Source organism: Haematobia irritans, chromosome 1 (genome assembly GCF_050003625.1).
Source record: "Haematobia irritans isolate KBUSLIRL chromosome 1, ASM5000362v1, whole genome shotgun sequence".
In the NCBI taxonomy this organism is placed as follows: Eukaryota; Metazoa; Arthropoda; class Insecta; order Diptera; family Muscidae; genus Haematobia; species Haematobia irritans.
Window position 1 is genome coordinate 225189163 of NC_134397.1, and position 72089 is coordinate 225261251.

At 32.3% G+C, this 72089-nt stretch overlaps 1 protein-coding gene across 1 annotated transcript; it reads right to left on the reverse strand.

Annotated features, from left to right (window-relative positions):
• Positions 1-10943: 10943 nt before the first annotated feature.
• On the reverse strand, positions 10944-50757 carry Hmx (H6 family homeobox). The gene is made up of 3 exons (XM_075300888.1): positions 49898-50757; positions 18547-18656; positions 10944-11740 (listed from the first exon to the last, which is right to left on the reverse strand). Exons 1-3 carry the CDS (start codon positions 50740-50742, stop codon positions 10944-10946), a joined length of 1752 nt encoding a protein of 583 aa, XP_075157003.1. The 5' UTR covers positions 50743-50757.
• Positions 50758-72089: the final 21332 nt, after the last annotated feature.

Genomic DNA, 72089 nt, shown 5'->3' on the forward strand with positions numbered 1-72089 from the left:
CTTGATGTCAGAAAAGAACAGTGCATGATTTAAACAAAATGGATTATGACTTTGGAACAAAATTTATTTTTTATAGTAAAAATAAAACTTTTGTAACAAATATTTTTTTTTCATGATAAAACATAGAAATAAATTTTTTACACAATTTTCTATAGAAACAAGTAAGGAAAGTCTAAAGTCGGGCGGGGCCGACTATATTATACCCTGCACCACTTTGTAGATCTAAGTTTTCGATACCATATCACATCCGTCAAATGTGTTGGGTGCTATATTTGTCCCAAATACATACATTTAAATATCACTCGATTTTGACAGAATTTGATAGACTTTTACAAAATCTATAGACTCAAAATTTAAGTTGGCTAAAGCACTAGGGTGGAACACAATTTTAGTAAAATAATATGGGAAACATTTAAATCTGAAGCAATTTTAAGGAAACTTCGCAAAAATTTATTTATGATTTATCGCTCGATATATATGTATTAGAAATTTAGGAAAATTAGAGTCAGTTTTACAACTTTTCGACTAAGCAGTGGCGATTTAACACGGAAAATGTTGATATTTTGACCATTTTTGTCGAAATCAGAAAAACATATATATGGGAGCTATATCTAAATCTGCACCGATTTCAATCAAATTTGACACACGTGACTATATTACTTATTGTACTCCTAGTGCAAAATTTCAACCAAATGGGGCCAAAACTCTGGCTTCTGGGGCCATATAAGTCCATATCGGGCGAAAAATATATATGGGAGCTATATCTAAATCTGAACCGATTTCAATCAAATTTTGCACATTTAACTGCACTACTAATTGTACTCCTAGTGCAAAATTTCAAACAAATTGGGCCAAAACTCTGGCTTCTAGGACCATATTAGTCCATATCGGGCGAAAGATATATATGGGAGCTATATCTAAATCCGAATCGATTTCAACCAAATTTGGCACGCATAGCTACAATGCTAAATCTACTCCCTGTGCAAAATTTCAACCAAATTGGGCCAAAACTCTGGCATTTAGGACCATATTAGTCCATATCGGGCGAAAGATATATATGGGAGCTATATCTAAATCTGAACCGATTTCAATCAAATTTTGCACACTTGACTACACTACTAATTATACTCCTAGTGCAAAATTTCAACCAAATTCGGCCAAAAATCTGGCTTCTGGGGCCATATAAGTCCATATCGGACGAAAGATATATATGGGAGCGATATCTAAATCTGAACCGATTTCAATCAAATTTTGAACACTAGACTATACGACTAAATGTTATGTGTGTACAAAATTTCAAGCAAATCGGTATAAAATTCTGGCTGCTGGGTCCATATTAGTGCATATCGGGCGAAAGAGCTATATCTAAATCTGAACCGATTTCTTCCAAAAGCAATAGGGTTCTATCCTGACCCAAATTAGGAACATGTGCCAAATTTGAAGGCGATTGGACTTAAATTGCGACCTAGACTTTGATCACAAAAATATGTTCACAGACAGACGGACGGACGGACAGACGGACATGGTTATATCGACTCAGGGACCCACCCTGAGCATTTTTGCCAAAGACAACATGTGTCTATCTCGTCTCCTTCTGGGTGTTACAAACATATGCACTATCTTATAATACCCTGTTCCACAGAGTGGTGCAGGGTATAATAAAATTTTTGCAAAATATTCTATAGAAATAAAATTTTGACAAAATTTTCTATAGAAATAAAATGTTGACAAAATGTTGTATAAAAATTAAATTTTGACAATAGTTTCCATAGAAATAAAGTTTTGACAAAATTTTCTATAGAAATAAAATTTTGACAAAATATTCTATGGAAATAAAATTTTGATAACATTTTCTATAGAAGTAACATTTTCACAAAATTGTCTATTGAAATAAAAATGTGATAAAATTTTCTATAGAAATAAAATTTTGACAAAATTTTCTATAGATATAAAATGTTGACAAAATATTCTATGGAAATAACATTTTCACAAAATTGTCTATAGAAATAAAATTTTGACAAAACTTTCTATAGGTAAAAAATTTTGACAAAATTTTCTATAGATATAAAATTTGACAAAAAATTTTCTATAGAAATAAAATTTGAACAAAATTTTCTATAGAAGTAAAATTTGGACAAAATGTTCTACAGAAATAAAATTTTGACTAAATTTTCTATAAATTCACTACGTGTTAGGTCATACTATCAAAGTCCATTGTGGGGAAGTTCTCCCTTTTTGTAGAAGTAGTAAATTTACCTTGTTAGTTAGTGCGCTTTAAAATTCTGAATAATATCATAATATATTATAAAATAAAATAATAAAACATTTCATTCGAAGAAAAAAACCATTATATATGCTGACCACAAAAATTTGATCAAAAACTTCAAACTAAGAGTTTTTAAATTTGATATATTTTTGCTAAAAATCCCTATATTGTGATACAGCAGTGGTGAACTTCTCTTATTACTGAGTACTGCCCAATAGTATGTTTATGACAAGACACCTTCTTTTTATGGCCAAGTCCGAACAGAGTTCCACATTGCACATTAATTGCAAATTAATTGTATTTTGCGTCCAAACCCAATTTAATTTTTATTGAAACAATTACAAAATTGAATGTGCCGAAGAAATTAATTAATTTTTTAATCAAGTATACTTTATATCTAATTAATTCTATGACTAATATTATAATTTTCTTTATTGAATCAGTTTCAATTAAAAAAAACTAAACTGAATAATTTCGTAATTGTATCAGAATTTTTTTTCTGTGTAACCCAGTTGTTAAAGTTGTTCTAAAGACAAAGTTTTTCAAAACTTAATTCCTATAGAAAATTTTGTCCAAATTTTATTACTATAGAAAATTTTGTCAAGATTTTATTTCTATCGAAAATTTTGTCAAAATTTTATTTCTATAGAAAATTTTGTCAAGGTTTATTTCTATAGAAAATTTTGTCAAAATTTTATTTCTATAGAAAATTTTATTTCTATCGAAAATTTTGTCAAAATTTTGTTTCAATAGAAAATTTTGTCAAAATTTTATTTCTATAGAAAATTTTGTCAAAATTGTATTTCTATGCGAAATTTTATCCAAATTTTATTTCTATAGAAAATTTTGTCCAAATTTTGTTTCTATAGAAAATTAAAGTAGCTCTTAGGTGGAGAGGAATATTTTGCAAAATCTACCAATTACTTCCAAAAATGTATTCCAAGAGATGTTCTTTGTTTTAACTACAGAAGAAGTTCTTCTGGGGATGTTCTTCTGGACAAATTCAGTTATTTTATGTTTATTTGTAGAGAAAATGTTAACTTCTTATTTTAGACAAAAACTCTTATCCAACTCTATCTCCAATTAAACCACACTTTAAAGCATTTGTACAAATGATTGTCGTTAAAACCTCGACCCATATAATCGAGCGAAAACAAACAAAAAAAGCAATTCACATAAATGTTGTGCAACATTTGAATCCTGTCTCGTTTATTGTTGCTGATATTGCAATTTTGCCACAGTTTTGTGGAAAATAAATGCTAAACAATGGGCCAGAATAAAAAGCTGCACATTTGCGATTAATTGCCAACGCAAGTAAGCAAAACATAAAAATATTGCTACAGCAATTGTTGACAATTGTTTTGGTTTTGGTTTAAGTACACACCAAGTACCATCAAGTGTAACTCGACGTCCTATATATTTAGCATATACATAAACATTATACTACACCGAGAAAAAAAACGGAGAAGTTATTAGAAAATTTTTATCTTTGCTAGTTTTAGTTATCACCGGGCTCTTTGTCATACGCACACAATGTCTTATTGACGATCCGTTTAAAGTGCACTATTCAAGATTATGATTCGGCTATTATTTGTATAAATGTTTATAAAAAATTGAAAAATGTTTCAATATATTTTCTTCCATTGAAAAAATAAGTTCTTTGGAAGAATTTACTAACCAGAACTGCCATGTACCTCCTTCATTTACTATCATAATTTATTATTGTTTTAAAATTTTGAATAAATAAATAAAATAAAAAAATTGAAAGCGTTCTTAATATAATATATCTGGGGAATTTATGTTTGTACTTAAGGTTTAATTGGTTTTAAATTTAGTAAATTTTCTTTACATATCATATATTTTAGTGGCACTTAGTCTTGACTTCTTTCTGTGTATGACTGTTTCGCTCGCGAATTAAAAATGCAGAATTTATCTTTTTTTTTTCAACATATTAATTGATTGCTGCTGGATGCTTCTGACAGTTAATGGTGCTTAATTGTTGACGTGTTGAATTGCTGGAGGAATTGCATATGAAAGCTTCAAATAATGCGATTGACACCACAACACACACATCAAATAAATCATGCACAATGGATAAAAGGGACTAAGTATGTTGGTCTGAATGGCATACATGGGACAGTAACTACCATGTCTTCCTTTTACATTGAATACAATGCCGTCCCCAGTTTTAGCACAATCTGGTTTATTATATCTTCTCAATACTGACAACATTTTCTCAAAGCATAATCAAAAACTTAACACATAATGTGCCACTCAATTAAAAAATTAAATAATTTAAAATTACTGTTTTTTAGTTTCAACTAATATATATATATGGCTTAAAGTTCGGCCAGGCCGAATCTTATGAACGTTCTACGATGGATTGTGCCGAAAGTTATACATAGTTATGTCAAAATTATATTTCTATAGAACATTTTGGAGCAATTTTATTTCTATAAAAAATTTTGGGGAAATTTTATTTCTATAGAAAATTTTATAAAATTTTTAATTCTATAGAATATTTTATTTCTGTAGGAAATTTTGTAAAAATTTTAATTCTGTAGGAAATTTTGTAAAAAATTTAATTCTATAGAAAATTTTGTCAACATTTTATTTCTCACTGATTATCGTTGACCTTTTTTTGGTATTTTATTTCTATAGAAAATTTTGGCAAAAAATAGTGAACTGCCTGAATTTATTCTGATAAATGGTTGATAGTTTTGCTGCAAGTAGAGGATGCTGATGAGGAATGTGGTAATTCCGAAACGTGCGTCCATCCAACCATCTTGCAGTCTATAGGGCTTTGCCCATATAAATTTGACAAACATTCTTCTCTTCTATTGGTTAAGCTACTCTTGGAGCTTAGTCAACACAATGGTTTTAAAGTTGAGATCAAAACAACAAATATGATTGAAGTACAAACCCATAATAAAAAACAAAAAAATTATTTCTATAGAAAATTGTGTTAAAATTTTATTTTTATAAAATTTTGCTAATTTTTTTTTTTCTATAGAAAATTTTGTCAAAGTTGTATTTCTATAGAAAATTTTGTCAAAAATTTATTTTCAAAGAATATTTTGTCAAAATTTTATTTCCATAGAAAATTTTGTCAAAATTTTATTTTTATAGAATTTTATTTTTATAAAATTTTATTTTTATAAAATTTTGCTAAATTTTTTTTTTCTATAGAAAATTTTGTCAATATTTATTTCTATTGGAAATTTTGTCAAAGATGTAATTCCATAGAAAATTTTGTCAAAGATAGAGAATTTTGCAAAATGTTATTACTATATAAACTTTTGGCAAGATTTCATTTCTATAGAAAATTTTGGCAAAAATTTATTTCTATAGAAAATTTTGTCTAAGTTGTATTTCTATAGACAATTTTGTCAACATTTTATTTCTCTAGAAATATTTATTAAAATTTTATTTATAAAGAAAATTTTGTCAAAATTTTACATCTATAGAAAATTTTGTCAAAGATGTAATTCCACAGAAAATTTTGCCAAAATTTTATTACTATAGAAATTTTGGCTAGATTTTATTTCTATAGAAAATTTTGGCACAATTTTATTTCTATAGAAAATTTTGTCAAAATTTTATTTCTGTAGGAATTTTTATAAAATTTTTAATACTATAGAAAATATTGTCAACATTTTATTTCTGTAGGAAATTTTTTAAAAATTTTAATTCTTTAGGAAAATGTTGTAAGAACTTTAATTCTATAGAAAATTTTGTCAAAATTTTATTTCCATAGAAAATTTTGTCAATATTTTATTTCTCATTATTATCGTTGACCTTTTTATTGTATTTCATTTCTATAGAAAATGTTGTCAAACGTTTATGTCTATAGAAAATTTTGTCAAAATGTTATTTCTGTAGGAAATGTTGTCAAAATTTTAATTCTATGGATTTTGTCAAAATTTTATTTCTATAAAAATCTTATAAAATTTTTAATTCTATAGAAAATTTTGTCAAAATTTTATTTCTGTAGGAAATTTTTTAAAAATGTTAATTCTGTAGGAAAATTTGTAAAAACTTTAATTCTATAGAAAATTTTGTCAAAATTTTATTTCCATAGAAAATTTTGTCAACATTTTATTTCTCATTATTATCGCTGACCTTTTTATTGTATTTTATTTCTATAGCAAATGTTGTCAAACGTTTATGTCTATAGAAAATTTTGTCAAAATTTTAATTCTGTAGGAAATTTTGTCAAATTTTTACTTCTATGGAAAATTTTGTAAAAATTTTATTTCTATAGAAAATGTTGTCAAAATTTTATTTTTATAGAAATATTTGTTAATATTTTATTTATAAAGAAAATTTTGTCAAAATGTTATTCTGTAGAAAATTTTGTCAAAATTGTACTTCTATAGGAAATTTTGTCAAAATTGTATTTCTCTAGACAGGTTTATTAAAATTTTTTTTCTGTAGAAAATTTTATCAAAATTTTAATTCTATAGAAAATTTTATCAAAATTTTATTTATATAGAAAATTTTGTCAAAATTTTATTTCTATAGAAAATTTTGTCAAAACTGTTATTTCTATAGAAAATTTTGCCAAAATTTTATTTCTGTAGGAAATTTAGTCAAATTTTAATTTTGTAGGAAATTTTGTCAAAATTTTAATTCTATGGAAAATTTTGTCAAAAATTTTATTTCTATAGAAAATTTTGTCAAAATTTTATGTTGATAAGGTCGAAAACCTTTGTTGTTAATACCACCCGCATTTGATATCATAATTTATTATGGTTTTCTATAGAATTCTAAAAATTAGTTCGTGAACTCACCAATGCATTTTTTATTTCTATAGAAAATTTTGTCAACCCTAATGTTCAAACTGCCAACTTATGGCTCTATCGTAAAGCTTGACATATATGCGACCAGCATGCATTCAATATTGCATAAACAATTTACGGTCAAAAAAATGTGTACACATTGTATTCCAACAACTTGTTAATCGCCCCCAAACACACCTCGTGTCGATTAATCGAAAGAAATGTTTCCAAAATATGATAGCGGTGCTCCGAAACGCGTCTATGACATCGTGAGAGGTGACCGGTTCGAATGGTCTTATCTTTACACTAATGATTTTGGCATGTTATTAAAATTTTCGATGCGGAATTCGAACCTTGTTCCCACAAAATCGTCACCATGAACGATGGTTTATGTTTTGACCAAGCATGGTGTCATTTCATCGTTATCAGATTGACACCATTGAAACGTTAAATCTTTAATCCAATCATTACACAGACAAAAATATCACCAAAATATTTCCAATTGAAAAGTTTATTAATATTGAATTTTTTTTAACAAATTAATTGATATAATTGACTTTTTAATCGAGATAGAAGCATTAAGTTAATTAAGTGAAAGATTGAAAAATTTTTAATTAAAAAATTAATCGATACAATTAACTTTTTAATCATACTAAGTCAATTAAAATAAATCATGGATTTTTTTTAAACTTAAAATTTATTTCAAACAATCCATTTTTTAATCAAAGTAAAAAAATCAGTCAGTTAAGAAAGTAATTGAAAATATGTACGTTTTTAATGAAAAAATTAATTGAGGTTTGTAATCAACAACAATTAAATTTTTACATTTAAAAAATTAATTGAAATTTGCTAGTGAAAACAATGAATTTTTTAATCAAGTATTTTTTAATGTCCAATTTAAACTGTAATTTATACTATCATTTTAGTGATTGAAGACATTTCAATTAAAAAATTAATTGGATTAATTAATTTCGTGATTGAATCAGAAAAAAAAAACTTTTGTGTGTACATACACAAAAAAAAATATTTTTCTCTTCATTCACGAATATTGAAATGTCTTCAATCACAGAAAAAAAAATTAATTGTTCCAATAGAAATATACCCTACGGGAAATTGGTGCAAATTGCCACTGACGAACCACACACAGAAAAAAATTTCACGAACATTTTTCCAATTAAAATCTTAATTGAGTTTTAAAAAAATGTTCAATTAAAAATTTAATTGAATCAACAAATTTTTTAATTGGATCAATTAATTTTTTAATTGACTGCCAATTAATTTTTTAATTGATACTATCATTTCTGTGATTGAAGACATTTCAATTAAAAAATTAATTGGATCAATTAATTTCGTGATTGAATCAGATTTTTTTTTTGTGCAGGACTGGTACCGGTGATCCAGTTTGTCGCAGTTTTTAATTAGTCATAATTTAATGATTTCCATACTCGCTTGATATAGAAATAGTATTGGATCTACACATTTAGTGCAGTAGAATTACCAGAATAACCTATTGTTCAATATATTTCAAAAGTTTTTCATTTCTGGTGCGATTCGGATAACCAAACTGAAACAGATTCCTAAGAGTTTGTCAGAGATTGGTTCATGAGGACCTGTCTATGAAGTGCTACTACTAAAATGACCCTGGACGTATCCTAAGGAACGAATCCAAGACGTGTCCTAAAGTGTAAATTTACCCCGTCAATGACAAACCCATGTTAATGTGACCGGTCCCATATGTCTTGACCAGAACTAGGATTGGTCCATGCACACCAGGGACTAGTCCTGTATCGGTCCCGTAGGGTAATAAAAGAAATATAATAATAATTTTTTGAGAATGATTTTTGTCTCAATTAAAGAATTTGCTGAACCAATTAAATTTTTTAATTGAATATTTTTTAAAATTCGATTAAAATTTTAGTTGAAAAAAATTTGGTGATATATTTTTCTGTGCAAATAAATATTTTCTGCATGTGAGTCTGATTACTATAATGCAGTTTATGTGAGCTACATTCCATGCGAACCCTAGATAATTTTCCAATAAAAACCCAAAAACATTTTTATAAGCAATTTTTATATTTAATTTTTTTATTTTGTATTTTTGTGTTTTGTTTTTTTTTGTAATTATAATTCAAGTAATAATTATATTATTAACATTTGTTTTTTGTTTTGTGTTTTGTTTTGTTTTTCATACATAATAATTTAACTAATATTTAATAAAATAAAAACAAACAAAAAAAAATAAAATCTTAAAGCAAATAATTTACACTAGTCAATGATAGTGAAATATGAATAATAAATAGATAATTTAAAACTAATTGAAATATTCATAATATATATTTTAAATATAATACAAGCGTTGATTAAATATTTATATATATTATATAGATGTTTTATATTATTAATAATACTTTTTGAGCAATTGAGACATATACAAATAGTTGAATGGGAATTTTTATTATAGGGAATGGTAGTTATTATTTTTATTTTTTTTAATATTTACATCAGAAAATAGATATAGGAACAATAAATAACATATTCATTTTTTAAGTATTCATTAGATATATTTTACATAGGGTTTTAATAATAAGGGAAATTTTGAAATATTTTTTGCCACATGGGTTTTTTATAGTTTTTTTTTTTTAATTTAAGATATGTTACAAGATATTATTTTCTTTACTATTACGATTTATTGATTTGTTTTATTTTTTTATTTATCATTATTCGTTTTGAATGAAACCAGTTTTTTAATTTATTTTTGCAAAGGTTTTGTTTTGTTTTTTTTTTTTTTAATTTTCTTAAAAATTTCAAAGTTATTCTATCAAAAAATATTTACTACAAAAAATGTTTTCCGTAACGCATAAATATCCTTAGACTATGGCCATTGCGATACGTTTGACAACTAAGTAAAATAAATTTTGAGGGAAATATCTCAATTGGGACTCTTAGAAAACGTTTGTTTTTATTGATTCCTTTTTTTAACCTTCCCAAATTTTGAAATTAAATTAGTCAAACGTATCACGCTGTCTTTTATGTTTTTGTTGTGTTTTTCTTTTTTACAATACAAATTTTATAATACATTTGTACATGCTCCATATGTTTGTCTACATTACGTTTGGCACTAATTTCAAAATTAATGAAGCATGGTTGCCATTATCATTTAATTTCCGTTTCAATCACAGGACCACATCTCCATTGTGGGGGGTGGGGGGAACATTTTAATAAATTTTATGATTTTTTATTTGCTCAATGGAGGGGCTATGATTGAAATTTACATTTCCATTGACCTTTTCCTCCAGGCCACTGCTATTGGCCTTGGGCGGCAGGCCATTCAAGAGTCTCTCCATGGCCGTACTTTTTATATTTACCGGCGAATCTCCAGCAGTCGATTGTTGTTGTTGTTGTTGTTGCTGACCATTTGTTGTTTGTTGGCAAAACTTTCCAGCCATTTCCTCTAGGTTGTGTGAAACAGGCCGAGATGGCGATTCCTGTGGTGGATGGTGTTGCTGTTGTTGTTGTTGCTCCTCATCTTCATTTTCCACATCTATGGCCGTATCATCGGCCTCCTCTGACTCTGAATTATTACTGGGTTGGGGTGAGGGAGGTGTTAACCTTGTATTAGAATGCTGATGATGTGTTCCTGTTGTGGAAGCATTCAGGGCGTATGGTGATGTGGTGGTTACACGCATTAAATGTTGCAAATGCTGATGATGGTGATGATGATGTTGATGCTGATGATGATGGTGCAGAGGAAGATGATGTTGCTGCTGCTGTTGTTGATGTTGAGAGGTTGGCGGTGAATTTGGAGTATTGGGTCTTCCACATTGGGCACTTGTGGATGTTGAGGGAGCACCAGCTGCTGCAGCTGCCACTGCGGCCGCAGTTAAACACCCCACCCCCTATACAAGGGATGACAATGGTGGCCGGGGAGGGCTATTATTGCGTGCTGCTGCTGCCGCATAATATTGCATAGCATGGGGATGTGGAGGTGGTGGTGGGACAAAACCGGATGTGGTACCATCATGATATAGCACAGGAACTCTTACCAATCTCTGGGCTGCATGGGCCATATTTGCCATATTGGCTGCTTCCAATTCAGCGGCCAATTGCCTTTTCCATTTGTTACGACGATTTTGGAACCAAATTTTCACTTGAGTCTCTGTCAAACGTAAGGATGCCGCCAAACCTGCCCTTTCCGAGGAACTCAGATAACGTTTCAAATCAAAGGTGGACTCCAACTGAAACACTTGGGCTCTCGAGAAAACAGTTCGGGTCTTTTTCTTACGTTTATTTTGATTGGAATCACCTTGAGGCGATGAACCATCCGAGGGTCCATCGGTTCCATCATCCTCTTCAATGATTTCCTCACCCTCATCATCAGATTCATTGGAACTGGTTGGCAGTAAATAACTCGAATTGGAATGGGAAGAATGATGATTGAGACCTGCGCCGCTGCCGCCAATGCCTCCACTGGAGCTGGTGGGTGTTGTGGCCTGATGGGGTTGTGATGACAGATGATGGCTATGGGCATGATGTGTATTGTGCTGTGAATAGGGCAAATGGGGTGAGGGTGATTTGTTGCCATTGTTGTTGGAATTGTTGGCACCATTCACACCACCACTATTACCCAAAGAGCCATTTAGCTGTGGTGAAGGTGGTGAAGAGTGATTTTCTGTGGTATTTGTCGACGAACTGTCTGCAAAGAGAGAAGACACGAGAGAGAGAGAACAGGTTAATAAAATTCTTATAATTTTTATGGGCATAATTAAATCTGAGATTTTATGACAAAGACAAATTCAACGCACTCAGAGAGTTAGCTAAAGCGCAAACTCAAAAGGGAATTTTCTCTGAGATTGTCCACCCCCAATATTTCCCCCTCCCCCCATTGGGTATACCAGTATTTGACCAAAACACAAGATAACAAATCCAATGCTAACCATTATAATTGCTATCTATTTTTGAAAATGGCGTTTAACTTAAACTTCAGTATTTTTTTTTCTTTTTTGTTGTTGTACATCCCTCAGAGAGAGCTTAAAGGAGAGAGGGAAAAAAACATCTAGCTATAAATGCCAGCAATTTACAGAGAAATTGCTCAGTGAATTTCATACAAAACCACTTGACTTTTTCCACCAAGACGATAAACAGAAACAAACAAACAAATTTTTAACATGTAATTTTACTTTAAGCTATTAAACAAAAATTCTTTTAAAACTATATTTACCTACATTTTATACAATTTAGCTTAATCGACTATATTATACTCTGCTAATACCATTCTCTCTTTTGTGTAATCTTCAAATAGTCTAAGACTATGGAAATTGTTTCGTTGCTAAGGTTTCTTTTAAGTGTTAAAAGAATTTCACTTGCATCGACAAAATTTTCAATAGAAATTCTTAACATTTTTCACCTCGAAGACAATAAAATACTATAGCAGCAAGTGTTATATCTCAGCTCCAACGCACCCACCCTCCACTCTTTTGACCTTATCAATTAATCTTAAGAACTATGTTCTACATGAATACAAAATGTAATTGCATTTTTTCTTCACTTCTTAGCAAACAGGAATGTCTGTCCTTTGGTAATTTTCTTGTAAAATCTACAACAACAAAAATGTTTCGTCTCGAGCCTTAAGAGTTAAATAAGCCATGTCATTGTATGCGATGAATGCATAGTAATTTTCAATTAAAATAGCTAAAACAATTTGTTCGAATAGTTTCATTAAACGTATTAAATTTCCAAAAACGGTTTTAATGACGCCATTCCTAAGAGTATATTCTCCAAATCGCTTTCATTTCTATACAATTGCCTTCTAACTCGCCCCAATGTCTACCAAAAGAATGAATGGTATTCGCTAATCTCTTGGAATGCAATGGACATGCAGCTAGCTATGTTACAACATATGCCCAGGTGAAATGTAAAATGGGTTAAATAACATTTTTTTAATATAAATTTATTATTTTTAAAAATTTATTAAAAACAAAATCGATTTTATTGCCTGGAGCAGTAATTCTTCGTTAACATGAAGTCGTTCGATTTTATTTTCGTAATAAATTGATTTTTCAATTTATTTTCTCATGAGAATGTGAGAAAAGTTATATTAATCCAATAGTTTTATGCATTTAGTTTTTTTTTTAATTAAAAAAGCACTGAATAATAAAATAAATTAAATTTTGGTTCTCAGTTTTGCTCATGATACAAGAGGTGAGATGACGTTAGTGTACAAACAATGATTAAAAGATGGAAACCCTGCCCAAAATTTCAAATATCTTATGGAAATATAAAATAGTACGTTAAATATAGTACACAAATGAATATTGTATACATTTTAATTATTTTTATGCAATTAAGAAAAAATATCCAAAAAGAATGTACAAAGGAAAACTTCTCTCACATATGGAGAAACAATACAACCCAAATTATTTCCCATTAAAAGTTTGTCCATATCAATGCATTAATAAAAATGGCATAAAAATCTCTAAATCTATACTTTCAGTAAATATGGATAAAATTAGAATATCAGAAAAAATTTTGTACCATATTGGACAATCAATGATATTCTATTTTTAAAATATTCATTTTTTTAATTTACTTGAAATACATAGTATTAGTTTTTGAAATTTTGTATTTTAGTAAAAATTCCATATAAATATAAAATAAACGCACACATAAAACTTACGCATAACTTAAGTATGTCTGACATATTATCAAGCAAACATCATTAACGGTTTGTGAAGATCAATTTCTATTTATTTATAATATAGGGGTTCTTAAATCATTAACAACAAAAAAGAGGATTATTACTGGTTACATGTTCAAATATCAGAATTTATATGCAAATACTTTAGAACTGTGATAGTTTTTTATAATTTTTATTATTTTATATCAAGTATACAATGAAACCTCTCATAATTGGACAGCCAAGGTTTTTTTTAACTGTGATAGTTTTTTATAATTTTTCTTATTTTAAATCAAGCATACAATGAAACCTCTCGGAATTGGACACCCAAGGCCGCCTAATTTTATCGATATTTGGGAGGTGTCCACTTAAAAAGGTTAATTTTATTGTGTTAATATAGAAAACAGTTCTTTTGAGTGGTGTCCGGTTTTCAAAGTATCCAAGTTTGAGATCCAAAATCGATAAGAGGACTTTGAAGTAAAATTAACAATACATCAAAAAATTCACGACGTCAATATTCGATTTTTCGAAAAATTCAAAAACTTAATTAATGAAATTAAATGACTAATTAAGGCACACATGAAAGGGTGTAATGATTTCGGAATAAGTTATATAATTACAAACATACGATTACTTAGTGATGACAATATCAAGTTGTGGTTTTAAATGAAATTAATGAATATTTTGCTACTGAATTGATCAAATTGGAAATCTTTTTAACTAAAAATAGAAAGACACAAAATAGACACATTAAACCCATTAGATTCTCTAGTTATCTACAATCAATCGTTCTCCCATAAATCAGTGATTAAAGACTTATTTGCAACAATGATTTTACCTTCAATCTAATTAATTAAAATATGTAAAATGTAAATAAATGCACACATGACAATATTTATCATTCTCTACATGCTTAAGGTATATTATCTTAAGTCCTTATAACTGTAGACTAATATCAATTCTTATCTTCGTAAAATAAGGCATGATAATACCAACTATATAACATCATTTATTATCATTATTATGTTTAAATATATAACATATATGAAATAAAGAAGCTTGCACACATGCATATGTTATACTATTAATGAAAGCCTAAAGCATATAGTTTTATAATATTTTCATAGTTAATCAAAATCAATTCATATCAGACAAAAACAATCATAATTATCACTACACAATCTATACTCTTGAATACTAAATGCCCAAATAATCGAGTTATATCAATATATCTCTCAACCAGTTTAGTTATTGAAAATGTAAAGTGGATATAACTCAATCGTGATTATATGTATGTGTGTAATTCTCTTCATTTGTATACCAGATGCTCTATATGAGCTTAAGCCTATTCAATTGGCCTCTTGTATTAAGTCGCTAACTAAATTGCAATTGAATTTGATCATGTAAATTGGCCTTAAGGCTAAAACATTCATATATACACACACATACTAATGCAGGAATAGTTAGTCGCTTATCGCGTTTACATTCATCGTTTTGTCCATTTACAGGCCATCTAATTCTATATCGTACAATGTTGTCGTGTTAAGAATTGTATGTTAAGGTATTTACTACTGCTAAGTGAATGAAAGAATTCGATGAAATGTGTTAATGCTATTGGGTATTTGCTGAATTTGAAAAATTTTCTTTTAAACATTTAACATACACTCTGAGTTTGTAGCAATTAAGAATGGGGAATTAGTGAAAATGAGACGAAAAATAAGTTGTTGAAAAAAATCGGAAATGAAAAACTTTTGTTCGAAGATGTTATAAAATATAGTGGACCAGTGAATCTAAGTACCTGCGAATAACAATTACATTGACAAAAGGATGGACCCATGGAGTAGCGAAGAATGGGAAATTTGTGAAAATAAGAAGAAGAATATGTAGTTGAAAAAATCGGAAATGAAAAACTTTTGTTCGAAGATGTTATAAAATATAGTGGACCAGTGAGTATAAGTACCTGCGAATAACAATCACATTGACAAAAGGATGGACCCATGGAGTAGCGAAGGGTTTACGGCCACGGTTAGATGTACTCAAAATGTGCTAAAAATATTATTCAACGACTAATATTAGTGGCAGATGCATTTTTATGCTGATCGGTGTTAAGTATTAGATGCTGAACCTCTTAGTGGTGTAGGATATAACAATTCTGTCCAACTTCAAATATGCACACATGAGTATAGTTATATTTTACATAAAGCCAATCAATCTTGTATATATATTACGTTACGAGAAATTATCAATCAATTCGCAGAATTCTTCAAATTTCAATTAAATTGAAACTATTAAAGCTTTCATTATTATTTTATGAGAATTTTTCAATAGTAACTTTATCGCATCTCCAGCTATGCACACATAGAGATTGTTATATTTTCCATAAAGCCAATCAATCTAGTATGTACGCTATTTTAACAGAAATTCTAAATCAGTTCGCAGAAAACTTCAAATTTCAATTAAAATTAAACAAATTAAACTATCATTATTACTTTATGAAAAATTCTCAATAATTTGATTTATTCTATCGCCAACTATGCACACATAGCATTTGTTATATTTTCCATAAAGCAAACATATGTATAAAGTATACTGCATCATCAGAAATCATTAATCAATTCGTAGAGGAATTTAAACATCAAACCATTTCAAAAAATTTCTTTGGAGTTATATTATCACCATTAGTTTGTATGAAGATCCGAAAATCAGTTCACTTTATACCAATGATAAAGGCCACACTTAAAATTATTTAAGTAAAATAATAGTCCAACAACGGAATTTACTTTTTACTCAAAAAGGTGATATACTTTAAACCCATAATTGTGTAGGTTGTAACGATTCTATTCACCTCTAAAAATGCACACATGGCGAATGTTATATTTTCCATAGAGGCAATCAGACTGGTGTGTATACTACATTACCAGACATTCCAAATCAATTTGTGAAAGACTTCAAATTTCAATTAAATTTAGACTAATAAAGATCACTATTACTTCGTGGAAAACTTTGCTTTACTCATCTCCAACTATGCACACATAGCATTTGTTATATTTTTCATAAAGCCAACAGATGTGTAATATACACTAAATCATCAGAAATCCTAAATCAATTCGCAAAAGACTTTAAACATCAAACCATTTCAAACTAAAAACTGTATGGAAGTATATTGTCGCCTTTATTTTGTGCGAAGATCCGGTTCAACTTTATACCAATGATGAGGGCATATGCCCATATTTAAAATTATTTAAGTAAAATAATAGCCTAGCGAAGGAATTAACTTTTTATGCAAAAATGTGATATACATTAAACTAAAAATTTTGTATGTTGTAACGATCCTATTCACCTCTCAAAATGCACACATGGGGAATGTTATATTTTCCATGAAGGTAATCAATCTGGTGTGTATACTAGATTACCAGACATTCCGAATCAATTTGTGAAATACTTCAAATTTAAATTAAATTTAGACTAATAATGCAATCACTATTACTTCGTTAAAATCTCTACTTTGCTCGTCTCCAACTATGCACACATAGCATTTGTTATATTTTTCATAAAGCCAACAGATGTGTAATATACACTAAATAATCAGAAATCCTAAATCAATTCGCAAAAGACTTTAAACATCAAACCATTTCAAAATAAAAATTCTATGGAAGTATATTGTCGCCATTATTTTATGCGAAGATCCGGTTCAACTTTATACCAATGATGAGGGCATATGCCTATATTTAAAATTATTTAAGTAAAATAATAGCCTAACGAAGGAATTAACTTTTTATGCAAAGAGGTGATATACATTAAACTCAAAATTTTTTATGTTGTAACGATCCTATTCACCTCTAAAAATGCACACATTGTGAGTGTTATATTTTCCATGAAGGCAATCAATCTGGTGTGTATACCAGATTACCAGACATTCCAAATCAATTCGTGAAAGACTTAAAATTTCAATTAAATTTAGACTAAAAAACCTATCACTATTACCTCGTTAAAAACTCTGATTTACTCATCTCCAACTATACACACATTGCATTTATTATATTTTTCATAAAGCCAATAGATGTGTAATATATACTGCATCATTCGAAATCCTAAATCAATTCGTGAAAGATTTTAAACATCAAAGCATTTCAACGAAATAATAATTTTATTTTTTTTATTAATTTGTGTGAAAATCCGAAAATCGCTTCAACTTTATACCTATAATGAAGGTATATGTCTATACTTAAAATAATTTAAGTATAATAATAGTTCATCTAAGGAATTTACTTTTTGAATGTAACGATCTCATCCACCTCTAATGATGCACACATAGGGTTTGTTACATTTTCCATAAAGCCAATCAATCGGATGTGCATATTACATAGCCAGACATTCCAAATCAATTCGTAAAAGATTTCACATTTCAAGTAAATTTAAAAAAATAAAGCTGTCACTATTACTTCGTGAGAAACTCGAAATAGTAACTTTTCTCATCACCAACTATGCACACATAGCATTCGTTATATTTTTTATAAAGCCAGTAGATGTGTCATATATACTGCATCATCGGCCTAAATCAATTCGCGAAAGATTTTAAAAATCATAAAATTTTAAACAAATAATTTCTTTAAAACCTTTATCATTTTTTTCGAGATTCTTATCGACATATTTTTGGAAATTATTGAATACTAAATAAATATTACCTTCTAAAAATGTATTCAATTTGTTTTTTTGCAAATCTTTAGAGATCCCATAAATTTGAAATTTCAAAGATTCCTCAAGTTTTCGCCTTTGCCATATTTCTTTTTACTTCTTTTTATGAAAACCAAAAATATCAAACTTACCATGTGTGGGACTATGAAATGGCATACGTTGCGGTGCCCAGGGCCAACCGGGTGGACATAGAGCAGCATAACGACCAGCCAATGCACCCCATTGTGATATGAAACCCAATCTGTAACGAGACAATATAGAAACAACAATAAGTAACAAATTGAACACAAAATAATTCAATAAAGAATTTTTATAACGCAACATCCACAGAGATTTGGATATTGGAGTGGAAGAATGGTGTTGCGGGGAAGGGCGGGCTAGCGAATAAGGAAATCCTTTGGCAAACAAAACATTCTGTGGGTAGAGATAGCAACATGGAAACGGAAACCATTTTCATCATAACCAGTAAAATGGTAATACAATCATGACAAGTGATAATAAGAAAGATTTGCAACAGCTGTTAAATATTTAAAAGATTTACGCACATTTTCCAAAACCCCCCAAATGAAAATAGAAAGCATACTACTCCTCACATACCATACATGTGAAAAATCCTTGAACAACCCTTAGTTTTCAGCGTTAAGGGGCATAAGGAAACAAATCTTAATATGTATGAGTGTATATATACATATATAATTTAACTTCACATATCCCTAAACATATTTATGGCTATACGTTTTATTATAAATCTTTGCAATGAAGATATTCTTTAGTCTTCTCCTCCTCCTCTCACCCCATGAGAAGGGTTGAGGTTTACTCCTTATATTCTTCAAAGTAATTCACAACAGGTAATTCTTTTATTTGTCTACCTTTTACTATATATCCTAGGCATTGTCCTTATTGCCTGTGTATTTTCTTTTTGGAAATTTTAAGGGATGGTTTTACTCACCATCTATCCCACTCTCCGCACCACCATCCATGGTCTTTAATACCCAATTTTCTTCGTTTACATCCATTTATGTGTATCTAAAGGGGAAGGGGTTTGTTTTCTTCTTTTTTTCTCTTCTACTTGACTTAATAAAGCACTTAAGTGATTTTCTTCTTTTATTCAGGGGCTTTTGAACTACCCTCCTCTATACCCTCCACCCACCGGCCAACCAAACATTGGCTAACAATGAACAAAGTTAAATATTAAGATGTTTAATGGATGATTAAGATGAGATGTTTAGGAAAAGAGAGGAGGGAGGAGAAAAAAGATATTTTGTAGATGAAAAGATGTTTTTCGTTAAACCATTACAGGTAAACTGCCAGGGGAGTTATTCTTTTTGCGCTTCAACGATTTGGAGAATGAAAAGGCAGTTAATAGGCATTATTTTACCCTTGTTGTTGGTGGTATAAACCATAGCCAACTTCCTTGTTATCCTTGCCTATATGATATACAAAAGAAAACCAACAGACGAACTCTATTCGAGGTCAAAGGTTATATAGATTCTCCATATCTTCGACAGTGTAGAATTATTTGGGAATGGGGGTTTATGTAGAAGACCAAATGTCTGTAAATATTCTCCTGAAAAAATTTTTCCAAAAGCCTTAACGAGAACGGAGAGAAAATTGCAGGATTCTCTATCTACGTGAAAAACCAAAAATCCAAAATTGTTCGCTTTGAAATTTCAACTTTATTGAGGAGTCATTTAAAAAAAATCTCCCTCGAATTTATCCAACTGTATATTGGGGAGAAAGAATTAAGGTCAAACAATTTCAAAGTCTCGAGGCATTTTGTGGTAAGTGAAATATTTAAAACGGATTAAATTTTTGTGAATTTTTAATCGTATATAAGGATAAGGAGATTTCGATTTTTTTTTTCAGAGTAATGTAATGGACAAAGATGGAGAATACACATCCTTATATAAGAACCAAAATGTTATACGGTTTGACTGATATGTATAGCAACCAATTTCAAGTTACTATCATTTCTAAATCGCTCCATCTGACAGTTAAGAGATATATTACAATTCATATTATTAATTTTTTTTTTTTTCAATTAAGTGGCCAATTACGGAATTTGGGTTGCTCCGGTAAGAAGCCATTGTAGTGGCTTCCAAATTGTCGGGGTTACTTGCCAATGAAGACCGCTGAAAATGTACACCTTCGATTGGCCATCAGCGCCACCGCCGTAACGGCTGATGGTCGCTCCCCGCTTGTATTCATGAACCGTAGGGTTAAAATAAATGCCGAATATTATATAGGGGAAAATGTCCTAGAGACAGTATTAAGACCGGGGAAGACAAGCAATTCGGCCACAGACCATTGACATTCCAAAAGTGCTATCACCCTCAGCACCGCTCAATCAAAAATGGCTTGAAAAGAAAGGGTTCCACGTTTCATTTCTAGCTCACAATGCTCACCAAAATTTCCGGATCTCAATCCGTTGGGTCTTTCTATGGGGTCTTTGAGGCATTGTGGAGAGTAAGGTTGCCACTAAAAAATACCAAAGTGTAGATTATCTCAAGACCATGGACATTCCCCCAGGACTCTGCGCTAGCACTCGGCACGCGTCAACCAAAAATGGCCCCAAAATGAAGTTCCTCCACCACAATCTCCAAATATCAATCCGTTTGACTTTGGCACCTGGGTCATTTTGATATTTTTATTGGGGGTATTTTTAGGTTGGCAGTGTCCACCTTATTCTCCAAAATGCCCCCGCATTGTGATATTTTTTAGTAACTTCATTTTATTTTTTGGGTCCGTTTGCATTTGGACCATGGACATTCCACCAGGACTCAGCGCTATGGCACTCAGCGCGCGTCAATCAAAAATGGCCCCAAAATGAAGTTCCTCCACCACAATCTCCAAATATCAATCCGTTTGACTTTGGCATCTGGGTCATTTTGATATTTTTATTGGGAGTAGTTTTAGGTTGGCAGTGTCCACTTTATTCTCCAAAATGCCCCGGCACTGTGATATTTTTTAGTAACTTCATTTTATTTTTGTGGTCCATTTGCCTTATGGAAATAAACCCCGATATGGAAATGCAAATACACAAATAAACTCCAGTTTGCTTTTGGGAATTGTGCTTCGTTTTTAGTTAGGGCTGATTTTCACACAGTCGTTTATCAAAGGTGAAAATCAAGGTGCTATGAATACGGGCCCCATTAAAATTACCCCCAAAACCTAAATGAAGTAGGGCCCCAGTAGCAACCACAAAAATTATATGGAAAACAACAACACTAAATTTTTATGTTTTTTGAGGAGTAACTTTATTTTATTTTTAGGGCCCGTTTCCATTATGAAAATAAATCTCTATATATCAAATGCAAATAAATCAAAATTTCCTTTTTGGGATTATGCTTTGTTTCAAGTGGGGCCTTTTTTGGCATTCTGCAATTTTGGCATTCTGTATCGGATCCGATTTGCGTTTGGCCAGGACGGGCTTCAGCCAGAGTTAAGACTTTTTCCTATGGATAAAGTCCAAAAAGGGGATAACGCAATTCCCATGAGATTCGTACTAAGTAACACTTATTACATTTTTATATTAAAACTTCATATTTTTCCATCAGCTAACTTTTAATTTGGGGTCGATTTTCATGTTTCAGTTACATTTTGTTGGGGCCCATTTTCATGGGGCTCATATTCATTATGAAACGTCGCCCCACATTTGTGGCCCTGTTTCAATTTGGTTTTGGGCTCATTTCCATACCGCCATTATACCCATTTTGAAATCTTATGGACAGAGTTCAAAATGGGAGCTGTCGCGATTCCCAAAAGATTCGTACTCAGGAAAATATATTTAAACTTTTTCTTCAACCTTCACATAATATTTCCATCAGTGAAAATGAGCCCTAACTTTAGTTTTTCCATCAGCTAACTTTTAATTTGTGGTCGATTTTCACGTTTCAGTTACATTTTGTTGGTGCTCATATTCATTATGAAACGTCGCCCCACATTTGTGGCCCTGTTTCAATTGGGTTTTGGGTTTGAAATCTTATGGACAGAGTTCAAAATGGGAGCTGTCGCGATTCTCAAAAGATTCGTACTCAGGAATATATATTTAAACTTTTTCTTCAACCTCCATATATTTCCATCAGTGAAAATGAGCCCTAACTTCAGTTTGGGGTCGATTTTCATGCTTCGGTTACATTTTCTTGGTGCTCAAAAGATTCGTACTCAGGAAAATATATTTAAACTTTTTCTTCAACTTCCATATATTTCCATCAGTGAAAATGAGCCCGAACTTTAGGTTAGGTTAGGTGGCAGCCCAATGTATCAGGCTCATTTAGATGATTCAGTCCATTGTGATACCATATTGGTGAACTTCTCTCTTATCACCCTAACTTTAGTTTCGGGTAGATTTTCAAGCTTCGGTTATATTTTGTTGGTGCTCATATTTCATTATTCATTAGGGTTTTGGGACCCATTTCCATACCTCCAACAATTATTTATTTGTTTAGAATCAACTAACAAAATTGTTTTTCCATCTTATTCAAAATAATTTCAATAGGATCTTTAACATACATGAGCTTTTCTATAGCATATATGCGTAATCTGTCTTTGCACTAAAATTTAAAAAATTTTTTTTAATTTATTTTTTTTTTTAGGTTAGGCCATTCTTGCAACCAATCCATGTAAGTTTTAATGACTATCTCATGAAACCAAAAAAAAAAAAAAAAACAACTTGAAATATTATAGCCAAAAGTATTTGGTAAAAAATGGAAGAAAAATAAAGGAAAGCAAAAATATAAGCGTTTTATATTTTTTTGTCATGTTTAAAACTAATTGTCAGGGGTTTAGTGGTCACATTTTGTTGGCAATGTCCAATGCCCAAAGAAAACAATTTCTCTAATTGATTTTTTTAGTAAAAAAAAAGCTTAGTAAAAATTTAAGTGGAGACAGCAAAATGAACATATAAGCTATGAAATATTTTTCTGTTTAAGTAGCTACTTAAATCAGGTGTAGACCCTAATGCAAAGGGGAAGGCAGACGTAGCAGCTTGGAAAAAAACATACAAAAAAGAAACCCTATAAGAAATTACCCATATATAAATGACATGCAAAATCATCTAATAAAACCTAATGAAACCTACTATTCAAAATACCCATTATGGGAAAATAGATTTAAATTTTAATTCAATTTTCTATAAAGATTTTATTGATTTTTTTTTCTGTTGGCGATTGTATGTTTTATTATAACACCCCCATATGTGATAACATGGTTTGTTTTACAGACCATGACCATGATAATTGTGTCCCATGACACAAGAAAGAATACAGGTCACATAGCCAGGACCTTATAACGGGGGTTAGTAGTAGTTTAGTGTCATCGATAAAAGAAACTTGGTAGCCAACACTGAGTTAATAGAAATGTTTTAAATTTCATTGGGAAAATTCTGTTGTTTAAGACCTAAAACCAAAGGGGCGAACTTTATCGCTTATTTTCTTCCACCTTGATGGAATTGTATATCGGGGATGGTTTGGAGGTTGGGGTTGTCACCTAATATCTAAATCACAGACTATTGTGCTTACAGGTCAGTTTACAAAATAACCACTCAGTCATGTCTAAGGGCGCTGGACAAAAAAAAAAGAAAAACAAAACACTAGAATAAGGTTAATGAACACTCAAGCAAGTCTGAGCCGAGAGTTGTTGGGAAAGAGGTTTTCGGTTTGATTTACAAAATGCAATAAGGAAAAGAAATTTTAGAACATATGTGATTTTGTGCAAAGAAATTCCCTTTTTTTTTTGTCTAACCAGACATCAGACATACAAAGGAAGGGTGGTCTAGAAATGAAAAATATTAAAACTTGGATTTGGTTACGAATACCAATGCTTTGAACTAGAAGCTTTGTGGCTATTATAAATAGTCTTGGTTTAGTAAGGATTAAAGGACTAGAGTTACCACAATATTAAAACAAAGGAATTAGTATTCCGAGGATCCCTTTGGATGATATAAATTTTTGTTAATCTAAATGGAAATCTGGGCAAAGGTTAAGGATCAAATGACATAGGGGTTTATCCTGGAATTTTGTGGTCAACGCCAATATCACTAATTAACGAAAATGGGTGCTAAATAAGTATTTTCGAAAAACTAGTTATACAGAAAATCACTGTATGGACGAAAGTGATCTCTTTTGCATTACCAGTAATCACAATATAACTACTTCCAGCATTACCAATAATGGATTACTTGTATTGAGTAATTTATTATTGGAACTGTAGCAGTTTTTATATTATGAGTAGCTACACTGTTAGAAAAATATGTTTTTCATATGTTCCGATATAAACAAAATGTGTTTCGGGCACGATTTTAAACCACAATATATTTAAGTGCGAACATGTAATGTTCCTAAACTAACACTAAATGTTTGGGACATCTATGTTAATATGTTAGAATATATTATGTTTGGGGCATGAATGTTTCATAAAAATAATATGTGTGAATGTAAACATATATAAATTAACAAATTTCGAGTAAACATATATATGTTGTGATATTTTATTCAGAGAGCGACAAAAAGAGAGTATAGAGAAATAAATAGAGATGGAAACCGGGAGGGTTGACGAAAGATATCAACATAACAAAGCGAGAGAATGAAAAGAGAACAATTTCTGTGAAACCGCTTGTATGTTGTTTCGGAAAACTGTTTTATGATAAGGCTAAAAATTTGATATGCTTAACTCTAAATATTATTTAATTTGAATAAAGAATAGACATTCGGAACCAAGAGAATTGACATTTGAAAAACAAACTGCATATGTTTTCGCCTTGAGAGCAGCATTTTATGCATGTGTGAACATGTGTTTTGTTTATCATTTTGGCATTATGGGCACAATTTTTCGTTAAAATAAATCAGGGTTCTTCATAAAAATAACGAAAGGGCACTATACTCTTTTTAGAGTTGGGACAGTAAAATGAAATAAGGAGGAAATAGTGAAAAATTACACAGTAAAATGTAAAAAAACAAACTTTAGTTCCTCTTTATTAAAAAGTAGTCCACGAGGAGTTAACAGACACCATCAAATATAAAAGCGGGCATTAAGTTCGAGTTTTACAGCTAAAACAATTTAAAAAGTTTATTTTCTTTAAAATGAATTATTAAAGAAAAATAAAAGGAATTTTAGAGCGATGGTGTTAAATGCTAGTAAAAAACTGTTCACTCCTAAATAAATTTATGTTTATATTATAAAATTATGTATGTATGTTTATACTCGACTCCACGTTCTTCTTTTGTTAGTTTTTGAATTCCTTCCAAATTTTAAAGTTTTGTACAAAAACAGTTTTTTATTAAAAAATTGTTATTTTTGCAATAAAAAATAATATTTTATCCAAAAATCAGTCAATTTCGTATATATCAAGGACTGTTACTGACTATAAATCTTTAATAATACACATTTCGAAGTTTCGTTTAAAAAAATTTAATATAGTATAAATATAAATGTGTAAATTAAAAAAAAAAAAAATGTTCGGTCGGAGCAGGGATTGAACCCACGACCCTTTGTATGCAAGGCAGACATGCTAACCACTGCTCCACGTGGCAAACAAATGTATGTTTCTGTTAAATAATGTTATGTTTGCATGGGCTCGTGGGCGCTGCAAACTATGCTATATAAATGTAACTTAAAACGATAATTATCTACTGGTGACTATAACAGCTACGTAGCCCAGTGGATAGTGTGTTGGCTTACCAACTGTATGGTCCTCGGTTCGATTCTCCGTGCAGGCGAAAGGTAAAATTTAAAAAATTTATAAAAGTGAATAATTTCTTCAACATTATATGTATTACAGAAAAAGGTGCCAATAACTAAAAAATTTCGTGGAAGTGAAAATTACGAGTATGTTAGGGAATGAGCACAATCGTGTTTGGGAAAAATTCTTCCAAGCATATAATATTTTTGGCTCAAAATGCTTCCAAAAATATAATATGTTCACATAAAACAAACATATTAATGTTTCGGCAGTATGCAATAATATATGTGCTTCCTGCAAAATATGTTTGGAACATATGTTAAAGAAGCGATTTTTTTTGAGGGTGTATGTATAGCAATTCAAATGACCCCACATAAAAAAGTATCATCAAAATATTTCCAATTAAAAGGTTGATTTAAGTTGATTACGTTATTAAATAATAAAATAAAGTCAGTTACGAAAATGATTGAAAATTTTTACGTTTTTAATTAAAATATTAATTATGCAACTAACGCTTTAACTAAATTAAACAAGTATATATGTTACAGTAGTAAGTTCGGTCGGCGAACACCAAAAAGTTTTTCAGCGGTAGATTATCCCACCTCAGTAATGCTGGTGACATTTCTGAGGGTTTCAAAGCTGCTCTAAGTGCTTTCACTGCAATGTGGAACGCCGTTCGGACTCGCCTATAAAAAAGAGGTCCCTTGTCATTGAGCTTAACATGGAATTGGGCAGCACTCATTGTTAAGAGAGAAGTTCACCAATGTGGTATCACAATGGACTGAATAGTCTAAGTGAGCCTGATACATCGGGCTGCCACATAACCTAACCCAACTTAAGTTCGGTCGGGCCGAATCTTAAATACCCACCACCATGAATCAAATATAATAGTTTCCTTTGAAAATTTCAGGGGGGTTTGATGACAGATATTTTCCCAAACAGATCAGTGCGCCTTCTATACCCTCAATAAGTGAAATCGGTCTATATGGAGGCCTTACCAAATGGACCGATAGAACTATATCATATACACTTTGTTATGGGTCTAAAATGCCAGTATATTTGCAATTTATGGCAAATCGGATAAAAACTACAATTTCTAGAAACCCTAGGAGTTAAAGTTAAACTTTATCTTCAGGAGTTAAATCGGAAGGTCGGTGTAATGGAAGGATACAAATTGCGGATTCTAGAAGTCCAAGAAGTAAATCTGGAGATCGGTCTATATGGGGGCTATATAGAAACATGGTCCGATAATCACCATTTTCGGCACATCGTTTTATTTTCCCAGAATACCTCTAGATTTCCAATTTCAGGCAAATTGGGTAAAAACTTCGGATTCTAGAAGCCCAAGAAGTAAAATCGGGATATCGGCCTATATGGGGGCTATATCAAAACAACGACCGATAATCACCATTTTCGGCACATATTTTTATTTTCCTATAATACCTCGTAGATTTCCAATTTCAGGCAAATTGGGTAAAAAATACGGATTCTAGAAGCCCAAGAAGTAAAATCGGGAGATCGGTTTGAGGCAAATTGGGTAAACATTACGGATTCTAGAAGCCCAAGAAGTAAAATCGGGAGATCGGTCTATATGGGGGCTATAGCAAAACATCGACCCATAATCACCATTTTCGGCACAAGTCTTAAGGGTCCTAGAGTAACACTAGGTTTCAAATTTCAGGTAAATTGGATTAAAACTACGGATTCTAGAAGTCCAAGAAGTAAAATCGGGAGATCGGTCTATATGGGGGCTATATCAAAACATGGACCGATATACCCCATTTTCGGCACACCTCTTTATGGTCCTAAAATACCTCAAGATTTCTAATTTCTCGCAACTTGGATAAAAACTACGGAATCTAGAAGCCCAAGAAGTAAATTTGGGAGGTGGGCTATATGGGGGCTACACCAAAATTTGGACCGATATAGCCCATTTTCTGCACACCTATTTGTGGTCCTAAAATATATCTAGATTTCCAATTTAAGGCAAATCGAATGAAAACTACGGTTTCTAGAAGCTCAAGACCCCATATCGTGTGATCGGTTTATATGGGAGGTATATCAAAACCTGGACCGATACATCCCATTTTCTGCACACGTATTTCTGGTCATAAAATACCTCTAGATTTCAAATTTCAGGCAAATCGGATAGTAAATACAGTTTCTAGAAGCCCAAGAAATAATCTGGAGATCGGTCTATATGGGGGCTGTACGAAAACATGGTCCCAAATAATTGTGGTCCCAAAATAATCCTAGATTTCCAATTTCAGGCAAATCGGGTTGTAAATACAGTTTCTAGACGCCCAAGAAGTAAAATCGGGAGATCGGTCTATATGGGGGCTATATCAAAACATCGACCGATACACCCCATTTTCGTTACACTTTTTGATGGTCCTAAAATACCTCTAGATTTCCAATTTCAGGCAAATTGGATAAAAACTACAGTTTTTATAAGCCCAAGACCCCAAATCGGGTGGTCGGTTTATATGGGGACTATATCAAACCTTGGACCGATATAGCCCATCTTCGAACTTGTCCTGCCTGCAAACAAAAGACGAATCTGTGCCAAATTTCAGGACGATAGCTCCATTATTGAAGGCTGTAGCGTGATTACAACAGACAGACAGACGGACATGCTTATATCGTCTTAGAATTTTTCCCTGATCAAGAATATATACACTTTATATAGTCGGAAATCGATATTTCGATGTGTTACAAACGGAATGACAAACTCATTATACGCCGTCACCATTTTATAATTAATTATATAACGGCAAATTTTATTTGTAAATAATTTGTAAATATTTGTTTACAATCACGAAATTAATTCATTCAATTAAATCTTAATTGAAATTTTTTCAATCACGGAAATGATAATATCAATAAATGATGCCAATTAAAATTCTTATAGATCCATTTAATTTTTGTAGTTGTTTTTTTATTGAATATATTAAACATGTATAAAAAATTTAACCCTCTAATGCCCAATCCCTCCTTTAGGCGGGCTTCATTAAATCAGGAAGCTTTTAGTAAAACACACCTTAAGACAACACAAGTGGGTAAAATAAAAAGAAAACTTAGTTAAAACTGTTCAAGAGGCTTTGCAGCATATACTGAATTTAACCATGTACATTTTTCTTGTTTAGTTTTCTAGCTTTTGTATCGCTAACTTTGAATATTTAATCAGCTGGCAAAAAAATTTGGGCATTAGAGGGTTAATTTTTGTAATTTTTTGTGTGTTAGATTTTGCCTCAAATACAAAAAATCCAACAAAAAACCATAAGAAATTGCTAAATCGTATAAAATTTTATAAAAATACCAGAAATGTATTTAATCTAAAAATAAAATTATTATAAATAAATAATAATACAATAGATAATTGATTGACGCAAATAAAAACATATATAATTTTATGACAAAACCCAATGAAATTTTATTTATTTTTTAAAAAATTTATAACCATAATAAATTATGATATTAAATGTGGGAGGTACTAACAACAAAGTTTTTCGATCTAAAACCCCAATTAAAATTTCTAAGAAATCATTTAATTTTTTATCCAAGAATATTTTTAATTTCTGTGACTGCTAGTTGTCTCCAAAAATAAACCTATTTGGAACCCATTGTGCCTTGGTGTTTCGCAGTGTAACTATCTTACAATTTAATTAATAAGAGTTACGTACATTTCCTACGTTTTAATAAAGCTTAAAAAAAATATTTCAATAATATCGAAAACTTATGAAACTAGTTTTACACACAAAAAAACAAAAATTAAAATGTCAGGTATCTGTCATTTCCAGTTCAACACATACACTGAGAGCTAGGTAGCCTCACTTGAAACTTCTACAAAATTTATTTACCCTTAAAATAATTTACAACTAAACGTTAATTAGAATTTCTGTAGCAGAAGCTAATCATTCGTTTTCATAAAAAAGGTATATCTCGTATTCTCCTTTCCAAAGTAAATCGCTTTGAGTTTCTTAAAACAATGCAATTCAACTGCTGGCAATCTGTTTTACTTAATGTTAAACAAAATTTTACTAATTAGCCCATTTCTTCTCACAAAAAATTCAGGACATCTTTGTAAATATTTTCCAAAAAATAAAAGAAAAAACATAGCACAACAAGAAGCTGTCATTGTTAATCATGTTTTGGACAATTTTTCCCGAAATTAATTTGTGGTGACCTTTTTGTTTCACGGTTTAATTGTTGATAATGACGAATATAGCCAAAGTTATAGGATTTTTGTTTTTCATCATATCCTTAGGTCAAAATAACCTTTCTTTGTTATTATTCTTTTAATTCCCTCTTTCTCTCTTTCCCTCTAAACACCATCATTCGTTTTAGCCAACTAATTGTCTTTATTTATTTAGATCAAAATATTATGGGATACCCAAAATGAAATGAATACTACAGTAACATTTAGCTTACGGCTGAATAATGAAGTCACAATCTGTTTTATTATTAGGCCTTAATATTTTACCAACCAACCATCCATCCATCATCTCTCTGTAGTCTCTTTTTTGGGGGAGGAAGATTATTTTCTCTGTAAAAAGTTGCCACTGAAAGTGTCATTTTGTGGCGGAAATGTGGTTGCTGTAATTTTATTTCCGTTTCCTTCTGCAATAAGGTAAATCTTTGAATAGCTCAAAGCTATTGTTAACAACAACAGCAACAACGAAAAAAGGGAGAAACATCATTTTGAGTTATGTTATTTATTGTCTTGTTTTTCCAATGTTTTACATTAATTGTGGGATATTTATTTGCAAAAGGACAAGAAGAGGATATAAATCTAAGATGATTCTTGTTTTAGAATAAATACCGTTACTGCTTGGAGGGATAGGATTTTTCTATTTGTAAGATTTTTTTTAATGTTTGCTTACATTTTTACGCTTCCCAACTTTGAATATCTGTTTATTTTGATCCCTTTATTGCTTTAATTATCCTAAAACTTAACTCTTAAACTGCTCAACGATTGTTTCTTTTTAATACCTTTTTAAAGAAAAGATTCAATAAACAAGAAAACATAGTCTTCGTGGATGTTAACTAAAAAAGAGCGAAAGTGTTTTCTAATGGGAGAATTATAACCACAACTCCCAAAATACCTTTAAGATAAAGCTCTTTTTTATTATTAGAGATAGAGAGAGCAAATGTCATGGCTGTGGATGTATATTATTTGGTGGATCTGTCTCTCAAATGCATTGCCGTTTGCACTGTAATATATCAATAAAATTTGAGTGTATGTTAAATTTCTGAATTTTAAACCACAATAACAATAATACAAAAATGATGAGAGAAAATTATAATAGATAATGTGTATATGTGAAAGTGGTTATTTATTGCAGCATATTTTAGGCTTTTTCCTGGGCAGAGAAATATTTGTATGCTCATTTTCAAGGTATCTTATCAACAAAATTCTATGGAAACCAGTGTTACCATCCTGCCATTTATGAAACAAATTCACCACAAATGTTTTAAAAAAAAAATTTTTTTAATAAACTAAAACAATATAAATAGTTTGCAATAAAAATATGTAAATTTTAGTATCAGTTTAACAAAGGTGTTTTTTCTGTGTAGTAGGTTGGTACTCATTTCGAGGTTGTTAAAATCAAAAATAGATTTATAAAAACAGAAAAAGTAAAAATTGAAGAAGATGATCCATAATAAAAAGTTTTTTCTTCGTTAAAAGGATTAAAGAAAAGTTATTGTGAAAATATGGCTACACGCAAAGAAAAAAAACGTTTGGAAAACGTGTACCGAAAACGTTTTTCTTTTGTTAGAGTTTTTTGAATTGCTTCGAAAATTTTAAACTTTTATCACCAAAAAAATTCGTTTGTTACAAAGTTTTTATTTTTTCAATAAAAAAAGTTATTTTTGAAACAACAACAGAGTCCATTTCGTTTATATCAAACACTCTTCTTTTCTGACTTTTGGTCTTTAATAAAATACATTTTACAGTTCAAAATTTAATATAGTACAATGTAATGTTGAACATTTTTTTCGGAATCTTCCGAACATATGTAGAATGTATGTAAAAAAAAAAAACAAAAAAAAAACTTTGGTCGAAGCAGGGATCGAACCCACGACCCTTGGCATGAGAGTCAGACGTAGCAACCACTGCTCCACGGTGCCAAACTAAATGTTTGTTTCTGTTAAATAAACTTTGTTTATTCGGTTCGTGGGCGCCGCAAGCTATGCTATATAAATATAACTTATATGGATATTTATCTCTTGATGACCATAACAGGTACATAGCTCAGTGGTTAGTGTGTTGGCTTACAAAGTGCATGGTCCGCGGTTCGATTCTCCGTCCAGGCGAAAGGTAAAAAAAATTTAAAAATTTATAAAATCGTATAATTTCTTCTACATTGTTTGTATTACAGAAAAAGGTGCTAAGAACTAAAAATCTTCGTGGAAGTGAGAAAGATGTGAGGGAAAATGCAATTAGCCAGAAAAAAATTTTTTTTTGAGTTAGTCTTTATGACTAAGCGCGATAATACGAATTTAAGCGCGATAATACGAATTTAATACCGACCTTAAATAAAGAGTCTGAAGAAGCCATGAATTAATTATTGTGGCTTATTGTTAAAGACAACACGAAAAGCCTTCAAAAATAGAAATAATGCCTGCAGAGTCCAATATTTTCAAATCCATAATAGATTTCAAAATGACATCTCAAAACATGTGTGCTACCAAGTTTTTAGATGATATTTTGGAATCTAATATGGATTTGAAAACCCTAAGCTCTGCTGGCTTTATTTCTATTTTCGATTTTTTCCACTGGGATGGTAAATAAATGAAATATTTCTCCAAATCATAAAGAGATTATAATACATCAAATGTGTTAATCCACATTAAATGGATTAAATTAAATGTGTTATAATAAAACCATTGAAATAAAAGATTACAAACAGGATTACAAAAGGATTTATATTACAATCATACAAGAAGATTAACAAGGAACATGATCATTGATAAATTACTTATGAAAATAAAACCTAAATCAAAACAATTCCAAACGAAATCGTCATGTATTTCCAAATCATCCCTTATAATCAAACAAAATATTCCTCACCTCAAAAAGGTCACAGCAGAATTGATCCCCTATCGCAATATTATGATCTTGCACAAATGGAGTTTAAATATGATTGAAAATTTGAATATTAAAATTTCAAATCATCATATACAGATCAACAAAAATTCATTGATTTTATTCAAAGCTCAATATTTTTTGTAACATGCCCAAGGGCCATTTGCCCATATATCCAGAAAAAGTGAATACATTTTAACCTCAAACCCCAACAAGAGAAAATATATAGGTCACCCCATGATGACACTTGAGAAAACCACAAAGTATGAAAATATCACAAAAACAATTACCTTTGTCATACGAACTGTGATTCTAAGTTTGATGTAAGTACCGCTATTAAGTCATATTCAAATCATGACACTCAGCCACATGCTATTGTAAAAAGTAACTGGTGCGTTTGGTTTAATAACCAATTTCTGGCGGTGGTGAGCAGTAATAATAGCAGCGGTACAAGCTTTTCATATTGGTTTCTGGACTAAGTAGGGATTTCTTGCTGTGGCCAAAGACCTCTATGCAACGCATTTTTTTTCTTTTTTTGTAACATTTGCCATATTTGGGACATGCTTGATTGCTTACGCAGTCCCAAGTTGAGCAATTTGTGTTCAAATGCGTTTCGCATAACAATCTCTCTTTTGCTGCAAATCTCCTATGATTAGTCCCACAATGGACAAAATCTAATGAGTACCCCCATTGTCTTTGAAGTGTGTTTAACCACCATAGTGAAGCCACTTCAAAACGCAAGAGATTTATTTTACCGGCAAGGTGAAGTGTCTATGACATGGACCCGATTTGTATGATGCCTGTGTCCATTTGTTAGTTTTGCTATTTTTCTTTATATCTATAGAGGTTATTCAATGAGTGAGTATGCATGAGAAAGAGAGGGAGAGAGTTCATTTTATGGGATATTGACAAATATTTTGAGACATAGACATAGACCCTTTTCTATGATGCCTGTCCATTTGTTAGTTCTACTATTTTTTTCTTTGCATCTATAGAGGTTATTCAATGAGTGCGTATGCGTGTGTATATGTCTGAGAGAGAAAGAGATTTCATTTTATGGGATATTCACAAATATTTTGAGAGGATTTGTTTTGTTGTTGTTGTTTATTAAAATGTTGCCATGATTAAGGCTAATCTGTTGTTATTGTTATATGAGATTAACACAAAATGTGTTAAACATTTCGCTAATATCGTAACCAAGATTTGCAACAAAATAAGAAAAACAAGTAAACACTCATCCGCTAAATCGAGTTATTTGTATCAAAGATTAGAATAGATTCAAGAAGATAGGAAATTAGCTACTGAGGAAATCGAACCATTTACATTTACTCGAACCAAAAGCGTATACGACAAGTATTGACATAGCATTAAAATGCAAATAAAAAGAAATTAAGTGCACGAAATAAATTTCCATAAAGGCGAAAATGTAATTTGTTTTTGTTGTTTCCTAAAATTTAACATTATTTCATTAAGAAAATTAAATTTTTCATTTAAAAACGAAAAACGGAAAACAACTAAAAAATTACAAACATGTATTGAACTAACATGGTAAATGCAACATTTGGTATGACGCAAGCCAATTTCCTATCTTCCTCAAGTTTATAATCTTTGATTTGTATGCTCCATCCGGTTGCCCATCCTGCTACTCTCAAGAAAGTCTCCATACAAGCGTTGTCTCTTTTATAAAATCGAGGAATCGGAAGCCACCGTGGTGCAATGGTTAGCATGCCCGCCTTGCATACACAAAGTCGTGGGTTCGATTCCTGCATCGACCGAACACCAAAAATTTTTTCAGCGGTGGATTATCCCATCTCAGTAATGCTGGTGACATTTCTGAGGGTTTCAAAACTTCTCTAAGTGGATTCACTGCAATGTGGAACGCCATTCGGACTCGGCTATAAAAAGGAGGTCCCTTGTCATTGAGCTTAACATGGAATCGGGCAGCACTCAGTGATACGACAGAAGTTCACCAATGTGATATCACAATGGACTGAATAGTCTATGTGAGCCTGATACATCGGGCTGCCACCTAACCTAACCTAACACCATGTACCAAATTTCAGCCGGATCGGATGAAATTTGCTTCTCTTAGAGCAATCGCAAGCCAAATTTGGGGGTCCCTTTATATGGGGGCTATACGTAAAAGAGGACCGATATGGACCAATTTTTGCATGGTTGTTTGAGACCATATACTAACACATGTACCAAATTTCTGTATATGGTCTCTAACAACCATGCAAAAATTGGTCCATATCGGTCCATAATTATATATAGCCCCCATATAAACCGATCCCCCGATTTGGCTTGCGGAGCCTCTAAGAGAAGCAAATTTCATCCGATCCGGCTGAAATTTGGTACATGGTGTTGGTATATGTTCTCTAATGACCATGCAAAAATTGGTCCACATCGACCCATAATTATATATAGCGCCCATATAAGCCGATCCACCGATTTGACCTCCGGAGCCTCTTAGAGGAAATAAATTCATCCGATCCGGTTGAAATTTGGAACATCGTGTTAGAATGTGGTATCTAACAAACACGCAAGAATTGGTCCATATCGGTCCATAATTATATATAGCCCCCATATAAAACGTTCCCCAGATTTGATCTCCGGAGCCTCTTTGAGGAGCAAAATTCATCCGATCCGGTTGAAATTTGCAACGTGGTGTTAGTATAAGGCCGCTAATAACCATGCCAAAATTGGTCCATATCGGTCTATAGTTATATATAGCCGATCCCCAATCACACAAAAATTAGTCCATATCGATTCATAATCATGGTTGCCACTCGAGCCAAAAATAATCTACCAAAATTTTATTTCTATAGAAAATTTTTTCCAAATTTTATTTCTATAGAAAATTTTATCAAAATGTTACTTCTATAGAAAATGTTGTAAAAATTTTATTTTGTCAAAAATTTATTTCTATAGAAACTTTAAACTTAATTATATACGTATTTAATCGGCCTTTTTTAGTTTAATATATACCACGTATGGACTATGTGGTATATATTACGGTGTTAGGAAGTTTCTACGCAATCCATGGTGGAGGGTACATAAGCTTAGGCCTGGCCGAACTTACGGCCATATATACTTGATTTTTATTGTTTTCAAAGTGGAAAATTCCGTTATTTTGCAAAAATATTGTACGAAGACTTTCTTGATGTAGAAATCCGCTCCGCTACATGGTTGCTCAATTATACTGTAGGGTTGCCATCAAATTAAAAAGTGTTTTGCAACATAATGTTTATTGGTAATTTAGTTTTTTTCCTCAATTTCTATAATTGTAGAAAATATAACGTTTTTATAAAAAATTAAGCGTTTGTACGGAGGCATTTTTGATTCAGTGTCTTTTGGATCCGAATTGAATAATTTCTTATCAAATTCAATACGTATTTTTCATATTTAGAATAAACTTTACTATACCAAATATATACATAGCCCTTTTTAACATTTTTTCTATGTGTTCATTAATGAATGGTATGTATCATTTAAGGAGATTAATTTTTTTAACTTTAAAAAAATTTCAAAAATTTTGTAATAATATTTTGTCATTCATAATGCGATATCATCATCTTCAGAATTTTAATCCTTAATTAAAGAGAAAACATTTAATGATTAGCATACAAAAGTATTTAAACCCCATTCCACTATCCTATCACAAAAGGAGAACATTAATCATTGAACTCTAAAATGACTCCCTAATGTGCAAAAGGCGGAGAAGGGCTAAACTCAAAGTTTACACAAATAATTAAACGATTACTCAACAACTTACGAATACGATTAACTACATCATTTATATTCATATTTTAAACCCGGGGAGGATAAGCCCCAAAAGAGAAATAAAAAATTTTCAGTTTTATTTATATAACAAAAAAAATGTAAACATATTTGGTGGTAGTTTTTGGTTTTCATTAACTCCCCGAAAAAGGGTCTCTTTTTTTTCAAACAAAAAAAGATCTTCAAATTTGATAAATATATCAAAAGGTAAGCACACGTCAAATAAAGCGCCAATTTAAGAAATACTCTAGACAATGAAGAGTGAAGCCCAGAAAATGTAAAAAAACGACACGAGTCAAACGCGGGAGGATCCACTCTTATCATGATGGCTTCTTTATAAACCAAAAAACAGAAATACAATGTGTGCGCCTGCGCAGTGTGTGCCTGTCTACCATGTCAGCCAAAGCGAGTGAATAACTGACTGACTGTAATGAATGACTTGGTGTGTACATCACTTTAGCACTTGCCAGATCCTTATCTACCCAGCAAGGGGTTTCACAATGGGTCCCTCTACACTCATAGAAGAACTCGTAAAAGGTCAGTGTTTTTTTGTTTTTTTTTTAGGATATCCTATGGTTTATCTTTTGCTTTTTTATTCTATTTCAAGCCACATTTTTTTTTGCTTGGTAGAGGCCAATTGTTTCTTTATCCTCCAATATATATATATTTTTTGTGATATGAGAATGTAATGAAGAATCGTCCTTCTTAATTCGCTTTATAACAAAAGGTTAAAGTTTTTAATTTAGGGGTTCGTTTGAACATTTTTCAATTTTAAATGCGGCAACTCATTGTCAATGATATCGTTTTTGAAGAAAACAAAATTTAAGGTAATTTGATCATTGATTAAGTTAACATTTACATAGGAAAAGTATATTAAAATTAAACTTAAGGGGGTATTGAAAAAAAAAACTCCTGAGAAAATTTCTACATCCACTGCTCACAAATGTGGTATCACAATGGACTGAATAGTCTAAGTTAGCCTGATACATCGGGCTGCCACCTAACCTAACTTAACCTACATCCACTGCAAAATTATTTTAGTTTACGAAAATTTGTTGATTGTAGTAAATTTTTTTTTTTTGACTCTAATTATTTTTTATTTACTCTAAAGATATGGACTAAAAATGAAAAAAAACAGTTTTACATAATCTAAATACAAAAATTTATTAAATTTGAATATTTCATAAAATAATTCATAAGTTGCTAACATGAGTAACTTTTTCCTAAATTGTGTCCGTCTTGAAAAGGCCTTTTAAATGGTCGACAAATTCATCTTACACACGAAGGTGGCTCTGCTGAGTTCTTGAATCCTGATTCCTATTTAAATAACCATGGTCTGTGGTCGAAATTTTAATCTGCCCAGGGCTTCAATACGGTCCTTAAGAGATTCAATATTTATTTTGACTCCACTCAACTTTTCTCTGATATACTTAATGGCACTTTAAAGATCCTGAAAAATTATGCTATAAACTCCAGTTGTCGTCATATTTTTTTCATAGTGTATTTCCTTATACAATATATTAACATATTGTCTACTACTCCTTGTTAACCTTACATTTGACCTCTATGGCATATGACTACTAAACAATTAATGAAAAGTTTACCAAATCGATTCGTTGTCTGGTAATTCAATATTTTACTATACTCAACATTTGTTTCGAATTCTTTGCCTCATGTTGTGTTTATTTTTTTTATTTTTTGTACGATTTCCATTACATTGGATTATTTTTATCGGACAATTACGTAAAATTTATTTATTTCTTTTGCAATTCCATGAAGCATTTTAAGTGCTCACACCCCCCGTCCACAAATGGCCAAAGGATCAGGTGTCACATTTTAATAGATTCCATCAAATGGCTAACTGAATGGCAATAAAACACTTAATTTTTTTTTTTTTGTTAAGGGAAAGAGAATAATTCTCCCATTGCAAATGACCATATTGACAATTCCCAGAATCTATGGGAACAAGAATCCAAAATGTGAATCAGTAAAGAAGAAGGAAATTACATTGCAGGCTTAGTTTTGCAAATCACATGTATACTATTGCTTAAGATCTAGTCCCTGATATAAATAAAAGCAATGAGTGGTGGAATTCAGGTATTATTTATTCGGTCAGCAACCTTTAAATGGTTCAAATAATATTCGACAAAAGGGTAGTTGTAAATGACAAGGACATAAGTGGCAAAGAGTAGTAATTTAATGATTTTTACTACTTAAGTAAATATGACCAAATTCGCAAATATATGAATCTCTTCTTTATATACAAGATTTTTACCTTTTTCAAGTAGGTTTGATATTTCAGAAAACTAAGAATCTGATCCATTTTCATGAAACTCTATTAGTGCTTGATTATAGGTGATATTTATGTATATATAATATTTTTCCAATTTTTTTTTTTACTTATATCTTAAAAAATGTCAAATCAAATCAATCACATAAACTAATCGAAACAATCTATGTTTTTATAGAAATTATTGATTATTGTCCGTCGGCCAAACCTTTCTTTTTTGCCCGCTATTCCGCCAGTTTCTTCATTCGAAATTCAATTCTTATTTGACCATCTGCCAATCCATCCAATTGATTGTCCATCCGTCCGTCTGTTTCTTCGTTCGTCATCCTGTTCTTATGCAAACTCATTTGTCCGTCGGTCAATCCATCCTTCTATTTCCCCACCCACTGGCACTGGCCGTTGTGTTTCATCCATCTGTCCGTATGTTTATTTACATCCTTCACAGAAAAAAATATCACCAATTTTTATACCCTCCACCATAGGATGGGGGGTATATTGTAACACATCGAAATATTGCTCTAAGACCCCATAAAGTATATATATTCTGGGTCGTGGTGAAATTCTGAGCATGTCCGTCCGTCCGTCCGTCTGTTGAAATCACGCTAACTTCCGAACGAAACAAGCAATCGACTTGAAACTTGGCACAAATAGTTGTTATTGATGTAGGTCGGATGGTATTGCAAATGGGCCATATCGGTCCACTTTTACGTATAGCCCCCATATAAACGGACCCCCAAATTTGGCTTGCGAGGCCTCTAAGAGAAGCAAATTTCATTCGATCCGGCTGAAATTTGGTACATGGTGTTCGTATATGGTCTCTAACAACCATGCAAAAATTGGTCCACATCGGTCCATAATTATATATAGCCCCCACATAAACCGATCCCCCGATTTGGCTTGCAGAGCTTCTAAGAGAAACAATTTTCATCCGATCCGGCTGAAATTTGGTACATGATGTTCGTATATGGTCTCTAACAACCATGCAAAAATTGGTCTATATCGGTCCATAATTATATATAGCCCCCATATAAACCGATCCCCCGATTTGGCTTGCGGAGCCTCTAAGAGAAGCAAATTTCAACCGATCCTGCTGAAATTTGGTCCATGGTGTTAGTATATGGTCTTTAACAACCATGCAAAAATTGGTTCACATTGGTCCATAATTATATATAGCCCCCATATAAACCGATCCCCCGATTTGGCTTGCGGAGCCTATAAGAGAAGCAAATTTCATCCGATCCGGCTGAAATTTCGAACATGTTGTTAGGATATGGTCTCTAACAACCATGCAAAAATTGGTCCATATCGGTCCATAATTATATATAGCCCCCATATAAATCGATTCCCCGATTTGACCTCCAGAACCCCTTGGAAGAGCAAAATTCTTCCCATTCGGTTGAAATTTGGTACGTGAAGTTAGTATATGGTATCCAACAACCATGCAAGAATTGGTTCCTATCAGCCCATAATTATATATAGCTCCCATATAAACCGATCACCAGATTTGGCCTCCGGAGCCTCTTAGAAGACCAAAATTCATCTGATTCAGTTGAAATTTGGTACGTGATGTTAATATATGGCCTGAAACACCCATGCAAAAATTGGTCGATATCGGTCCATAATTATATATAGGCCCCATATAAACCGATCCCCAGATTTGACCTCCGGAGCACCTTGGAAGAGCAAAATTCTTCCCATTCGGTTGAAATTTGGTACGTGATGTTAATATAGGGTATCCAACAATCATGCAGGAATTGGTTCCTATCAGTCCATAATAATATATAGCTCCCATATAATCCGATCCCCAGATTTGACCTCCGGTGCCTTTTGGAGAAGCAAAATTCATCCGATCTGGTTGAAATTTGGTACGTGGTGGTAGCATATGATATTTAACAACCATGTGAGTTGAAATTTGTGGATGACAGTCTTTCGTAGAAGTTTCTACGCAATCCATGGTGGAGGGTACATAAGATTCGGCCTGGCCGAACTTACGGCCGTATATACTTGTTTTCAATTATAATCTTAATAGAATTTTCAAACATACGAGTATTCAAATGTTATGAGATATTGGAATTCTTGAGAACAGTAGGTTAGGTTAGGTTATGTGGCAGCCCGATGTATCAGGCTCACTTAGACTATTCACTCCATTGTGATACCACATTGGTGAACTTCTCTCTTATCACTGAGTGCTGCCCGATTCCATGTTAAGCTCAATGACAAGGGATCTCCTTTTTATAGCCGAGTCCGAACGGCGTTCCACATGAAAAAAGTAATCTTTTGAGATAATTTACCCATGTCCTTTCGTCTGCTTCTCCGTTCGTCAATTCAGGCTCATCTGTCCGTCGGCCAATCCTTCCATCTGTTTGTTCATTATTCAGTCTTCAATTTCTTCTTTCGTCATTCTGTTCTTATGCAGGTTCATCCGCCCGCCGGGTAGTCTATCCGACCGTTTGATTTTTATTTCTCTGTCCGTCAATGTCTGGCTGCTCCATTCTTCTGCCCATTCATCCATTTATCCTTAAAATTTTGGGCCAGCAAATCTGCTCGTCCATCCGTTTGTCCTGCGATTTGTGAGCCAGTTGCTCTTTTTTCCTTTATTCCATCAGTTTGTCCATTATTCAGTCTTCAGTTTCTTCATTCGTCACTCTGTTCTTGAGCAGGTTCATCCGTCCGTCGGGTAGTCTATCCGACTATTTGCCCATTTTCATTCCTCTGTCCGTCAATGTCTGGCTGCTCAATTCGTCTGCCATCCATCCATTTGTCCTTCACATTTTGGGCCAACAAATCTGCCCATCCATCCGTTTGTCCTGCAATTTGTGAGCCAGTTTCTCTGTTTATCCCTCCATTCGCACATCCTTTAATTGTTCGTTCGTTCGTTCATCTGTATGTCTGCTGAAACCACTTTTACTGTAAAAACGTATTATTTCTATTGATTTTTGTTTATCAAATGGTTCTAAGGCAGATAAACATGCTCTCAGTTTTGTTTTTCATCTAAAAATAGTAACAAATATGACCGTAAAGCTTCATCCATCAGTAAACATATATAGCAGTAAACCTTCTGTAGATTTCAGATTTCAAATTACGTTTTTTTACTCATATAAATGCACAATACAATAATAAAACTGCAGATTGTGTTTAGCCTTTAAAAAAGTAAGGAATAATGCTCCAACTTCTTTCGCCTGAGTTACAAATACGTTTTCATAGAGGCATGCTTAGTCAAATTTTGTGAATAATATGAAATTTTCATTCGATTGTGCCAGCTGGTGACTTCTTTAAGTTTGAGAACAATCTGAGAATTGAGCGCCAGTTCATCGCCCAACTTAGGAGGTACATTGTTTTGTTCAATTAAACATAAAATCGGACTATTAATTCGACATTGTATAACACTATGTTTGTTCTGCCGTACCTTTACAATCCCAGAAATTAGCCCGATGGGAATTTTTCTGTAGGCATTTGTTCCATAGGTTAACATAAAATCGGCCCAATAATTCGACATTGAATAACTCTGTGTTTTTCTTATCCTACATTGCGATTCCCAGAAATTCTCCCAACGGGACTGTCTCACAAAAGTAAATTTCGAAATTCCGAAAGTCTTATACATTTGGCCCATATCCAAACGGTGGTCTACCAATGCTCAGATATTTTCCCTTTAGACTTTGAGGGTACTCGGACGGAGTTAATCAAAATCAACGCGCAATAAATTTGAAACTTGAGAGAAAATTACCAAAGACTACATCCAAACGCTTTTTGATTTCGTTTTATGACGATTTACTCTTCAAAAAATCAGAATCTAGTCACTAACCAAAATTACGCTTTCACTTGTTTCTAGATTGCGAGGACACGCCCGCTTCTATACTAAAGAAAAGTAAATACGAATTAGATTTTGCTGAAATTTAAATAGTACCCGATTACTAATAAGGATTTTCAGATAGTCAATTGTCCTTGCTACTAATTATTAAATAAAGAAAATTATGTTTCGTTACTTAAAACTTGTTATAGTATAACACATTTTTTGTTAAAGACCATCAAAGTAATTAAATTAATTTGTTGCAAAAACAAGGCTTTCACTCTCATTGATTGCTCTCTTTTATGTTTACCCCATGTTAATGTATTTCCAAAAAACAAAAATACACATTTAATTCATAAATTTACAACAGATTCCCCATAGGTCATAGACTTTAATTCCCCTAACACAAGTCCAGATGTTTATCAGTAAAACTCAACACACGTCCATTACCTTATTAATAATCAATCTAGCATTTGCTACAGACTGCTATTAATTGTATAATTGCAAAGGCAATGACCATTTCTCGGTAATAATTTTAGTTATCTAACCAGAAAAATCATAACAACCCAACAATGCCAAATAAGAATCCTTATAGGATAGCAAAAAAAAACAGTATGCTCTCTATTCTATAATAATCCCTAAAATGTGCAGCAGACATTATGAAAATGAAATTTGAGAAGTTTTTGTAAATATGCAGCAGAAAGAAGATCGAATAAAATTCTATTTCACTTTGGAGAGTATGTGCATGTGTGTGTGTGTGCGTTTTTTCGCTTTAGGATTTGGTCTAACTCTACATGGCATAGATATTTCAAAAACCAAAACTAGTCCTAGGGCTTTAGGAATATAAATCCAATGAATGTTTTACAAAAAAAAACATTAGGCAATAGGGCGAATGAATAAAATAGACACCCTAGCCTATGTCAGGAATAGCCTTTGTCAGCATGAGTGGCAGCTTGATATAAAAATGAAAATTTGTACTTTAGTTAGTTTGGGGTTATATGGTGTTGAAGATAATCCTCCTTTATTTAAAGAATGAGTTGGTAAAGGGGATTTTTTTATAAGCAGAGAGTGTGAGAGAGAGGGGGAGAATAATACCATTATCAAGAATAACTTTTATTATAAATAAGTCCAGAGAAGTAGAAAGTCTCTCCATACCAAATTAATCAAACAATAAAGAGACAATGGCAATAATGATTAAAAATATTTAATTACCATACAACTTTGCAAGTGTACACAGAGTCACAATTAACAAATACCATTCCAAATCTTAACTTACTATACTCTCACACTCACTCTCACTTATTTACTAGAGGCAAATGAAATTCAATATAAAACCGTTACCTTGTAACTCTGAGAACATTGTATGACGTATCTAATTTACATTGCTTGCATTGTGTTTTCACTCTCTGCCCATTTACTCTCCAACAACAATAAACGTATAAAAAAGTACAATTTGTTTTTTTTTACCATTGCCCTATGGCTGATGGTGATGATTTGTAAATTTCCTCAATATGATGTGAAAATTCATGTTCAACATTTTTCCTACACTACAAGCATACAAGACTACAAACAAGCAAGCCAGCAAACTAACAAATGGCAAATGGGAAACGGAAATATAAAACAAAATTGCTATAATCTTATCTATCAAAAGGGATTAAATGCATTCACAAATGTTTTGCCATCAACATTCGCATATGAGAGTCTAAATATATAGAAAAATGCCATGATTTTATTCTTTTCTCCATGCCACTTTGGGCGTTGTTATTGTTGTTGTTGTTGATTGTCGTAGCTATATGCCAGCTAAATGTCATCACTAACTAACATACATGCCATGCATCCATGTTGATGGTTGAATGAGATTTTCTAGAAAGCGATTTTCTGGAAAATTATTGTTTTATTCGACTATAATAGCTTAATGCAGAAAATCGTGAATTAACACAACGCGAGAATTGTTACAGACAGCTCTGTAAGTGGGCTTTAAGCAATGATATATGCAGAGGAAAAAACTGAAAAACTCTGTGTGGCAAGAGCAATCATTTAATGGTCACATAGAAGAGAAAATATTGCTTAGAAATCGGGTGGGAGTAATAAGCAGTTATCAATGAAAACCTCAATTAAAAATCCCTAACACGCAGAAAAATGTTTAAAAAAATAAATTTTCAATGTTGAAAATATTGGCTTATCAAGGAGAAAAATACCATTGAATCAAAATTCGGCTTGGTAACAAATTTTCGGAATCTAAAAAAACAAAAAGACAGTGAAAGCTCTGCATACTAAAGAGAGATGATTGCTGACCTACACATTAAAATCAAATATATAAAATGAATTTGAATTAACGAAAATTGCAATTGATTTTTATATCCCAGCAAAAAAATTTGGAAGTACTTCTAAAGGCACAACTTTAACAGCACTTCCAGAAATGTTCTTCCAAAGATGTTCTTTATTTCAACTACTCAGGAAGTTCTTTTAATTCAATTCTTTATAATTCGCTTTTTTCATATTTTTAAAGGGCAATTTTAACTTTTTTGTTTCAAATATGTTAAAAACAGAGTAAGTAAAATGGTACAAATTATTAAAATTTTGTCGAAACGATTTCTAAATTCATTGTAGAAAAATTACGAAATTTTGTAAATGTTTGCGGTCAAGAGTTTCAGGTAAGCGTCAGAATGCATTAAAAATCATAAAAAATTACAAAAATGAATTATTTGGCAAAATATCACAATTTTTTTAATTCACATCCAAAACACTGAATTCGGATCACACCTGAAGAAGTGATGCATATTCAGTGCAACGGCTGTTGAAATGGTGGACATCCGTCCTATGACAAACCCATGCCAAACAAACCCGGATCCAAAAAGAACATTTTCACTACTTTTTTGGCGACGCTTTTTTTGCTGGGATGTTATAGTTAAAATTCAACTTTTTGTCAAGAACATTCGAAGTCGACTTTTTATAATATTCAAATTCAACTCATCGACTTTGGGTATTTTTGAAAATTTGACAAATCGCCTTTATGAACGAAAAACATTTTAAAAAGTCGAAAAGTTAGAATTCATTAAAAGAGATACAAAATTCGATAATCGACTTTTTTGGCATATCGACTATCTTCGAAAAACAATCGAAAAGTCGAATTCAGCTTTCTATAATCTTAATATTCAACTAATCGATATCAAGTAGATAAATCGAAATTTCACATAGGCCACATATCATTTATCGCAAAAATCAAGTTTCGAAGTCGACTTTTTGTAATATCGAAATTCAAAAATCAAGTTTCCAAATTTAGAAAAAGTCAAAACATGGGCTTTGGTAAAAGTTAAAAATCGTTTTTGCCAAATTTTTAAAAGCAACGTATTTGGTAAGGCAGCTATAGATTCCCTTAATACTGGAAATTGTCAAGCAATTTACACAATATTAAGGACGACATTTCTTTAGAAGAAATTTTACCTAAAAAAAGATTATAATCTTTGCTTCAAAAATTTGTTGTTGTCGCTAACACCAAAACCGGATAGATCGAATATTTGTAGCTAACTTAAGTAGTTTGTTCTTAAGTACACAGAAAAAATATCACCAAAATATATCCAATTAAAAAGTTAATTGAAGTTGAAATTTTTTTCAATTAATAAATTAATTGGTACAATTAACTTTTTAATCAAGATAGAAACATTAAGTTAATTTAGTCAATGATTGAAAATTTAAAAATTTTTAATTAAAAAGTTAATTGATACAATTAATTTATTAATTGAAAAAAATTTCAACTTCAATTAACTTTTTAATTGGAAATATTTTGGTGATATGTTTTTTTACTTTTAATCAAATTCGGAAGACTAAGTCAGTTATAAAAGTGATTAAATTTGTGATTTTTTTTTTTCAAACAATCAATTGTTAATCCAACTAAAAATTCTAAGCCAATTCAGAATGTAATTGAAAATAGTTACCTTTGTTTAATTACTAAATTAATTGAGTTTTGAAATCAACATCAATTAAGTTTTTAATTGAATCAATTAAAAACTTAATTGAAATTTGGTAATGAAATCAATTAATTTTTTAATCAAGAATTTTTTCTATGCCCAATTAAAACTGTGATTGATACTATCATTTTCGTGATTGAAGACATTTCAATTAAAAAATTAATTGGATCGATTAATTTCGAGGTTGAATCAGAAAAAATTTTTTTGTGTGTAGATAACTTACAAATGTCATAAAATTTTCGGAGTGAAGCGTCACTCAAACAGCAAAGCGCCATTTTATCCAGAATAAAGTGGTAATTAGCTAGCTTTGCCGGACGCATTCTATGTCCTTTAGAAACTTAAAATTATTTTAGTTTTTTTTTTTGCTTGCCAAATTGGTTAAGATTTGAAATATTTTATCTAGTGGTTTCCATACCAAAAAGTGAGTCACTTATATTTTCAATTGAATTGTGAATTGCATAAAGAATTGTATTCTTATTTTAGGAATTTTAATATAAGAAAATTTGGTTGAAATAAATTGGGTTTTATTTGAATCAGACTTTCTTTATTCAAAATCCATTGGTAATTATTAGCAGACACAACATTTGTTTAATTAAATTTAGGACTCAAAATCTTGGAAGTTTGTATCCCTCCGTTAAAGTCGTAGATTTTTGAAGTAATGTCAATTTTTCTTAAAATAAAGGGAAACAGTTTCAATTTAAAAAAGTTGTATTAAAAATCGTATTTATTGGTCCTAGATTTAAATCCAGATGGGTCGCTAAAAATGTCTTTATTTTAAAGAACCCACACCTTTGCTCAAAGAAAGGTCAAAATCTTTGGATCGAAGTAATTTTTTTTTAATTTTTATTTTTTCGGAGTTAATTTTTTTTCTATTTATTTAATATTCGTTTTGTGTTTTTTTTAAGTCCTTCATAGACGTGTTAATCCAAAGTCGATCTTGATTTAAAGTATAAATTATGACTTATTTCAAGTAAAAAGCTTCTTTAAAATAAAGTCTTGGAATAAGTCTCTTATTCTAAATGTGTTTTATATTCATAGTCTAGGTTTAAAAATAATCGAACTTAACTATGGACGCATCGCGTAAATCTAAGAACAAAAAGCTCTCAATGAGAAGTTGATCAACTTTTTTCAAATCCTTCTATTGCTCTGATAAGCGTCTTTTATGCAAAATTTCCATTCCTATTTTAAAGACAGGAAATCTTAGTGCTTAACATATTTAGCGATTATTCAATCATTTTTATGTTGTTCGCATTGAAAAGTTCCAATGAATCTTCAGACAGTCAGCCCGAAACCAAATTCTTGTACTCTGTGTTCCCCAACTTGACAACAACAATAGACTGCAATAAATTTGTCAACGAGATGGTTAAGCAGTCCAAGATTAATTCGGTGGATGCAAATGTAAGATTTCCGAAGGAAGTAAAATCTATCATCTTCTTGGATGTTTAACCACAATTTAAATTTGTTTGGAATTGAACCCATGGGTACTATTGCACGAAGAGGCCAATAAATTTTTATTGTTAGATTTAGATAATAGAAAATATACACATTATTGCAAGTGATGACACTGATTTTGCCACTATGTGTCATACTTTATAAATTTGTGTGCCATATTTTTGTTATGTTGAGGCACTTTATATTTAAATCTTATTACAATAATTTTTATAAATTTTCTATTTTAGACGTTGTGAACATTTTATTGCAAGTGATGACACTGATTTTGCCACTATGTGTCATACTTTATAAATTTGTGTGCCATATTTTTGTTATGTTGAGGCACTTTATATTTAAATAGTATTACTTATATTATTATTAAATATTATTTTTATAAATTATCTATTTTAGACATTGTGAACATTTCTCCCTTCTCATACCATAGGGTTTTTCAAACGGAACGCCTATAAATATGCAACGGAATTTTTTTTTTAGCGCATAAACCTATTTACTTCCACGATTTGCAAGGATATAAAGATAAAATTCTACTTACATTAATATGAGAAAAGTGTTTTAACAATTCTATGGAAAGAGTTGAAATATAGATGCATTTAAATTGTATTTTGCTAATATTTGTGGCACTTTTTTAAAATCAAAGTGCCACCCTCTTTATCGCATTGTACTTTCTTGTCCCAGATTTTCCAAACGTCAACAGGAGTCACGTCTAGCCTAAATAACTTATGTGATATTTAACATTCTTAACTTTACATATATAATTTCTGATGTCCTTACACCGAAAGAAAAGTTTTCTTTTCTGAGGAACTAAATTTTGGGCAAGCAAAGATTTCTTGTGACAGAAAGAACAGCAAAATAAAATAATAAGAGACAAGCTTGCCTTAAATTCGGGTTTATATGCTCTTAGAGAAAATACCTTAACAGAAAGGAATTTCGTGTGTCTAAAATTTCGTTTCGCAGGGTATAGTATTGGTATCACGGTTGCCACTCAAGCCAAAAATCATCTACCAAAAGTTAAAGAAAATTTTACCAAAAATCTACCAAACAGAATAAATATTATTTTGCAAAATTTAATGTTTTTTAAGAAAAATTTCTCAAAATTGTATTCCCATGAAAAATTTTGTAAAAATTTTATTTGTCTCGAAATTTTGTGAAGTACCTCTTAGTTGGAGAGGATTTTTTTTTGCAAAATCTACCATAGCATAAAGAATTCAACCAAACAGTTATAGATCTACGATTTTTGGTAGTATTCTACCAACTGTGTCAACCTTGATTGGTATACCAATTGGATTGGCAACTTTAAGGCGCTGCATTACGAAAAAGTCGCAGATATAGTTTGAGGGAAAAATATGTTTGTAATAACAAATTTTTCCAGTGTATTCTTGGCATGAACTCACTAAGATGAAAAAGTTGTCCTTTCCAACAAAATATTTCACAACTCACCTTGATAACATGGCTGCATCCTGTGGACCACCAGCACCCACCGTAGCCGGCGGTAATTGAGGTATGGGTGTTATTAAAGTTGAGCCATTCTTTTTTGAGGGTTCATTACGACTTAATATTGACGATATGGAAAAGCTGGTGAAACCATTTCCCGATGTTACTTTACCATTAGCACCACCCGCCGCTGCCGATGATTGATCACCAGCTGTATGTGATTCTCCATTTGTGGGACAATTATTATTAGCCATTTTACTATTATTGTTATTGGTACTAAGATTTGTTTGTGATTCTTCTGTGCTAGTGGATTCCGGTGATTTTGGAGCTCCATGGGTTCCCAAGGCGGCTGGACTTAAACGGTCTGAATTATTCAATGTACTATGATTATTGTTGGCGGCGGCAGCAGCAGCAAAATGAGAAACCACCGTCGGTGTTACAGAACCCGGATGTTGCAATAAATGTTGATGGGCCGGATGGGTTAAATGACCAAAACTGGCATGCAAGGCATGATGTAAGGCTACCGGATGATGACCGGCATTTAAAGAATTCAAATGATGTTGCAAATGATGATGCAAAACTGTAGGTGCAACTGCACTGGCCATGCTTGAGGGACTGTTGTGATGATGTTGATGATGGTGTGATGATGGCTGGTAGTTGGATGATGAAGTGGGTGTACCGGCTGCTGTTGTGGGGGTATGTACGGAGTTTGGTGTGGATGCTCCACCTTGGGAACGAGCTGGTGATGTGGATCGTAGAGGTGAGTCGCGACCCTCTTGGCCACAACCCAAGGGAGAAGGCTCTGGGCTGGACACTACACTAATATCGACTTCGTGTTCCGAGGAAGACATGTTTGTTTATAGGGAACTTAATTTGATGTTTTTTTTTTAATTTTTTCAAAAAAAAATTGTAAACAATATTTTTTTTATATCACTGTTTTATTTTTTGAAATTTCACAATCTTATCATTTTTTTTTTTACAAAAAAATCTTTTTAATTTGTCACTTCTTTTGTCGACACTTTATTTTTTAATTGTTGTCTTATACAATTGATTGTATTTAAATTTGATTGATTGTTGTTGTTGATTTATTTGGGTATTTTTGTGTGTGTGGGTTTTCTTGTTAAGTGAAAACTTGAATTTTTTTCCTTTCGGTAATTTTTCTCTTTTGAGGACTAGCGCAAGAAAGTACGTCCTTTCACGATCATCAACGTTTTACATTTAAATCGTTCATATCCTTTGTTGTGTGTCCGTAACCGTTAACAAACGTTTACTGTCTACTCGATAAACGAAAAGAAACCATTTACGCTTATACACACACACATACACTGTAACAAACTCTCTCACCCATTCATGACATAGAGTGGTATCCTTGCAGTTTGTTATGTTATTGTGAATATTCTATTGAGCATACCGCGACTATAGGTGTGTTCACTGTGTAAGTGTACGGGTGGTTGTGAGCAGTTTAGTTGTCGATTTTCTATATAAAAAATAATTGTTGTTCGTCTTCTACTTCTGGTATTTTTGGGCAATTTAACCCCTCTTGCCTTCTTTTTTAAGTTTTTCTTTAGTTTTTTTTTGTTTGTTCGTTCGAAACGGAATTTATTTTTCGATCGTTTTGGCTGGAAGTGTACGACTAAACAGAAAGAGAGATCTAAGGGTGACGTGTTTGTCTGTTTGTGTTTCAAACACAACTGAATCTAAGGTGGTTGGTTAAAAATTCTTTTAGTCCAAAACAAAAAAATGGTTTTTCACGATACCAACCAACAACATAGAATCCAGTGAGCGATTCAATTGTCAGACCCACAAAAATCCACATGCACACACACGCACACAATGAATAAACCACTCTCTAACAAGGACCTACCACCATCACCACTACCAAACTCTTGCTCTTTGTAAACATGGGTAGCTAAAAAGATTTTCTTCGTCCCTTGATTTTGTGAATGGGCTGGCTGTGTGGTTGGTTGGGTGAAATAACAAACCCACCTTGCAAAAAGCAATATTCATTCATGCATTCACATTCACATGCACACAAAGGCAATTTATAGAACTCACTCTCTCTCTCTAAATGATGCAATTTCTCTTAGGGTAGTAATTTAAATGAGAGAAAATAAATTTGCAGAAATTATATGAGTGTTTACAACTCATACTTTCCTTTCGAATGATGTGGGAAAATTTTCACTCATTTTCTGCAAATTCATGTTTCACATACCATTCGTTTTGAACAATAAACATCGTTATGGGGTGTTTCGTATCCAATTTATCTTACAATTTCTTAATTTTGTTTAGTTTATATTTACATCAATCTCTGTTTACAGATTTTATGGATATTGGTGTGAATGGATCTGGCTCAATTGCCTTTGCAGAAAACAATTTCAAAATCAATCATTTATTTAATGTCCACTGTGTATACATACACACATAGCTAATTGTGTTTATGAAGATTTACTAAAAGGTCAAGTGGAGAAAAAATGACAATGCCAAATGTAAGAAATAAGAATAGTTGTGAGTGCAAACGCATATATCCTTGCGAAAATTTTTAAAAATTTGTCGATCTTATTTAAAAATGATCTATATTCGTATAAGTCGATGAATTTTCTTACCGAAAATGTCAACTTCAATTAACTCTCAAAGAGAAAGATTATTCGTTGATGAATTATTTTGTGGAAGGAAAATTAAAAACTTTTGCAGAAAACTCATTGTCGATGTATATTGTCATAAAAAAGTGCATCGTTCATGAACTCTCCTACACTGAAAATTGACATACAGTGCACGCGCGGTAACGTAAACTAATTGAAACCCAGAGAGTTCACGTTAGCGAAAATGTTCACGTTAGTGAACTTCATCGAAATTCGGAACAAAAAATCGCCATATTCGGGAATTTACACGTTCTAGCGTGATAGTCCTTTATTTTTGTTATTAGTAATATTAACAAGTATATACGGCCGTAAGTTCGGCCAGGCCGAAGCTTATGTACCCTCCATCATGGATTGCGTAGAAACTTCTTCTAAACACTGCCATCCACAATCGAATTACTTAAGTTGCGGTAACGCTTGCCGATGGCAAGGTATCTTAAAACCTCCTAACACCATCTTCTAAATTGTATGTAAGTCCATACGTGGTATATATTAAATCAAAAAAGATCGATCCAATACGTATATAATTCAGTTTGACAAAGTAGACATAAAATTTTGACAAAATTTTCTACAGAAATAAAATTTTAACAAAATTTTCTATAGAAATAAAATTTTCACAAAATTTTCTATAGAAATAAAAATTTTGACAAAATATTCTATAGAAAGAAAATTTTGACAAAAATTTCTACAGAAATAAAATTTTAACAAAATTTTCTATAGAAATAAACTTTTGACAAAATTTTCTATAGAAATAAAATCTTGGTAGATTATTTGTGGCTCGAGTGGCAACCATGATTATGAACAAAATAAAATTTGAACAAAATTTTCTATAGAAATAAAATTTTGACAAAATTTTCTATAGAAATAAAATTTTGAAAATGATGAAAATTTTATTATGAACCGAATAAAATTTTAACAAAATTTTCTCTAGAAATAAAATTTTGACAAAATTTTCTATAGAAATAACATTTTGACAAAATTTTCTATAGAAATAAAATTTTGGTAGATTTTTTTGGCTCTAGTGGCAACCATGATTATGAACCGATATGGACCAATTTTTGTGTGATTGGACCAATTTTGGTATGGCTGTTAGCGACCATATACTAACACCACGTTCCTAATTTGAACCGGATCGGATGAATTTTGCTCCTCCAAGAGGCTCCGGAGGTCAAATCTGGAGAACGTTTTATATGGGGGCTATATATAATTATGGACCAATTCTGGCACGGTTGTTAAAGATACTATACTAACACCATGTTCCAAATTACAACCGGCTTGGATGAAATTTGCTTCTCTTGGAGACTTCGCAAGCCAAATCTGGAGAATATTTTATATGGGGGCTATATATAATTATGGACCGATATGGACCAATTCTGGCACGGTTGTTAAAGATCATATACTAACACCATGTTCCAAATTACAACCGGCTTGGATGAAATTTGCTTCTCTTGGAGACTTCGCAAGCCAAATCTGGGGATCGGTTTATATGGGGGCTATATATAATTATAAAGCGATGTGGACCAATTTTTGCATGGTTGTTAGAGACCATATACCAACATCGTGTACCAAATTTCAGCCGGATCGGATGAAATTTTCTTCTCTTTGAGGCTCCGCAAGCCAAATCTGGGGATCGGTTTATATGGGGGCTATATATAATTATGGACCGATGTGGACCAATTTTTGCATGGTTGTTAGAGACCATATACCAACACCATGTACCAAATTTCAGCCGGATCGGATGAAATTTGCTTCTCTTTTAGGCTCCGCAAGCCAAATCTGGGGATCGGTTTATATGGGGGCTATATATAATTATGGACCGATGTGAACCAATTTTTCCATGGTTGTTAGAGACCATATACCAACACCATGTACCAAATTTCAGCTGGATCGGATGAAATATGCTTCTGTTAGAGGCGCCACAAGCCAAATCTGAGGGTCCCTTTATATGGGGGCTATACGTAAAAGTGGACCGATATGGCCCATTTTCAATACCATCCGACCTACATCGATAACAACTACTTGTGCCAAGTTTCAAGTCGATAGCTTGTTTCGTTCGGAAGTTAGCGTGATTTCAACAGACGGACGGACGGACGGACGGACATGCTTAGATCGACTCAGAATTTCACCACGACCCAGAATATATATACTTTATGGGGTCTTAGAGCAATATTTCGATGTGTTACAAACGGAATGACAAAGTTAATATACCCCCATCCTATGATGGAGGGTATAAAAACTTAAGAATTTAATGAAAAAATTAAAAAAAAAGAAATCGGAAAAACATCAGTGGGTATGGAATTATAAAGCAATTTAAATTACTAATTAAAATTCACGAAAAAAGCAAAACTAGATCACTAAAAAATTCCGTAGGTGTATTTGAAATTGTATTTGACATTGTGAATCTGCCTTTAACGTAAAATTTCATGTTTTTCAGCTTTACGGAGTAGTTAGTGTCAGAAAAAGCATGTTCACATTATGCGGTGTTCACGTTACTGCGAGTGCACTGTATAATGAAAGATCATGCAACTTAAATTTTAGGATACATAATTTATACAACATTGAGGACAAATTTCATTAAAATAAAGAATTTTTATTAAAAGAAAATTCATATTTTTATACCCACCACCATAGAATGGTGACGTGGGTATAATAAGTTTGTCATTCCGTTTGTAACACATCGAAATATCGACTATATAAAGTATATATATTCTTGATGAGGGAGAAATTCTAAAACGATATAACGATGTCTGTCTGTCTGTCTGTTGTAATCACGCTACAGTCTTCAATAATGAAGCAATCGTGCTGAAATTTTGCACAAACTCGTCTTTTGTCTGCAGGCAGGTCAAGTTCGAAGATGGGCTATATCGATCCAGGTTTTGATATAGTCCCCATATAAACCGACCTCCCGATTTGGGGTCTTGGGCTTATAGAAATCGTAGTTTTTATCCAATTTGCCTGAAATTGGAAATCTAGAGGTATTGTAGGACCACAAATACGTGTGCCAAAAATTGTGAGTTTCGACCCCTATTTTGGTATAGCCCCCATATAGACGGATCTCCCGATTTTACTTCTTGGGCTTATAGAAACTGCAGTTTTTATCCAATTTACCTGAAATTTGAAATCTAGAGGTATTTTATGACCATAAAGAGGTGTGCCAAAAATGGTGAGTATTGGTCCATGTTTTGGTATAGTCCCCATATAGACCGATCTCCCGATTTTATTTCTTGGGCTTATAGAAACCGCAGTTTTTATCCAATTTTTATCCAATTTGCCTGAAATTGGAAATTTAGAGGTTTTGTAGGACCACAAATACGTGTGCCAAAAATTGTGAGTTTCCACCCATATTTTGGTATAGCCCCCATATAGACCGATCTCCCGATTTTACTTCTTGGGCTTATAGAAACCGCAGTTTTTATCCAATTTATCTGTATTTGGAAATCTAGAGGTACTTTAGAACCGTAAAGAGGTGTGCCAAAAATGGTGAGCATCGGTCCATGTTTTGGTATGGTGCCCATATAAACCGACCTCCCGATTTGGGGTCTTGGGCTTATAGAAACCGTAGTTTTTATCCAATTTGCCTGAAAGTGGAAATCGAGATGTATTTTAGGACCATAAATAGGTATGCCGAAAATGATGAGTATCGTTCCTTATTTTGGTATAGCCCCCATATAGACCGATTTCCCGATTTTACTTCTTGGGCTTCTAGAATCGAAAGTTTTTATCCAATTTGCCTGAAATTGGAAAGCTAGAGGTATTTTCGGGCCATAAAGAGGTGTGCCGAAAACGGTGAGTACCGGTCTATATTTTAGTATAGCCCCCATAAGAACGATTTCCCGATTTAACTCCTTGGGTTTCTAGAAACCGTAGTTTTTATCTGATTTGCCTGAAATTGTAAATATTCTGGTATTTTAGGCTCACAAAAACGTGTATCGGATTAAGTTTTTATCGGTCCATTTGGTAATGCCTCCATATAGACCGAATTCACTTCTTGAGGGTGTCTAAGGCCAACTGATAATGAAAATTGCTTGAAACTCAATGTAAAATTTCGAAATTTTACTTCTCGGGTGAAAATCTACAGATTTAAGATTTCAAATCAAGATATTATTTTATAATTTTCTTGTACACATACAAGAGATGTTAATAATTCCTCAAAAACTCAAACAAAAATGGTTCTTATAAATCCAAAATCTGATATAGTCCTCATAGGTGAAATCTTTAAATTTATCTTCCGGAAGTGTCCTCAAGCCCTCCTGAAATTTCAAAGGAAACCCTAATATTTGGTTCATGGTGGTGGGTATTTAAGATTCGGTCCGGCCGAACTTACTGCTGTATATACTTGCTTGGAGTAAGATTTTTTTCTTTAAATTTAGGACAAGAATCTTTGAAATTTGTGCCCCTTCGTTAAAGTCGTATGTCTTTGAAATAGGGGTAATTTCTCTTAAAGTAAAGAAAGTAAAATCATTTTTGATGTAAGGAAATAATCATTAAATTAAGTGAGATATTGAATTTTTGAATTAGAAATAAAAAATCTTCACACATAGGCTAATACTTATTTTGAGGGGTTTGCATATTTGGTTTAATTTTTATTCCCTCCACAATAGCATTAACTTTGTCATTCCGTTTGTAACACATCGAAATATTGCTCTAAGACCCCATAAAGTATATATACATATTCTGAATTCTAACTTCCGAACGAAACAAGCTATCGACTTGAAACTTGGCACAAGTAGTTGTTATTAATGTAGGTCAAATGGTATTGCAAATGGGCCATATCGGTCCACTTTTACGTATAGCCCCCATATAAACCCCGATCCCCCGATTTGGCTTGCGGATCCCCTACGACAAGCAAATTTCACCCGATCCGGCTGAAATTTGGTACGTAGTGTTAGTATATGGTCTCTAACAACCATGCAAAAATTGGTCCCCATCGGTCCATAATTATATATAGCGCCTATATAAACCGATCCCCAGATTTGGCTTGCGGAGCCTCTAAGAGAAGCTAATTTCATCCGATCTGGCTGAAATTTGGTACATGGTGTAAGTACATGGTCTTGAATAACTGTGCAAAAATGGGTCAACATCGGTCCATAATTATATAGCCCCCATATAAACCGATCCCCCGACTTGGCTTGCGGAGCCTCTAAGAGAAGCAAATTTCATCCAATCCGGCTGAAATTTGGTACGTGGTGTTAGTATATGGTCTCCAACAACCATGCCAGAATTGGTCCACATCGGTCCATAATTATATATAGCCCCAATATAAACCGATCCCCAGATTTGACCTCCGGACCCTCTTAGAGGACCAAAATTCATTCGATCCGGTTGAAATTTGGTACGTGGTGTTAGTATATGGACACTAACAACCATGCAAAAATTGGTCTATATCGGTCCATAATTATATATAGCCCCCATATAAACCGATCCCCAGATTCGACCCCCGGAGCCTCTTGCAGGAGCAAAATTTATCCGATCCGGTTGAAATTTGGTACGTAGTGTTAGCATATGGTCTCTAATAACCATGCAAGAATTGGTCCATATCGGTCCATAATTATATATAGCCCCCATATAAACCGATCCCCAGATTTGTCCTCACGAACCAAGAGGTGGAGCAAAATTCATCCGATTCGGTTGAAATTTGGAACGTGGTGTTAGTATGTGGTCTCTAACAAACACACAAGAATTGTTCCATATCGCTCCATAATTATATATATTACCCCCATATAAACCGTTCCCCAGATTTGATCTCAGGAGCCTCTTGGAGAAGCAAAATTCATCCGATCCGGTTGAAATTTGCAACGTGGTGTTAGTAACATATATGGCCGCTAATAACCATGCCAAAATTGGTCCATATAGGTCTATAGTTATATATAGCCGATCCCCAATCAGACAAAAATTGGTCCATATCGGTTCATAATCATGGTTGCCACTCGAGCCAAAAATAATCTACCAAAATTTTATTTCTATAGAAAATTTTGACAAAATGTTATTTTTATGGAAAACTTTGTCAAAATCGTATTCCTATTAAAAATTTTGTCAAATTTTATTTCTATCGAAAATTTTGGCAAAATTTTATTTCTATAGAAAATGTTCTCAAAATTTTTATTCTATTGAAAATTTTGTCAAAATTTTATTTTTATTGAAAATTTTGTCGAAATGTTATTTCTATAGAAAATTTTGTCAAAATTTTATTTCTATAGAAAGTTTTGTCAAAATTTTATTTCTATAGAAAATTTTGACACAATTTTATTTCTATAGAAAATTTTGTTAAAATTTTATTTCTATAGAAAATTTTGTTAAAATTTTACTTCTATAGAAAATGTTGTCAAAATTTATTTTGTCAGAATTTTATTTCTATAAAAACTTTTATCAAAATTTTATTTCTATAGAAAATTTTGTCAAACTTAGTTTTATACGTATTTAATCGGCCTTTTTTGGTTTAATATATACCACATATGGACTACCTTGCAATTTAGAAGACGGTTTTAGGAAGTTTTAAGATACCTTGTCATCGGCAAGTGATACCGCAACCCAAGTAATTCGATTGTGAAGGACAGTCTTCAGTAGAAGTTTCTACGCAATGCATGGTGGAGGGGACATAAGCTTCGGCCTGGCCGAACGTATATACTTGTTTTTTTTTTTTTATTAAGAAAATATTTTTTACTTTCAAGGATCCCTTATAATTTGAAATTTTTAACTGACATTTATTAGTTCATTCATATCTTTTTTGATATATCGCAAAACGAGTACGGACATGTGATAAATGCGATAAGTATCTTATTTTTAAAGTTAAAGAGCCTAGATTCAAAGCTATACAGTTCTCAAAAAGATGTATTTATTTTAATGAAGTGGCATCTTTGGCTCGAAATCAATACCAAAATCCTTAAGGAAAGGTCAAAATTTTTGAATTCAAGTAAACTTTTTTGGAGCATACAGAAAGTTTAATTAGTTTAATTAATTAACTTTCTTATAGAAAAGTGAGTTTTGTATGTAGGTGAAAAGTTCATTGGTAATGAACTTTCGTAGGTTCAAGTTCATTGTGGATGTAGGTTAGGTTAGGTTAGGTTAGGTGGCAGCCTGATGTATCAGACTCACATAGACTATTCAGTCCATTGTGATACCACATTGGTGAACTTCTCTCTTATCACTGAGTGCTGCCCGATTCCATGTTAAGCTCAATGAAAAGGGACCTCCTTTTTATAGCAGAGTCCGAACGGCGTTCCACATTGCAGTGAAACCACTTAGAGAAGCTTCGAAACAGTCAGAAATGTCACCAGCATTCATCCACCGCTGAAAAACTTTTTGATGTTCGGTCGAAGCAGGAATCGAACCCACGACCTTGTGTATTCAAAGCGGGCATGCTAACCCTTGCACCATGGTGGCTCCCACAGTAGTCGATGTAGATTAGATATAGTGGCAGCCGACATTTCAGGCTCATTAGACTATTCAGTCACTGAATATAGGCCCGATTCCATGTTTAGCTCAATGACAATGGACTTCATTTTTAATATAGCCGAGAGAAGGTTTGCAACACTCAAATATTTCACCAGCATTACTGAGAGGGGATAAACACCGCTGAAAATTTTTTTTACAGTACGGTCGAATCTGGGATTGAACCCAATACCCTTTGTATACAAGACGGGTATATTAACCCTTGTCCGACGGTGGCTACCCATTGTCGATGAACTTTCTTATAGAAATGGATTTTAATATAGAAAACAGTTCATTGGCAATGAACTTCTATAGAAAATCTCATTGGCAACAAAGTTTATCGAAATTTCCATTGTCAATGAACTTTCTCATAGAAAAATTAGTTTTCACTTAATTTTTTTTTAAAAAATTCATTTTCAAAATTTCTTATAGGAAAAGTCATTGGAAACACAGTTTATTATAGAAAAATTCATTGTCAATGAATTCTCTTATAGAAAATTGTCAATGAACTTTCTTATAGAAAAGTTAATTTTCAATGAACTGCCTTATAGAAAAATTCATTGTCAATGAACTTTCTTATAGAAAAATTCATTGGCAACAAAGTTCCTTATAATTTTCTTATAGAAAAGTTCATTGACATTCATTGAAAATTAACTTTTCTATAAGAAAGTTCATTGACAATGAACTTTTCTATAAGAAAGTTCATTGTCAATGAACTTTCTCATAGAAAAATTAGTTTTCACTTAATTTTCTTATAAAAAATTCATTGTCTTTTAGAAAAAGTCATTGGCAACAAAGTTTCTTATAGAAAAGTTCACTGTCAATGAATTCACTTATAGAAAAGTTTCTTATAGAAAAGTTAATTTTCAATGAAATGTCTTATAGAAAAATTCATTGTCAATGAACTTTCTTTTTAGAAAAGTTCATTGTCAATGAACTTTCTTATAGAAAAGTTCATCGCCAATGAAGTCTCTTATAGAAAAGTTCATCGCCAATGAACAAGACGGGTATGTTAACCCTTGTCCAACGCTGGCTACCCATTGTCTATGAACTTTCTTATAGAAATGGATTTTAATATAGAAAACAGTTCATTGGCAATGAACTTATATAGAAAATCTCATTGGCAACAAAGTTTATCGAAATTTCCATTGTCAATGAACTTTCTCATAGAAAAATTAGTTTTCACTTAATTTTTTTATAAAAAATTCATTTTCAAACTTTCTTATAGGAAAAGTCATTGGCAACACAGTTTATTATAGAAAAGTTCATTGTCAATGAATTCTCTTATAGAAAATTGTCAATGAACTTTCTTATAGAAAAGTTAATTTTCAATGAACTGCCTTATAGAAAAATTCATTGTCAATGAACTTTCTTATAGAAAAATTCATTGGCAACAAAGTTCCTTATAATTTTCTTATAGAAAAGTTCATTGACATTCATTGAAAATTAACTTTTCTATAAGAAAGTTCATTGACAATGAACTTTTCTATAAGAGAATTCATTGACAATGAACTTTTCTATAAGAAAGTTCATTGTCAATGAACTTTCTCATAGAAAATTTAGTTTTCACTTAATTTTCTTATAAAAAATTCATTGTCTTTTAGAAAAAGTCATTGGCAACAAAGTTTCTTATAGAAAAGTTCACTGTCAATGAATTCTCTTATAGAAAAGTTTCTTATAGAAAAGTTAATTTTCAATGAAATGTCTTATAGAAAAATTCATTGTCAATGAACTTTCTTTTTAGAAAAGTTCATTGTCAATGAACTTTCTTATAGAAAAGTTCATCGCCAATGAACTCTCTTATAGAAAAGTTCATTGTCAATGAAGTTTCTTACAGAAAAAGTTCATTATAAATCAAATTTCTTACAGTGAAGTTCATTGTCAGTTAAATTTCTTACATTGAAGTTCAGTGTTAATGAAATTTCTTATAGAAAAGTTCATTCACAATGGATATTCTTAAAGAATCGTTCATTGCCGATGGACCTTCTTATAGCCAAGTTCATTGTGAATGAACTATCTTATAGAAAAATTCATTGTCAATGGATTTTCTTATAAAAAAATTCATTGTCTTTGGATTTTCTTATAGAAAAGTTAATTTTCAATGAACTTTCTTAAAGAAAATTGTCAATCAAATTTCTTACAGTGAAGTTCATTGTCAATGAACTTTCTCTTAGAAAGTTTAGTGATTGACAATAAATTTTCTTAAAGAAAAGTTTATTGTCAATCAAATTTCTTATATAGAAGTTCATTGTGAATGAACTTTCTTATAGAAAAGTTCATTTTCGATGAACTGTCTTATAGAAAAATTCATTGTCAATGAAATTTCTTATAGAAAAATTCATTTTCAATTAACTGTTTTATAGAAAAATTCATTGGCAACAAAGTTTCTTATAGAAAGTTCATTGTCAATGAACTTTATTATAGAAAAGTTCATTTTCAATGAACTTTCTTTTAGAAAAGTTCATTGCCAATGAACTTTCTTATAGAAAAGTTTATTGCTAATGAAATTTCTTATAGAAAAGTTCATTGCCAATGAACTTTCTTATAGAAAAGTTTCTTTCTTATAGAAAAGTTCATTGTCAATGTACTTTTTTCCAAAAAAGTTCATTGTAAAACAAATTTTTTACAGTGAAGTTCATTCATAATGGATATTCTTAAAGAATCGTTCATTGTCAATGGACTTTCTTAGAGTCAAGTTCATTGTCAATGAACTTTCTTATAGAAAAATGCATTGTCAATGGATTTTCTTATAAAAAATTCATTGTCTATGGATTTTTTTTTATAGAAAAGTTAATTGTAAATTAACTTTCTTAAAGAAAAGTTAATTGTCAATCACATTTCTTATAGCGAAGTTCATTGCCAATGAACTTTCTTATAGAAAAATTTATTGTCAGTGGACTTTCTTATAAAAAAGTTAATTGTCAAAGAAATAAAAAGTTCATTGTCGGTGAACTTTTCTATAAGAAAGTCCATTGTCAATTAACTTTCTTATTGGAAAAATTTTTGTCGGAAGGATTTTTGTATTTTCTCTTTGGGTGTACACAAAATCAACCTTTAAGTAAATCGTGTACATAATCAAAAGTTGTTAAACTAAATGACACTTAGGACAGGTGTTTACGATCACCATCAAGAGTCGTCTATCGGATATAGTTTTGGTGCCATCTTACGTTTGTATTGGACGACTTGTCAATACCAATGCTACCATAATGGGTTTAAGGTGTGAGTAGTCAATTTTCAAATAATACCACTAACACTGCCGTACACAAACACAAACATACACTTATCAACACAATTCATTAAAGCAAATATCCTTAAAAGAATACTGATTGAGTATGTATATGTATGTGTATCCGTGTTTGGGTATTGGATGAGTGTTTACAATTTGCTTCCACTTTGCACCTAGTGTGAGTTAATGCGTCGAAGGTAAAACGAATGAATATCGCCTCAATAGACTTTTGATAAGAGGTTCATTAGTTAATTTATTGCTTGTTCTTACTATTGTTACTATGATATACTACCATTATTTTGTCATACATCCTAGACGATGATGACGATGTTGAGATCTTTGATGATGACAAAATCCCTTTTGTGGTTTTCAGTTCAAATAAATTTTGTTTCGGAGACCATAAAGAAAGCACACATTTTAATCTCTTATTCTATAGACCATGAAGATATGATAAAATGAGATAAAATTAATTTAGTCAAATATCAAATTTTGTCTAGAGAATAAATTAAAATTGCATTTGATATAGATTTACTTATGAAAAATTGTAATTGTCCAATGGAAAAATCAAAATTTCGAATTGTAATTGTTTTATTAATATAATCACAATTTTGCATAGTTCTTTACTCGTTATTATAGCTTAAACAGCTATGAAATATAGGCACTATAAGTTTGTTATGTATATTCAAACGGCTGACAAAACTATAGCACGATGGTTTTGGTCCATCATTTGGGCGTAGCATCGGAATGGGCCAAAATTAGATATCATTTAGGGTCATTCTTAATCACCAAAATACCACAATCGCAAAAGTCTAACGGAGTGAGATTTGGAAATTTTTGAGGCCATTGTGCGTTAGAAATGAAGCGAGGACCCGTCATTTTAAGCCATTCTTGGTTGACGCGTGCTGAGTGCTATGGTCCTGAGTCCTGCTGGCATTTCCATGGTCTGAGGCTCAAAACAATTACCATCAGCGGCGCTTGAATTCTTGTACGGCCTCAATGCTGCCTTTAGGACATTTTCCCATATTCGGTATTTAAATTGACCCCATGTCTCAAACATTTACCATCGGCGGCGCTTGAGTTCTTATCGAGGAAAAACAAATTTGGTAACTGGCCACATTCGTGCAAGCAAATTCCTTGGCTCTTTCAATCTAATTTTTTGTGCATTGGTGAGCTCTTGCACATGTTGGAATTTCATTGGCTTTGGTCCAAGCTAATTTTGCAATATGTGCTGCTTCCGTTCAGATTGTGGCGTGGTTTCGATCAAAATTTGCCTTCACTTTTCGGATAATTTCTAGATCTGTTTTCCGTGGTGCATAATTATGAGCAAGTACAGACTATAACGTTTACTGCACCATCGAGTAGTAACATAGTAATATTGGCTTGGAAACACCCATTAGGTTAGGTTAGGTATAGTGGCAGCCCGATATTTCAGGCTTCAGTCAGTGTTGCCAGTATTTCTCTGGCTTTTCTTCCCAAATTTTGATGCTCACAAAAAAAATAAAGAAAAAGGCTCTATTGTAGAAAATTTGTAAAAATTTAAAAATTACAAAAAATGCCAAACCAGTTGTAAGCTGCAATAAGATCAAGATTTTTAACCACAACACCAAGAGACCGGTGATCGTCTTCCAAATGCTGGAGATATCAAAATGGGAGATCGGTCACCATGTATTTATAAACCGAAATTTACTTCTAAATATTCAAGTAGTAAAATTGGGTGGTAGACACGGTTGCCACAGTTAGAATTCTACCAGAAATGGTGGATTTTTTATTGTTTTGTAGATTAGTAGAATTTTTTATGATTTGGTAAATTTTGAAAAGAGTTACTTCATAAATTTTCCATAGAAAAAACTTTTTACAAAATTTTTTATAGAAATAAAATTTTGCCATTTTCCATACACTGAAAAAAAAAGCATGCCCAGTTCCAAAGATTTCGACTTTACTTTAACAATTTTGGTATTGTAGGTAGGTCTCACGACAATATTTTGTTCAGTGTAGAAATAAAATTTTGGAAAAAAATTTTTGTGTTTGGTAGTTTTTTGGTAAAATGTTCTCCCAATTTTGGTAGATTATCGAGTGACAACCGTGGTGGTAGATCACTATGAAGGTTAATTATCTTCTTCATTTTTGTATTTACCGGATACAAATCAGTGATGAACGCTGATTACGGGGGCAACGAGTCTGAAATTATTTTGCAATTGTTGAAAAAATATCTTAGCCAAACTGAGTATAATTGAAAAAAAAAGAGCTTGGGCCCCCGAAATAAGTACCTGTGTCCGTTTCTAGTTCAAATGCTCTATTTGCACCCTTTCGAATACCGTGGAATAAAGAGCAGCAGGGTTTTATTTTTTAAATTTTGACCAACCACTGGACTTCTTTTGTAGAAATGTAGAAATTTGATGTTAATTTATTATATTAAACCGATTAAAAAAAATCGTCACAAAAATCCCCAAATTTATGGAAATTCACCATCAGATCCCCAAGTCTGGCAACACTATCCATATAAAAACATCAATACACCCAGAGAAAGAATATGATCACCTCAAACATGTTTCAAGAGCAAAATGTTATTTGTGGATGGTGACCATGTAACATGTTTGTCGCAAAAATGTTGTTTTCTCGCCAAACATAACATGCTTACCGAAAACAGAAACATAATTTCCAAGAAAATAACATGGTTGCTGCGAACACGTTACATGATCACCATCCAAAAATAACATTTTGTATTTGAAACATGTTTGAGGTGATCATATTCCTTCTCTGGGTGTAAGGAGCAGCAGAGTTTTATTTTGTACATGTTGACGAACCACTGGACTTCTTTTATAGAAATGTAGAAATTTGATGTTAATTTATTATTTAAAACTGATTAAAAACAAGTATATACGGCCGTAAGTTCGGCCAGGCCGAAGCTTATGTACCGCCCACCATGGATTGCGTAGAAACTTCTTCTAAACACTGCCATCCACAATCGAATTGAACCGGATCGGATGAATTTTTGCTCCTCCAAGAGGCTCCGGAGGGCAAATCTGGAGAAAGGTTTATATGGGGGCTATATATAATTATGCACCGCTATGGACCAATTTTTGCATGATTGTTAGCGACCATATACATACCAACATCATGTACCAAATTTCAGCCGGATCGGATGAAATTTGCTTCTCTTTGAGGCTCCGCAAGCCAAATCTGGGGATCGGTTTATATGGGGGATATATATAATTGTTAACCGATGTGGACCACTTTTTGCATGGATGTTAGAGACTAACACCACGTTCCACATTTGAACCGGATCGGATGAATTTTGCCCCTCCAAGAGGCTCCGGAGACCAAATCTTGAGAACGGTTTATATGGGGGCTATATATAATTATGGACCGATATGGACCAATTTTTGCATGGTTGTTAGAGACCATATACCAACATCATGAACCAAATTTTAGCCGGATCTGATAAAATTTGCTTCTCTTTGAGGCTCCGCAAGCCAAATCTGGGGATCGGTTTATATGGCGGCTATATATAATTGTGAACCGATGTGGACCAATTTTGGTATGGATTTAAGAGACCATATACTAACACCACGTTCCACATTTGAACCGGATCGGATGAATTTTGCTCCTCCAAGAGGCTCCGGAGGTTCAAATCTGGAGAACGGTTTATATGGGGGCTATATATAATTACGGTCCGATATGGACCAATTTTTGCATGCTTATTAGAGACCATATACCAACATCATGTACCAAATTTCAGCCTGATCGGATGAAATTTGCTTCTCTTTGAGGCTCTGCAAGCCAAATCTGGGGATCGGTTTATATGGGAACTATATATAATTATGGACCGATGTGGATCAATTTTTGCATGGTAGTTAGAAACCATATACCAACACCATGTACCAAATTTCAGAAAGATCGGATGAAATTTGCTTCTCTTTGAGGCTCCGCAAGCCAAATCTGGGGATCGGTTTATATAATTATGGACCGCTGTGGACCAATTTTTGCATGGTTGTTAGAGACCACATACCAACACCATGTACCAAATTTCAGCCGGATCGGATGAAACATGCTTCTCTTAGACGCTCCGCAAGCTAAATCTGAGGGTCCCTTTATATGGGGATTATACGTAAAAATGGTTCATTGCCCATTTGCAATACCATCCGACCTACATCAATAACAACTACTTGTGCCAAGTTTCAAGTCGATAGCATGTTTCGTTCGGAAGTTATCGTGATTTCAACAGACGGACGGACGGACGGACATGCTTAGATCGACTCAGAATTTCACCACGACCCGGAATATATATACTTTATGGGGTCTTAGAGCAATATTTCGATGTGTTACAAATGGAATGACAAAGTTAATATACCCCCCCCCCCCTCCTATGGTGGAGGGTATACCGTAGAGCCACATTCGGGCATCGTGCAATATTAAGGACACATTTCTTAAAAATAAAGAAAGTTATAATATAATATAATGCTTCTAGAATTGTTTTCTTTAAATTTTGGGACACCAATCTTTGAAATTTACGTCCCTCCCTTAAAGTCGTATGTCTTTGAAGTAGAGGTAATTTTCCTTATTAGAAAGAAAAACATTTTTGATTTAAAGAAATTATCTTTAAATGAACTGAGATATTGACTATTTGGATTAAAGATAAAAAACCCAATACTTATTTTTAGAATTTTGCATCTTTGCTTTTTTGAAATTAAGAAAATATTTTTAGTTTTGAAGTATTTGTTATAATTTGGATTTTTAAACTGACATTTATTTGTATATGAATACCTTTGTTGAAACATCGCAAAATCGCAAAAGAGGATGAAAATTCGTTATATGACATATGTATCCTAATTTTAAATGTATCGAAACTAGATTTACAGCTAGATTGCCCTCTCGCAAGTGTACATCTTCCAAATGTGTACAATATTTAGGGGACCGTGAATGTCCCCTTCTGACATTAGATGACCTTCGCGGTCTTCTGCGGTTTTATTGTGTAATTAATATGGTTGAAAATCTATTTATAATTTCGGAATGGCTAACTTGTATTGTGTATGCGGACAGACCGACGGACTATATTTAAAAATATTTCAGAATAAGTAGCACTCGTGCTATATTGAATTTTTGTTAGTGTACCAATTGTAGATAATTATGTGCTTCATGAAAATTTAAATCTTTAACAGATTTCCGCAAAACAAAATCGTCCATATAAATTCTCTTCTGAGCACGTGCTGGATAGATTTATTCTGCAATTGCCAGCAATTAAGCTCAAAATTTACTCGAAACATTGGAAATTGAAACACACTCAACGCATAAGAATATCACTCAACTCATCTCACCCTTAGGCACCGTCTAAGGGTTGTATACAGGCGGCCATTTTTACAATAAACCACTTAAAATAGCAACAACAAAGAAAAGTAAATGTTTCTGCAATGTAATGAGAACGATTATGCTCGCTCGTAAACAGTCCAACAGAAATTGGCAATTGCGCACAAGAAACAAGCAGAATCTTCCTAGGGAGGTGGTGAGCGAAGCAACATTAATTGTTGTATGAATATGTGGTCTCTGCCACAAGGGTGGCTGAATGATTGTTTTACGCTTGCAGATGATATCCTTCCAAACTTGAGTACGAGATAATCAAATATTTAAATGCTTTCGCTTTTAATTTATGCGGCAAACCGTATGGGAGTTATTATTGACTACCATTTGCTCTTTGTTGCGTTGCGGCAAACAGAGAATCTCACTCTAACCTTAGTACCAGAATAACGGAGAGAGAGAGAGAGTAAATTTGTAGACAAAAGAGTTTTGCAAGCAATTTACAGCAAACAAAAAGGATATTTAAAAGAAAATTGTTTTCGGTCTCAATTCACTCGACAAAATAAAAAAAAAGCCGTGTAGCTATCCCAGAAAAACCTTTTGTAGGAGAAAAACTCTTAGGGCGGCAATTTGTCTCCAACAATTGGCCATAGGCGGGGCTTCTGTTGCAGAACAATTGGCCAATCATGGATGAAGGGAATGAGAATTTGCAGCTTGTTTGTAAAAGAGATAGTGAGAGAGAGAGCGACAGCTTAGGGTTCTCACGCAGATTCTGAGGAGACCTTTTTTTTGTTTTTTGCTTTATATTGACAGAGTGAATTTGCCAGAAATTCCACCGTCGGCGAATTTTTTTTATATTTGTATCAATTTGTAGGAAAATTGTTAGTTTTACCTTTATGAAAGAATGACTTCCTCCTTCGTTTTGCAGCAAACAATGTCGTAGAATTAAATTTACCCATCTAAATGGATACAAACAAGAAACATTTGAAGTAACAAAACGTGATGATATTTACGAATTTATATCACACCTTGTAGAGAGCACAGAACTCAAGAGTTGCCAGATTCTAAGGAAGTAGTTATCTTTTAGCATCCCACTAAAAAACGTAGTGAAAATATTTTTAGGCTACCAAAGTGATTGGGGCAGAAGAGATGGATTAAACATCCAAAAATGCTCTTCTAGAGATTGACATAATTTTCAATTCGCCAGAAGTTCTTCTGAAGTGATATATAAAAATCCTTTGTTTAGCGCAATTTTCGCAATAAATTTAAATTTTCTGAATTTCTTTCATTGGGTATAAAATACTGTGAGAACAAATACAAAAATGAGAATTTCAAAAAAAATCTCAAAAATTGTATCAAACCATTTCCTGGCAGACATGGTATTGCGATTAAATATATGCTAATTTTATTCCACTTTATTTACGGCCATTTTCATGTAGCTTCGTTAGGTTAACAGAAAGTAAATTGCAAATATCTTCTCTCCGGTTAACAATAACTGAAAATTTTTCGGCAATTAAGTTCCTAACTGGCATATGGAATATATAGGCAACATGGCAGCTATGTCCATAATACGGTTTAAAAGTTCGTTAGTTAACGGAGCACTAACGGAGCTTCATGAAAATGGGGATTAGAGATAAAAGTCGAAAATGTAAAGAATAATTTTATTTCTGATATTTATACCCTTCACCACTACTGTGGTACAGGGTATAATAAGTTTGTGCATTTGTATGTAACGCCAAGAAATAATTGTCATAGACCCATCTTTTAGTATACCGATCGGCTTAGATTTGACATAACGTCTTCCTTCGGGTAGAAGACAATCGCTATTGATTTTGGAAAAAATCGGTTCAGATTTAGATATAGCTGCCATATATAGTTATCACCGATTTGATCATAATTCACGTATTTATGAACCGACGTTCTTCAAACTTTGTACATCTGAATGTTTTGTCAATCCCGTCAAAACTGCCAAATATCAGCTAAATCGGTTCAGATTTATATATAGCTCCCATATATATCTTTCGTCCGATTTGGACTTATATGGCTTCAAAAGCCAGAGTTTTGGCCTGATTTGATTAAAATTTTGTACAAGGAGTACGTTTAATAGTATCGTTAATTGTGCCAAATTTAGTTGAAATCGGTTCAGATTTAGATATAGCTTCCATATATATCTTTCGACAGATTTGGACTAATATGCCCACAGAGGCAAAAGTGCTACTCTGATTTACGTGAAATTTTGCAGAGGAAGTAGAATTGAACTTGAAACTTTGCACAGGCAGTAGAATTAAGGTTCTGTATATGCGTGTTTATTTTGGTTGAAATCGGTTCAGATTGTGATATAGCTCCCATGTATATCTTTCGCCTGATTTTCCGTCATATGACCACAGAGGTCAAAGTTGTTATCCGATTTACGTGAAATTTTGCACAGGGAGTAGATTCAACATAGTAACTATGTATTTGATCGCAATCGGTTTAGATTTCGATATCGATTCCATATATATGTTTTTCCTATTTAGGCAAAACTGGCCGAAATACCTACATTTTCCTTATCAAATCGCCACTGCTAAGTCGAAAACTTATCAAAATGACTCAAATTTTCCTACTACTCTATTACACACCCATCGACCGATAAATCATAAATACACTTTTGCGAAGTTGCCTCAAAATTGGTTCATATTTAAATGTTTCCTATATTTTTTTACTAACATTGTGTTCCACCTCAGCGCATTAGCCGACTTAAATGTAAAATCTATAAGTATTGCATAACTCTGTACAGATCTGCTCAGATATACAGAATATATGTGTATGGATTCATATAGCATCCAACACATTGGACGGATTTGATATGGTATCGAAAATGTGGACTTACAAAGTGGTGAAGGGTATAAAATAGTCGGCCCCGCCCGATTTTAGACTTTACTTACTTGTTTTTTTTTTGTTTTTTTGCTGGGTTTCTATAGAAATACAATGTTGACAAAATTTTCTATAAAAATAAAATTTGTCTATAGAAAACAAAACGTTGACAAAATTTTCTATAGAAATAACATTTTTGTTGTTTTTGATTTCAGCTTTAAACCATGCATAGACTAAACTACAAGTGTAGCTTAACCACACGCAGAGAAGGAATATGACCACCTCAAACATGTTTCAAGAGCAAAATGTTATTTTTGTATGGTGACCATGTAACATGTTCGTCACAAAAATGTTATTTTCTCGTCAGATATAACCTGCTTGCCCAAATCAGAAACATGATTTCCGAGAAAATAATGTGGTTGCCAAAATCATGTTACTTGGTCACCATAACATTTTGTTCTTAAAACATGTTTGAGGTGATCATATTTCTTCTCTGGGAGCAACAGAGGAAATGTATGCTTGTCAAATTTATTGGGGCAAAGCCCTATCGACTGCGAGACGGTTGGATGGACAACTGCTTCGGAATTACCACATTCCTCAACAGCATACTCTACTTGCAGCAAAACTATCAACCAATCAGAATACAATCCCCACTGTGTTCCGGATTGACCCGATGGACCCCATCCATTGGCCAGCGGCTGCCACATCAGTTACGTGTTGTTTCGTCCATCTTTTTGTGGTGGAGATGGTGCATTCTGGGGAG

Coding starts and splice junctions, on each gene's coding strand:
- Hmx (XM_075300888.1), bottom strand. CDS start 50,742: ATGTCTTCCTCGGAACACGAAGTCGATATTAGTGTAGTGTCCAGCCCA. Junction 18,657..49,897: donor GATGCAGCCATGTTATCAAG/GTGAGTTGTGAA, acceptor GTCTCGTTACAG/ATTGGGTTTCATATCACAAT. Junction 11,741..18,546: donor ATTTCATAGTCCCACACATG/GTAAGTTTGATA, acceptor CTCTCTTTGCAG/ACAGTTCGTCGACAAATACC.